Raw genomic sequence first — 72,089 nt, forward strand, 5'->3', positions numbered from 1 at the left:
GCCGGGAAACGCTTTACAGCGTCTTTCCCGGCCATGCTCAAGGTGCCGAGGACGCTGTACAGCGTCTTTGATCTGTTTACATCTTTTTTCGATTTTCCCCGTCTGAACTTCACCGCCGAGCTTTTGGAAGAAAATTTTAACCGGAAACTGCATTTCCTCTCAAATTTCACTAGGTGGCAGTGTCCCCCTATTTTCTAACACTATCACAATAGGGGGAATATTGTACCCCACAATGAATCTGGCATTTGATTGGCCAGCATACCTGGCCAATGTAACCACAGGTATAAAACGTTAGCGCGATCCCAGAATCTACGAGGTTTTGGAGGAGAGAGAGAGAGAGAGATAGATAGAGCGATAGAGAGAGAGAGAGAGAGATTGAGAGAGAGATTTGAATTGAGATCAGCCTATAGTCTATATTTATAGTGTTATACAGTATAGTGGTAGTATCAGACTAATTGTAAGGTTTCAGCTGTGCTTTAGAAAGTACTTAGTCGTGCTAAGTAGTAGTACTATTCGAGGGATTAGTGTGTAGTCTAGGTAGTATATTTCAGTAGTAGTAATAGTAGTTTGATCAGTTAGTAGTTTCATTTAGATCAGTATGAAGAGACGTAGTGTAGGAAAGCGAGGGGACAATCCGGCGGCGGGTCGCTTTGTTCAGACGAAGCTGGCGTTTGGACCCGCGGTTGTTCAAGCAGCAGCAGCACCAACAGCACCAACGTCTTTGGTAGCTCCGATCGGAGAGAGCCGTGAGACCGTTGCTGGGCCCAGTAACGCGTCTCTCCCCGGGACCGGGAGCGGCTCTACCCGACGCAGTTCGAGGAAGAGGAAGGCTGCCGCTGTGGTCATAGCTTCTTCATGCGAGTCAGGGGACAGCGATTCGACCGCCCACGAATCTGATGGGAGCGCCGATTGGGAACCACCAGGTAATTACACGGTCTTATATATATATATATATATATGTGTGTGTGTGAAACGTGTATTTGATGATTTACATACTGTGACTATGTAACGTTAGTTCGACAAACCAACGGCGATATGCATGTGATTGTGTGTGTGTGTGAAACGTGTATTTGATGATTTACATACTGTGACTGTCTATGTAACGTTAGTTCGACAAACCAACGCCGGCGATATGCATGTGATTGTGTGTGTGTGAAACGTGTATTTGATGATTTACCTACCGCTTATTCTGTGACTATGTAACGTTAGTTTGCCAAACCTAACGCTGATATGCATTTATTATATTCTAGCTCCGGAATCATCTGACGATGATCTCGGCTTGGGTCGGAGGTATGAGTCTGATTCATCGCACGATTCAGACGTGGGAGTCGGACACGGTGGTGGTCGACGGGGCAACGGTACGTCATGTTTACTAATGCAATGTGAATATTGTTTTGTGCATGTTCAAATCGATAGTTGAATGATATAGGATATAGTAGGGATGTAGAGTACAGGCCACGCGACCATGTGCTACAGTTAGGTTGTCTTGTGTGCGTGTGTGTGTGTGTGTGTGCATGTGCACGCCCTTTGAAGTGGCTCTTTGAAGTGTGTAGCTATCATGTAAGTGATAATAGTTGCATGCTGGGCATGATACGACGTGGTGGTGGTGGTCGACGTGGTAATTGGTATGTTGCAATGTGAATATTGTTTTGTGCATGTTCAAATCAATAGTTGAATGATATAGGATATAGTAGGCATGCAGTACAGGCCACGCTACCATGTGCTACAGTTAGGTTGTCTTGTGTGCGTGTGTGTGTGTGTGTGTGTGTGCATGTGCACGCCCTTTGAAGTGGCTCTTTGAAGTGTGTAGCTATCATGTAAGTGATAATAGTTGCATGCTGGGCATGATACGACGTGGTGGTGGTGGTCGACGTGGTAATTGGTATGTTGCAATGTGAATATTGTTTTGTGCATGTTCAAATCGATAGTTGAATGATATAGGATATAGTAGGCATGCAGTACAGGCCACGCTACCATGTGCTACAGTTAGGTTGTCTTGTGTGCGTGTGTGTGTGTGTGTGTGCATGTGCACGCCCTTTGAAGTGGCTCTTTGAAGTGTGTAGCTATCATGTAAGTGATAATAGTTGCATGCTGGGCATGATACGACGTGGTGGTGGTGGTCGACGTGGTAATTGGTATGTTGCAATGTGAATATTGTTTTGTGCATGTTCAAATCGATAGTTGAATGATATAGGATATAGTAGGCATGTACAGGCCACTACATTTAGTTACATGGATGTGTGTGTGTGTGTGTGTGTAGATGCCTCACCCCATGCCATTTGATGTGTGTGTGTATGTGTGTGTGTGTGTGTGCAGTGTGTGTACACACACACACACACAAGATCAAAAGACATGCATCCTCTCCAACACCTTTGAACTTCGCAGTACATGGTGAGGCCTCTATATGCAAATTCCATTGATTACAGCACACACATACACAATGGCATGGACACATGGCGAGGCCTATATTTAAATGCATGGTTGTGTAGCATATGTAAAATTCCATTGATTACAACACACACACATGTACATGCTTTGATGGCCGCTGATTTATTTTGTGTTCACACAGCAGAACACTCCGAAACCGAATCCGGGGCCAATACACCAACATGCTTGGGTATGTACTAACTACATTTATGTATGTGTAAATGTATTACTATTGTGTTTTGTGAGACTTACTTACTGAATGAATTTAATCCAATTCAGATTCTGGCGCAGACCCTGCAGATAGTGACGCTGAGACTGGCAACGACATAGGATCACATTCTACTCCTGCAGGTAATTGTACATGGTGGTGACTGGCTGCTGCTAGAGCCTGGGCCTGGTGGTAGCTGGCTGCTGCTAGAGCCTGGGCCTGGTGGTGACTGGCTGCTGCTAGAGCCTGGGCCTGGTGGTGACTGGCTGCTGCAGGGCCTGGGCCTGGTGGTGACTGGCTGCTGCAGGGCCTGGGCCTGGTGGTGACTGGCTGCTGCAGGGCCTGGTCTGGTGGTGATGGTGGTAAATACAATGACAATGCGTTGCCCTAGTGTAATGTATTACATCATGTGATTCTAGAACTGGATGCTAGTCTGGACATGCCGGAACCTGTTGCAGGGCGGAAACGCACATCTAAGAGCGGTAAGTTGGCCTCACTCTGCACACCACTTCCAGCTCTGACCTCTGACCCCCACACCACGTCCAGCTCTGACATCTGAACCCCACACACACTCACTCATTCACTCACACAGTTTGTAACTACGTGGCATATGAATGTCTACAGTAGGGGTGTTATAGTATATTTGTATAATTGACAGGTCGTGGAGGAGCGAAGAGCAGGGCTGCGATCCGTCAGGAAGAGGAGAATGCCTGGTCTCGTGAGGGCTGGGTGCCTCAAAGGATCCCCTTCACAGCCCAACCGGGGTTGCTCCAGGACGCCAAGGCACTCAGATCTTACCGGCCTGCGAAATGGATGGATCTGTTCCTGACAGATGCTTTTCTGAACTCTATTGTTGCCCAGTCCAACCTCTACGCTGAGCAGTCCATTGCCCGGCTGGACCCCACGCTAACCAGTAGCAGGGCACTGCTTTGGAAGCCCCTCACATTGAAGGAGCTGAAGAAGTTCCTCGGACTCCATTTCCTTAGCAGTGTCCTGCGGAAGCCTCGCGTGGACCAGATGTGGACCACTGACGACATGATGTACACACCGTACTACTCTGATACCATGCCACGCAACAGGTTCCAATTGATCTGGCGATTCCTCCACTTTGCGGACAATACTTCCCTGGAGGTTAGAGACAAATTGTGCAAAGTACGCCCTGTAGTCGACCATGTAAACACGAGGTGCAAGGAGCTGTACCAGCCTGAACGCGAGCTCGCCATTGACGAGGGGGTGATGGCATGGCGAGGCCGCCTGACCTTCCGGGTCTACAACCCCAACAAGCCCACCCGCTATGGCATCAAGTCCTACTTCCTGTGCGAATCACGCACAGGATATTGCTTTTCATTTAAGCCATATTGTCGGGAAGGCTCGCTCCTGGGGGACACGGTCGTCGGTCTGCTTGGACGTCTGTCTGGGGCCGGCTATACGCTCTACATGGACAACTTCTACAACTCGGTACGTATGTCAGCCAGGCTCCGACAGTTGAGGACCGACGTCTGTGGTACCCTCAGGAAGCACCGGGGCGAGCCAGCCATCATCAAGAACATTACCAAACGTGACATCGGTGTGGGGGAGCGCATTGCGGTCAACAACAAGGAGGTCCTGATCGTGGCATGGCGCGATAAGAGAATCGTGAAGACCATCAGCAGCTTCCACGAGGACACTATGGAAAAGGCGATGGTGTGGAAGAAGCAGAAGAAGGGCAAAGCGCTGAGGGTGGAGATGCTCAAGCCATCATCAATCCTGGAGTACAATAAATTCATGAACGGCGTCGATCAGCTGGATCAAAATATATCGTACTATCCGGTTACACGTAAGACTGGAAAGTGGACCAAAAAGTTTGTGATGTATCTGATCCAAATATGTATCTTCAACGCGTTTGTCTTGTACAAAAAAAAGCACCCACAAGGGCATTACTCCAACCTCTTCCGGTTCACCAGGGCTGTGGCGCGGACCTACACAGATGGTAAGGAGAAGAAGATTCCTGGGGTGACAGCGGAGATGGAGGCGGAGGCGGAGGCAGGGGAGGAGGCAGGGGAGGAGGCAGGGGGTGGGGATGAGGAGGAGGCAGGGGCTGAGCAGGTGGGGCGTGTCGACCCTAGGGCCCCACTGGGGGACCCGCAGAGCAGATTAGTGGGTGGCTTTGTGAAGCATGTAATGGTTGCATACAAAGCCACCCCGAAGAGAAAGCTACCGTGTAGGAAATGTCGTGTCTGCAGTAGGCGTGGCATCAGGAGTGAGACCAGATATTTTTGCACATCGTGCAAAGTCCCCCTGCATCGTGACAAATGCTTCGCTCTGTACCACACAAAGAGGGATTTCTCTAAATAGTTTCTTTATTAGTTGTCATACAGAAGTACAGACTACTTCTAAATAATCCGGCACACAGAAGTACAGATTACTTCTAAATAATCCATCATTGTGTGATACAGACAGAACCATGTGTACCGGTACATAGTATAGCTAGCTGAGTGTAGTATAGTATAGTGTAGTATAGTATAGTATAGTATATTGTAGTATAGTATAGTATAGTATAGTGTATGGGTAGTTGCACTGTTTTCTGTACAAGACAAATGCGTTGAACACATGTATTTGGGCCACGGTTGTCGATATTGCATAGGCATGTTTGGACCACTTGCAGATGAGACGTTATGTTAGCGATCTAGCTGTATCGACTCCATTCATAATTTGCATTGTGTGTGTATATAGTTTTTTTTTATTTATCTTTTTCCCCCCTCATTTTTACCGTTTGCACAGAACCAATGGTTGCTGACAGTCACCCAGTTTAAAAAAGTATATACTGTAGGTAACATACCACACTTTTCTAATGCAGTCCATTGGCCTATTATTTATATACTTTGGAAGCATGTATTGGATATTTTTTGGTCCACAGATCATCTGGCGCTTCATCCATTTATCAATGGACAATGCAGTCATCGATGCGAGAGACCAAGTAAGATATGCCCTGTAGTTCATGTGACGTGAATGTTACCAGCAAACTTCTAAATGCACTGAAACAATGGTTGGTTATCCTCCAGTGTTCACTTTTTATAAGGTATTGTCTTTGTAAATTACCATAATCCTATACTGTGAATGTTACCAACAAACTCCTAAATGCACTGACACAATGGTTGGTTATCATCAGCCAGTGTTCACTTTTTATAAGGTATTGTCTTGGTAAATTACCATAATCCTATACTGTGAATGTTACCAACAAACTCCTAAATGCACTGAAACAATGGTTGGTTATCATCACAGTGTTCACTTTTTATAAGGTATTGTCTTGGTAAATTACCATAATCCTATACTGTGAATGTTACCAACAAACTCCTAAATGCACTGAAACAATGGTTGGTTATCATCACAGTGTTCACTTTTTATAAGGTATTGTCTTGGTAAATTACCATAATCCTATACTGTGAATGTTACCAACAAACTCCTAAATGCACTGAAACAATGGTTGGTTATCATCACAGTGTTCACTTTTTATAAGGTATTGTCTTGGTAAATTACCATAATCCTATACTGTGAATGTTACCAACAAACTCCTAAATGCACTGAAACAATGGTTGATTATCCTCCAGTGTTCACTTTTTATAAGGTATTGTCTTGGTAAATTACCATAATCCTATACTGTGAATGTTACCAACAAACTCCTAAATGCACTGAAACAATGGTTGATTATCCTCCAGTGTTCACTTTTTATAAGGTATTGTCTTGGTAAATTACCATAATCCTATACTGTGAATGTTACCAACAAACTCCTAAATGCACTGAAACAATGGTTGGTTATCCTCCAGTGTTCACTTTTTATAAGGTATTGTCTTTGTAAATTACCATAATCCTATACTGTGAATGTTACCAACAAACTCCTAAATGCACTGAAACAATGGTTGATTATCCTCCAGTGTTCACTTTTTATAAGGTATTGTATTGGTAAATTACCATAATCCTATACTGTGAATGTTACCAACAAACTCCTAAATGCACTGAAACAATGGTTGATTATCCTCCAGTGTTCACTTTTTATAAGGTATTGTCTTGGTAAATTACCATAATCCTATACTGTGAATGTTACCAGCATATAATGCACAGCAACAATGGTTGGTACTGATGACTTGTCACCCAGTTTATTGAACATATTTTACAATAAAAATGTTCATGGCATCAAAGTTTCAAGTTTTTTGCATTGTAAAGTATTCTGTATTTTATAATAATGTTGTCTGGACCTACACCAGTAGTTATAAAACTTACTTGTTCATTAGCGCCAGGCATATCAATCAAATGACCAACAAAGTAATCAATCAATCAAACAAATCAATCTATGAATCAAACTATCAACAAAACAATCAAACATTCTATCAAGCAAATGACCAACAAAGTAATCAATCAAACAAATCAATCTATGAATCAAACTATCAACAAAACAATCAAACATTCTATCAATCAAATGACCAACAAAGTAATCAATCAATCAAACCAATCAATCTATGAATCAAACTATCAACAAAACAATCAAACATTCTATCAAGCAAATGACCAACAAAGTAATCAATCAATCAAACCAATCAATCTATGAATCAAACTATCAACAAAACAATCAAACATTCTATCAAGCAAACTATCAACAAAACAATCAAACATTCTATCAATCAAATGACCAACAAAGTAATCAATCAATCAAACAAATCAATCTATGAATCAAACTATCAACAAAACAATCAAACATTCTATCAATCAAATGACCAACAAAGTAATCAATCAATCAAACCAATCAATCTATGAATCAAACTATCAACAAAACAATCAAACATTCTATCAAGCAAATTACCAACAAAGTAATCAATCAATCAAACAAATCAATCTATGAATCAAACTATCAACAAAACAATCAAACATTCTATCAAGCAAACTATCAACAAAACAATCAAACATTCTATCAATCAAATGACCAACAAAGTAATCAATCAATCAAACAAATCAATCTATGAATCAAACTATCAACAAAACAATCAAACATTCTATCAATCAAATGACCAACAAAGTAATCAATCAATCAAACAAATCAATCTATGAATCAAACTATCAACAAAACAATCAAACATTCTATCAATCAAATGACCAACAAAGTAATCAATCAATCAAACAAATCAATCTATGAATCAAACTATCAACAAAACAATAAAACATTCTATCAATCAAACCAATAAAACAATCTGTCAAACAATCAATCAATCAAACCATCCATCCATCCATCCCAGTCTAAATTGCTTTATAACACGTTCAGTACCTATTATCACCCCGCCAGCACACCTTTCATAAAAGTGCCTGTAACTTCTGTTCTAAATAATTTACCTCCACTTTTATCTTTTGTTGACGTTTTTTAACTTGTAATTGTGAACGAACGAAGACATGCAGAAACAAACGGTTTTTTGCATTGTGTACATCAACTTGTCGTCTTCAAATGAGCCCAACCATTTCCCCATAGTTATAATATAAAATATAGAAATAGCTCCGCTAAGATCATGAGATATGCTAGAATCGTCCAGGAATCCTGGCAACCCACAGTCATTTTCCGGATTTTTGGCCGGCACCCAAAGTGTTAAAAGAATAAAAAATAGAAATGACTCAGCGGCTTGTGAGGTCATAATGAGATTTGATGCTATCGATATGTAATATTTAGATTTAGGCTAAACTCAGATCCAAATTAATTAAAAACTAAAAACTAGGCGGTCAGGTGGCGTAGCGGAGATTGCATTCGTCACCAACGCCGGAGACGCTGGATTCGCCTGTTCGAATCCAGCTCCCGGCGTGTCACCAGCTTGGCTGGCCGTTCACACTAATACAATTGGCAGTATTAGAGGGTGGGAAAGCTGGCGGGGTGGGTCCGGGTCGTTGTAAACAGCGACTCCTACAGTTCGGTCGGGGCGCCTGCTCAGCGCGGATAGGATCTAAGGGGGGTAGTGTGATCCTTCCACACGTTACACCCTCTCAGTGAGAGTCCGCACTGCCAGGTGAAAAGAAGCGGTTGATTGGCTAGACTTGTGTCGGAGGAAGCACATGATAGCCTCCACTCTCCCAGACCGACTGTGGGGGGTAAGTGCGCAGCGACCAGGAAGGGGATTGGGAATTGGCATAACGACTAAAAACATTGGGATTGGAGAAAATCTGAGGAAAAAGGAGGATCTTTTTGATCAATAAAACTAAAAAACTAAAAACTAAAAAACAACTCATGGTAAATTGGAGTGATGAGTATTTGGGGAGTTATGCCTTGGTTGTCGGGCCACTTATAAGTGAAGTCTACACTCCCTTTCATATATCATGAACCATTTGTCTTGTTTGAGACTTACGGGAGGTGTCAAATCAATGAACTTAGAGTTTTAAGTTGAGTGTTATTCCACCCAAATAGTTTCAAAGGTTTATTCCACCCAAGCAGTTTTAAGGTTTATTCCACCCAATATTTTAAAGGTTGTGTATGCTGGTGTAATAGGGAAATTGTGTGTAATACTGTGAAATAGTGTGATCATGTAATATTTTGTAATTGTGTAATATAATACTAGTGTGCTAGTGTAATAGTATGTAATAGTGCAATAGTGTAAGAGTGTGTGCTAGTGTAATAGTCTACTAATAGTGTAATAGTGCTCTACTGAGTTTACATTTCTAGTTCTAGGGGGGGGTGCCGTCTCATTCACCTGCTCCCAAGGACGAGGTAATGACTGACACTTGAGGGATGAGGTGCCAGCCGGCGGTCACTCCGCAAGCGAGAACAGCGTGAATATTAATGGTGTCCTCGACAAGAGTCCCGACTGCCCTTGGCCCCCGAAACAGAGGGACCTTTGACGGGGGCCACAGAGCTGAGAGAGAGAGCGCGTGCCATTTTCATAATGCAACGGCGTGCCGTCGAATCTCAGGACGCGCTTCTCTCTGAGACTCTGCATGCTGTGTCAATGTTTACCGCACCAACACCGCCGTCCTGTGATGTTTTTTTGAGCCGGACTGGGGGTGGGGGTGGGGGGTGGAGGGTGGGGGTGGGGGTGGAGGGTGGGAGGTGGGGGGGTTACCCGTTCAGACCGGTTTTGCTTTTCGCTCGACTGGACTGGCTGCTCATGTCCAGTGTCAAGAAACCACACACACCGTCCTGGTTCCGATGGCAAACAGAGCGAAAGCCCGTTTTGGGCTCAGAGCCTAACTCTGTCACAATAAGGGCGTTGTGCTCCTACTTTTGGCACCTCTGAGACATCGGAGGGGGGAGGGGGTCGATGGAGGTACATTTAACCTGGCAGGAATTGTAACAAAGATTACAAGGCCATTACGAGGCCATTGTGATGACAGACGGAGACAGTCTGAAACTAAAACCATAGGTCTCATGTCAATAACACAAGGTTACAGTTATAACGACTACACCACACAGTCTGTCTCGACAACTTAAAATGAAGATGATGATGATGATGATGATGATGATGATGATGATGATGATGATGATGAATAGCCTACTGTCACAGGGGAGTGGCTCAAGAGGTAGAGCAGTCGTCTGGTAATCCGGAGGTTTCCGGTTCGATTCTCACTCCTCCCGGGCAGCGTGTCGAAGTGTCCTTGAGCAAGACACTTAAGCCCTAATTGCTCCCAATGAGCAGGTTGGCACCTTGCATGGTTGCGTCTGCCATCGGTGTGTGAATGTGTGAGTGAATGGATCAAATGTGAGGAACAAATTGTAAAGCGCTTTGGATAAAAGCTGCTATATAAATGTAGCCATTTACCATTTACTGTCTCACGCATCATGTGTGATGTAAACCACATGGTATGAAGGACATTTTTTGGATGGAATCTAGGCCAGATGTGCTGTTGGGAGGTCACACGGACACTCCTGAGTTGACGACCTTATCCAACGACAACAACAAACTAGAGTAGTGGCCTTGTGCTCATCATTCACCGGGGGCCGAAGGTCGTAGGATGTGACTACGAAGCGTCAAACTTGACCACTGGAACACACTGGACTGTTATACCCCCCCTGCCTCCCTCTCCTTCCCCCGCAGCTGAGGTGAAGGGCAACGCTGGGGAAATACATTAAATAAATAACACAACACTCACTCACAGCCACTAGCTTCTCCATCGAGCCACGGGGGAGATCCCCTGTGAGGGAACCGTCTGTCAGAAGAATGCCAAGAATCCCTTCGCCCTCCGCGGCTACGGAGCAAGACAGCGCGGGCTCTCTTCACATGCCAGACTGACACACAGTCAGTAACACAGCGCAGGGGTGCAAGCGCCACGGGACTCCTGGCCTGAAGGTCAGACCCAAATGCCAGGTTCATCCCCGAGGCACAACACGGCCAGTCAGAAGTGTGGGAGCTCAAACAAAAACAACCCGACCTCAGAGAGGCTGTGACCAATTTTTATTTTTTTATCAACTGTTTACATTGGGATGAGATGTCTTGCACCTCCGGGAATATCTAGGTTTATACACCATTTGGTAAAGGACACTTTTATCCAAAGCTCCCCTGCAGTACTATCGGTGTACATATTAGAATGGATGGCCCCGGTGGGAATCAAACCCACAACCCCAGCAGCATCAGTGCCATGCTCGTCTAATCCGGTCAGCGTTGTAATTATTTCACCCTCAAATGAACATCTTACTGTACACAGTATCTCAAGTAAACAGTGGTCAGGAGGATATTTATTTAAATAAATCACGTTTAACCAACAACAACAACAACAAAAGACATTTACCAAGTTCTACCCAGTGACTTGCAGCAAAGGAGGTGATGCTGCAACAGAGACACTGTCCTCACATGCCCTCTAATCCAGCCGCCTTGATTAGACTCTTGTTAGAGCGGTGTCTAGCCAACAACAACAAGCATCTTTTAAACAGAAATGCTCTCAAATCTGTTATTATGATACAGATTATTACCGCGCCAGCTCATCTAACATACAGCCTGCATACAGGCTGTCTTATTTATTGTAACTACGAAGAGGGTGGCGTCAGGAATAGCGTTTGGTTGATATATTCTCACTGGGGCGAGTGGAGCATCTGTGACTGCGGTATGACTCGGGGTAGGCTATCATCAGAGCGGCTGGAGTATATTTTAGGCTCTGATGTTTGAATACACACCACTCCTATTTCCTTATAGCTTGGTTGATTTGAATACATCTGATAATGTGAAAAAAAAAAAAAAAAAAAAACAATAACCCTGATCTTTTGTGTGTCCCACTGGAACATTTCAGGACGGCGTTGCCAATAAGATACCGTAACCACAGTGATGACTAGATAAACCCGCAATATCTAAGCTCGTGGTTTTGATTATGTAATACAGTATTGATGATTTTGGTCATCCGATGTTGGCGATTCCGCACCAACAAGGAGCTGACTCGTATATGCAAGCATGATGTCACCCTGCATCCCTTAGGGCTTTGGTGAACATTGCCAGCAGCGGAGCAGCCTGTGTAGCTTAACATTCGTATCACATTCACTTTAGTCAACAGTGGTTAAAATAATACGACTATAACCTCCATTTGTATTATTACGGTAATAACGGGATTCGTCGTGTTTCGTGACAGGGGGGATCGGCAGCATCCCACCATATCCTCGCTCTGCACGCACCTGTATAAAAACAACCTTTTTTGTATTCTTATTTTCAAATCGAGCACAAATTGATAAAAGACAGTATAGGCTACTGTTGTTCGTTAGAATAGGCGAGGCCCGTATAGGCCTATACGTTTTTTCAACGATTTCTTGATTGTAGCCATAATAATATTGACTGTCAAAAACCAACACATGGCCAGTCGCGTGTAGGGAAGCCTACTTGCGTTTCCAATCATCTGCATGATGCTAAATCCTCCTCCTTCTCAACGAATAACCCCCAGTTTGGGAACAGGCTAAACCCAGGAGGACAGAGGTAAATAGCCAACACCTCGAGTAGGCCAGTCTACATCACATCACATATCATCATCAACACCTACCGTGAGAGAGAGCAGCGGTTTGTTTTACACACGACCTGGAACAACGCATGACCATGATGATGATGATGGGGATGATGAACAGTCCCTCTCTCCTCTCCATCCTGCTGTTTACGGCCCCAGCATCGCGGGGAATAATAATCAGTAATGGTACAATGTATGGAACATTATTAGGCCTACCTGCAAGATGCGGTGCTGCCGTGTCTTCTTTATTACAAACACCTCCCCGCGTTACCGCCAGCGGCAGATGCTAAATGATGAGAATAGCGCCTGCACGGCCGCCAGCTGCTGACACGTGAACTGGCTTCCTCCTACCTGTCAACACAGGCGGGCGTTGAGGCGTGTTGCTCTGGTTGTGCAGCCCAGACGTGTTGCTCTGGTTGTGCAGCCCCAGACGTGTTGCTCTGGTTGTGCAGCCCGGGCTACTCCTCCAGAGAGGCTTCTTTCTATACGCGGGCGACTCTTGAACGGGGTCTGGCTGCATCGGAAAACACCGAGAGCGGGGATGCAGTGTCGGTAGCGGCGGCCGGGGTAGAAGAATCACCAGGATGGATGGACGGTGTCTTCGCGGAAAGTTGATGCTGCAGTTTCTCAGCGCGCCGCGCGAGCGTCCCCCCGCACACAGCTGGAGCGCGAGACAAACATGCTGCCTCGCGCCATACACACGCACACCGAGCGAGCGAGCGCGCCTGTTGGCACGCACGAGACCACCACCGTGATAACCCGCCCCCTTCGTGGCAACTATTAAAGGCAGGGGCACACGGTGGCAACGCTTCACCTTTTGTTATGGGATTATTATTATTATTATTATTATGGTCTGTGCGCTGGACTGTTTTTGACTGCTTTTTTTTATCAGGATATTATTACTAGTACCGTGTTTATGCTATTTTGTGTTCCTAAACTTCCTACCAAAATGATTCCCATTCACTAAGACACTGATGATGCAATGCTGTAATGAGTTTGACTTGACTGTCTCTGCTCTATAACCATATAGCCATGTTAGTACTACCATGTTGTGTAATAAATTAGAATCCTAGGCAAGCCTAACTGAATATGTAGTACTATGTAAACTGGTACAATGCCATATTAGCTTGAAAGTGCAAGGAGATTTTAGGAGTAAAATGCCTTATCTCTGATCTGACCCCAGTGTTGCTCTGTAGCACAACCAGGACAACATGGGTGCGTGGCGTGGTGTTTTATGGAGCCCCCCTGTAACTGGCAGATCTTAATGTATGATGCTGGGGGCGACCTTATGTAGTATACATTATTTACTTGGGAGGGGGCTCTCCTCCGACACCAAGGGGGGTCCAGGTTTCAAGAGACTAACCTATAGGGGCATATATGCTATAGGCCACCTCTTAAAAGATGGCTGTGCGCATGCTTGTACCTCTCTTCAGTCTCTTAACACTGTGTACAATGAGTCCACAGGCTGTTACATATCCATATCCAGAATATCATGGCTGGACTATAGTTGTTCTATTCTGGCCCGTGAATTTTAATGCAGGCATTTTAAATGTGAGTACAACCAAATAATTAATAATTAATAATCAAATTGCCTTAATTCTTACTCTGTGGCGCTGCCACCCTGGGAGCGGCGAGCCGAAGTTGAAGCCGAAACATCAACACATTCTACAGCGGCCTAATGAAGACTGCTGGGGCTGCCCATTAAAGCTTTTTATGTGTCAAGAGCTCCATTTAGCTTGTTTTTCCACCTGGGTTGCCAGGTGCTTTTAAACCCTCCGCTTCGGGGAGGGGAGGTGCGGTTTCTGTTTATGAGCCCGGCGATGCCCCGGTCCCACCTGGGAGTCTCCCTGGGCAGGGGCTGGACCTGCGTTTATCCCCACATTCACACGACAGCCCCTGGGGAGGGAGCGCACCGAGCCCCGGTGAGAGAGCATGATCCTAACCGGCTTATGCAACCGATCACTTACGATCTCTCCTCGCTCTCTGAGAGGGCCCCGGTGTCATGGATGGCACATCCCCCCGTTATATAACAGCTTTGCCTGCTGCTCACAGCTGCGCTGGGGAACACCATGCTAACACCATGTCACTCAAGCCGAACAGGGGTCACTTCCTGTTACCGAGGCCACTGGCCGGAATCGGTGCATGATTTGGAAGACAATGGAATTGAGAGTGGAAGTGGATGCGGTCCGACGGAGGCACAATGAAACACGATGAAGGCCCATGCAAGTTCAACATAATGTCCTCTGACCTGGCCGACATAGACATTACATGATGTAAGAAGACAAACAATGAGAAGAGGAACACTGGCATGGGCATTATGCCGTAGAAAATGAAATGTAACGGTTGCTCTAATATCTTATCAACTTGACTTTGACTTAAACTAGGGATGCTCGATATTGGCTTTTTTACCGATACCGATATTCCGATATTGTCCAACTCTTAATTTCCGATACCGATATCAACCGATACCGATATATGCAGGGTTTCCCCCCCCCAAAAAACTGAATAATTTCAGGTAACTAATAATTTCACTGGATATATATATAACAAATATTGTTATTGTTTTTTTTCTTTTTTAACCGATACCGATATTTTCCGATATCACATTTTACTGCCGATATCGGCCGATAATATCGGTCGGCCGATAATATCGGACATCCCTAACTTAAACCCTTTTGCTCTTTGGGGAGCATATGGTCATTCATGAAATCTCTCCAGCTGGTTCGGTGTTGGGCGATTTTCTCTGCTTCCTTCCATGATGTTCTTTCTTCCTTGAGATCCGCCTCGACAGACCTTCTCCAGCTGTTTCTGGGTCTTCCTGGCTTTCTCTTCCCCTGTGGGTTCCAGGTTAAGGCCTGCCTGGTTGTGTTGGAGGATGGTTTTCTCAGAGTGTGTCCAATCCAGACCCATTTCCTGCGTTTGATTAGGGTTTCAAGTGGTTCTTGTTGAGTGGTTTGCCAGAGCTGTTCGTTTGTGATGGTGTTTGGCCAGTAGATTCCCAGGATCTGTCGTAAACATCTGTCAATATCTTATCAAGGGGATTACTAAAGTAAAGGAACACTTGAACTCTTTATACATGTATGAGTCAAAATATAAATAATTATACCTTCTTCTCAGGATCCACATCCATAGAAAAGGATTGATTTTCTTTTTCTTCTTTATTGATGATGTAAAAAAGAACATTACATAATATAAATAAATAATATATGCACAGCCTTACCAGAAGGCATTCTATCGTTGTACAATGTCAAAAGGATGAAACACAATAAAGCCCAATAAATCTTATTTCCATTGTGGTCCTTTGAGTGTAGGTGTGTGTTTGAGTGAATGTAATATATATATATATAATACATATTATGAGCACATGCAAGTATAAATTAATGTGTGTGTGCTTGTCTGTGTGTGGGTGGGGTGGGGCAGCAGAGAGAAGGCAGCAATACAATACATATTGAGTAGAAGGTATCCAACTAATTCAATAATTAATACATGAGTCAATACTACAATATACGGCATAAAACCGTAGGTATACATAAACAGCTTAACCTATACATAAATTAGTCAAGGTCAGTCAGGCTTAAAAAAAAATGCCTGCATGTTCTCCTAACTCTCGACTCTACTCTCACAATTACCATAGCAACGCATCAAAAACAAACAACATGGGTATTATTCAAGGATACTGCAACTCAACCCATTCAATTGACTACAGGCACACGGCTGCCATTTTGCTCATGCTCGGTTGGGGTTTCTCAGATTGGGATTCCTTTCCACCCAAAGAAAGAAATCCCAACCTGAGCATGACATAAGTGCAAAATGGCCGCCGTGCGAATATGGTCAATGGTTATTTTTAGGACCAGCTGCTGCTCAGCCAGCTCTGTAGGGAGGACTTACAGTGTGCAGGTAACCCCTTCCACATAACTGCTGCTAAGGAATAAAGATGCATCACTGAAGTAGGTCAGTCACAGCTTTTTTCCGAGGAGCATTGCGCTCCTTTCCTAATACGGATGTGGATCCTAAGAAGGTGGTTTAATTCTTTATGTTTGACTGGTTTCCCCCGCTATGACCAGCGCCTCCCACTCTGGATGTGAGTGCTCTCTAGTTAACCTTAATATCAGTGTTGTAGTGCTATTTTTGGAAGTGGGGGAGTGCACCTAATGTCTGACTAGGATTATAGAGTGCAGAGAATGTGCCTGCATTTGGTTTATCATTTGAAGATACAAAGAAGTAGAGGAGCTCCCACCCAGCATAGTATGGAGTGATTAGTGATGTCATTATCAATAGATTATCTATCTATCAATCTGTAAATATCCTAACCCAACCCCCTCCAATGTACAGTCATTTACCTAGTATGGTTTTGTCAATAGTCCAATGTACAATTTTGTTTGTTTGTACAGTGTCTCCCCCCCCCCCCCTCAATGTACAGTTTTGCTTGTTTATACAGTGTGCCCCCCCCCCCCACCTCCAATGTAAATTACCCAGTATGGTTGTCAATATCCCATCGTACCCAACCCCCCCCACCCAACCTCCTCCAATGTACAGTTTCTACGTCAAATGTATATACTCCCTTTTCTTGACTCCTTCTGTATCACAAACAGTACTGTATTTGCAAATCTGGTATGTCATAAATGTATAGATGTAGCAGTACTGACTATCTGTATGTCATGTATGTCATATATGTCCTGATGAATTGAAAATGGGGGACCCTGATGTAAACAAGACGAAAGTCTTTCTCTGGTCTGCATCCCCTTAACAATTGTGTGTATTGAGCTGTACTGTATTGTACCCATTCTGCAATCTGTTAATAAAGTTTTCAATCAATCAATCAATTCAATCAATCAATTCAATCAAACCTTTTGTGTGTGTGTGTGTGTGAGAGATAGAAACTTTAACCATGTTTTTGGTTAAACAAGTACAATGAGTTTGAATATGGCGACTGGTGATGTCATTGGATTGGATTCTTGTGTTATTAGCACAACATTAACACAATTAACACAACACAGGGATTAAATGTCCCTGATGACATCACTGGAGGCCATATTCAAACTCATTTACTCTCAATAACAGTCAAAATAAATGAAAGCGTGTAAGATTATGTGCAAAATAAATCAGCATTGTTTTTTGACGAAGTGCTCCTTTAACTCTAAGGCCCCTGGACGCGTCTATTCGAAGCCCAAACAACTCGTATTTCCGCGTTCGAGTTTTGCGCTCTGATTGGCCACTGACCTATAGGCTATTACGCCCCCCTTGTGTACGCCAGTTATCTTCCTCCAAGAACAGCTGTTTCCGTGACTTTAGTTCGCCTCCATGTGCGCTAAAGTAGTTTGCCTCCATGTGCGCTAAACAGTGATGCCACAGATTACTTGTAAAAGTAATCCGATTACTGATTACTCCTTTAAAAAGTAATCCAAGTTACTTTACTGATTACTTGATTATCAGAGTAACTTAGTTACTTTGAAAGTAACTAGGTTACGAAGTCGTCGTCGTTCCCCCAACAGTTTTTTTAAAACGCTTTATTGAAAGTGCATAAATTGTTTTTAACTTGTTTCTCTGCACATAACGTAAATTGTTAAACTAGTGCTTCAGCTTCTGTACCATCAAGTATGGTAAAGCAACAGTCTATGATGCTCACAGCATTAGAGCAGCCAGCCAGTGGTTTTACAAAACCAGTGTATCCAGTGGATCCTTACGATGAATTGAAAATGGGGGACCCTGATGTAAACAAGACGAAAGTCTTTCTCTGGTCTGCATCCCCTTAACAATTGGATGTATTGAGCCGTACTGTACTGTACCCATTCTGCAATCTGTTAATAAAGTTTTCATTCATTCATTCATTCACATCTAACAAATGCAGGCTGAACTATTCAATTATATCAACTGTAACTATTAAATTGTTTTTATAAATGTCTCTCTATAAACATACAATCAGTCTCTCATGTAAATTAACTGTAAATCTGGCAAATAAGAGCTTTTGCTCTGCCACCATCAAATATACATTAATCAATAGGGAAAGAAACAATCTCTCTCTTTTGCTGTTTGGCTGGCCTCCGAGTCCTCCTGTACCTAGTCGAAGCGTCGTAGTGTTGTGATTCCAGATGCTTTCAATGCAATTGGATGTGCTGTTTTTAGCGGTAGACAGTATTTACGTTTAGGTCGCTTTCACATATAGTTTTGGTGGACTCGGTGCGGTTCTGGGGGTGAAGTTGAAACATCTGAACAATGTCACGCGGTCGAAAAGGGCGCTTGTCTATTGGACAGTGGAAATGTGTGTGTGGCTGCTGCGATCCCGTGAGTGCGCGCGCGCGTGTGTGTGTGTCTGTGTCTGTGTGTGTACTGCGGAGCCCTTCAGATCGGCGGAGCCGAGTTTTGACATGGCATTGATCCATTGTTCTATTGAAGCACATTACCACCATCCTCTCGCTAAACAACTTGTAGACCACGGTGTTTTTATGAGTGCCCACAAGTAGCTGTTTTAATAATATAATAAGCCGCGCGCCTCGGTAATAATAATAAGCCGCGTTTTTTCTTCCTGTAAGCGTTTTGGGGTGGAATTCTCAGACGAATGCAACGGAGCCCTGCTGTCACACGATTGGCGCATATGTCACATGACGTGCTGTGAAGACCCGCCCTACTCTGCCTCTGATTCGCAGACTGTGGATGGGGAATGTGATTGGGCCAAAGCAGAGTCACTCACAGACAGAGAGTCCAGTCACGCCGCGGGCCACATTCTTGTGTAACCCTTTCACTGCCACACCACGTCACTCCCAAATAAGAAAAACAGCTCAAAAATGTATTTTTGACTGTCGAAAACGAAATAAAATACTGCATTCCGCCTGCATTATGAATTTATGATGAGATAGTAACGAAATAGTAACGCACAGCCACTTGGACAAGTAACTGCAATCAGATTACTGGCTTTTAAAGATTAACGCGTTAGATTACTATTTTCGGGGAAAAGTAATCAGATTACAATAACGCGTTACTTAGTAACGCGTTACCGGCATCACTGGCGCTAAAGTAGTTCGCCTCCATGTGCGCTAAAGTAGTTCGCCTCCATGTGCGCTAAAGTAGTTCGCCTCCATGTGTGCTAAAGTAGTTCGCCTCCATGTGCGCTAAAGTAGTTTGCCTCCATGTGCGCTAAAGTAGTTCGCCTCCATGTGCGCTAAAGTTCGCTAAACATTGAAGCTCATAGTGTAACGGTCTGTATCAGACAAAGTCTGCCACCGGCCGCCCTCTACAACAAACAGCCATCAGTCGTTAATTGACTTTTAAATTTTTAGACAGTAGAGGTTGAGTACTTTTGTTATCTAAAGATGGTAAGTTAGAGTGTTGTGTTTGTTCATAGTTAAAGACGGTAGAGGTTGAGTACTTTATTATCTAAAGATGGTAAGTTAGAGTGTTGTGTTTGTTCATAGTTAAAGACGGTAGAGGTTGAGTACTTTATTATCTAAAGATGGTAAGTTACAGTGTTGTGTTCATTCATAGTTAGACATTAGAGGTTGAGTAAATATCTAAAGATAAGTTAGATGTCAATGTTTTGGTTTGTTGTTTGTCTCACTATGCAATTAAATGATACACACTGAAATCTACGCTCTCTGATCCTGCTTTCAGCAAACTCCTATACTTCCTGAGTAACTTGCCCAACACTGCTTAATGGTTGTTTAAATATTTTACATGGGGCACGTATAATCCACAGGGCACATTTACGCACACTGTGACATAATATGAGAAAGTCCATATTCCAGTTCTACTTTTGTTTTGATGTGAAAAGGGATGCTGCACTTAGCACTGACTGAGAAAGTAAACATTACAGTTCTACTTTATAAAATGCTAATTGTAAATATGTTTGACAATTTTAATAATATGTGAAAGTCCACATTACAGTTCTACTTTTGTTTTGATGTGAAAAGTGATGCTGCATAAGATGACTGCACTTAGCACTGACTGAGAAAGTAAGTGTACTGCCCATGAAATTGGCATTCATAGATTGTAAATATGTTTGTCAATGTTAATAATTATGTGAAAGTCCACATTACAGTTCTACTTTTGTTTTGATGTGAAAAGTGATGCTGCATAAGATGACTGCACTCTAGACTCACAGAGGTGCAGCTGAGAGCGTCGTTTCTTGACTCTCAGCTGAGAGCGTAGTTTCTTAAAATTGTCAAGCTACAATATTATAAAATACAATATTATAAAATCCTGTCAGGAATTGTGCCTCAAAGCATGAATGAACCGGCATTTAATACAGAGGTGCTTCACAGCGAGGCGTTTCGCGACTCAGGCGAGAGCGTAGTTTCTTGGAGGTGAACTGGCGGCGTAGATATGGGGGGCATAATAGCGTAAGTCAGTGGCCAATGAGAGCGCAAAACTCGAACCCGGAAATACGAGTTGTTTGGGCTTCGAATAGACGCCCCCTGCGTACCATTATTGAATGAATGCACAGGTCTTGTGCTCAACCCTGACTTCTTCTACACGCTCTTGTTGTGATAGTGAAAATCATATTTCCCCTCAATCAGTTGCCAAATGTGTATGTGTGTGTTTATTTTTACTATAGGGAATCCTGCACTGAATCCAAAGGATTAATCACATTGGAGCAGGAACATGTGTTCAGTGGAGGGAGTGAGGTTGGAGGGTCGGCGCCACGCCAGTGTTTTGGAATTCCTCCGAGCCAGCTTGATGACATCATGCGAGCTCTCTCACTTCCTGAGAGAAGCCTAGGGGAAACACTGGGTGACTTCAGAGGTTGCTTTTACATGAGACCAAGGGCTTCCTAATGCAATGGCACAACAAAAACAAAAGTATGGTACATACATATTTGACTCTTAACACTTTGAGTGCCAGCGACGAGATTTCTCGTTAGTTCATGCCAACCGTTGAGTGCCAGCCGACGAGAGATCTCGTTTCTAATCGTTATTTTTTTTATTATCGATTTCCATAAATGTTTCATCAATCTAGCCTCACTTTACCAGTGGGGATCTGTCTGAACTCGAACAGTGAAAATACCGCCCCCTATCGTCTCTCCGGATGGTACTGCACTACAGACAAGTAACCGGAGACGATCCAAGTAATCGCCCCCCACCAGAACAGCGGAGAATGTGTGTTTCCAGTACCCAGCGTTGGATCAATAAAAGCGATCAATATTTGGAATGGCGATCAGGAATTGGAATAATCTTTTTGGAGAACATCTGATCTGAGGTAAGGAATCTATTTTACCAGTCTTGGGATAATCTGAGATATTTTCCCCTATATATCAGCGTGTGCCATATGTGTGTGTCTGTGTGTGTGTGCGATCAGGAAATAAGATAATCGATTTTTCAGCCCGCTTCTATAGCGTGCATAAGTACACATATACTATCGATAATCTAGCGTTTATTTGAAAACGATTCATAAATAGGCCGAAAAATGACAATGTGTTTTGTGTATTCCAGTAAAGGGCGTTTATCACAGAATCTTTATTTTTTTCTGGAACTTTAAAAAAACGAGCGTTTTTCAAAATGGTATAAAACGAAAATGAACCGATTAAAAAACAATCCGTTTCGACAATGTTGACTGCAAACAATTGATTGATAAGCGACGGCCATATTAGACACATAGCCATAATTTAAGATATAGTTTATGCGTTCGCAAATATGAGAGCTCTGTCATTGAAGTGGGTGGTGGCACGCAACAGGGTTCCGGGGCACCGGAGGCGTGGCACTCAAAGTGTTAAACAGTCTACATAAGTTGTATTCTTATGACCGTCAACAGGAAAATGTAAATAAGTTGTGTATCGTTCACTATATCGTTTGCACCTCATCAATAATAACATATTGAAGTTAATCGTGTGCTGCAGTGTCTTCTTTGGGTTCAGTCATTAACTCTTTCTCCGCCGATGACGTGTTTACACGCCATTCCTCGCCATGCGTAATCTGCCAATGACGGGTTACGGCGTCTTTGAGATCAATATTTCATATTTTCGTCATGGTATTCACATTTCACCCACGGAGTCTTTGCTGGTGTTGTAGGACTCCGCTCAACTCTGCAATGCTTCAATACCGCCACCTGGTGGCTGATCGGCGAGTTGCCAAAACCGGAAGTGGCCGGAAGTGCTTAGTCCGTCCCCTATTCCGTCCGGCCACTCGCTTACACCGTGTTACTATGTTTTTATTTCATACTTATCTTGTCTTGCACAGTCTCTGGAGCGCAACAGTAAGAAGCATTTTGTACAAAAGTATTCTGTACTTCTGTATGACAACTATTAAAGAAACTTGAAACTTGCATATCGATCCGTTGCTATAACTCAATAAACATGATTGGACGTGTATTAGTATTATACAAACCGGAACTGGATCACCTAGATCAACATCCCATAATAGCGATCTTTTTGCTCCACGCTCATCACCCAACGGTAAGAGGAGACTGGGGTGAGTTTCAGGGTTTTTCTTTACCATTTTCGATACAAACTGCTCTGATCTATATATCACCCATACTACATAAATCATTTAACGTCGGTCATTGAATTATAAACGACCCCCCCCCCGGTCAACAGCAGATGATCAGTCAACACGTCTAGGACCGTGTACAGTTGACATTTTTAATCTGGCGTCGATTGGTATCAAACTGCATTTGATGATCTAATATATGCATTTATGGCTATATCTCACGTTCTATGAAATACTGCAGAAAACGATAAAAACATATTTATACTCTAGACCGTATTATTGTATGAATGTGTGAATGAAAAAGTAAAACGTTTCTACATCCTGAACGATAGATAATTGATGTTGAATGGGCCATAGTAATGTCAATTTAGCAATACAATTTAAAAAGTTATAGCCCTGCAAAGAAGGTGAACATCTCCATAGACAAATAGTGCTGGCAGAGAGGCTACAAGGATGGATATAAGCTCCGGCAGAGAATGGGTTAAGAAGTGGCCAGGAAAATGTAAATATAGACAAGATTTATATATATTTTGTATCTTTATATTGTCTTTCTTGTTTAAATTCCAATTACTTCTGACTGTGACCCAGTGCCTTGATGTTTGCTCTTGATCAATCCCCCCATTTGTCTCTACAAGACAGGGAAAACTCTTGACAACTGAGCATCTTACAGTATGTACCATGTAATCCCAAAACAGCTGGGATGCAAGGTGGAACATGTCATGTCCAAAGAGTTCTATTATATATGGTTATGTCTCACATACTGTGAATGGGGAAAGACATTCATTAACCCTTTCACTGTGACATGACAAAGGGTTAACCCTTTCACAATCACACTACAGAAGGTGAACCCTTTCACTACCACAGTGTGTAGTGTGGTAGTGAAAGGTTAACCTTCTGTAGTGTGGTAGTGAAAGGGTTAAACGTCTAGCCTAATTGAGGGAACAACAGTCCCACCTGCTTCTATCCCCAGGCCATCAGGATGCTCAATGAACAATAACAAACCATCAATACACCCACAGCACACACATCCACATGCACACTCTCACTTTAAATAAATAACACACTGTAGCACCCACTTTAGACACTAACACACTTTATATTTATTGGTAAGGAGGTTTGCACATCAATCTCATTCCTTATTGCACCTCACCACCACAAGGTGGCACCACAAGCTAAGCTATACCTCACCATTTCTACACTGTACTGTACCTGCACTGTATATAGAAAATGTTTGTCGTTTACACTTGTTTACGTACTTGACTTTCTATTTTATACTTATTGTACTATCTTTTTATTATCTAGCACACTCAGGAGCAAAACAGAAAGAAGCATTTCATGCAAAGTATTCTGTATTTCTGTATGACAACTAATAAAGAAACTTGAGAACACCTACAGGGCACCAATGATAGTTAACTCCATACTGTCCATCGCACACCCATTCAAAAACACATCACCAGGGAATTATGACAACTTTATTGTTGATTATGATGAAACAACAGACAAATAGTCTGTTTACTCTATAAAGTCATTAGTAGCTCAAAGTATAAAACCACAACAAAATATCTAACTGGTGGTCCCATGGAAGAAGTATTTTGTGCAAAATATAGAAAAGGCACTTTTGGAAGTCTATTGATATATATATATATATATATATAAAAAAAAAAAAAAAAAAAAACATATGTAAGACAGAGACACCTGTACAATATGAGAATGCATAACTAGAACGATGCTTCAATCAAAAGGAAATATAAGATTGATCTTAAAATGTGGGAAAACAAACAACTCAGAAGATTTAGTCTTAGACACATGCTGAAGAGTGACCTTAAAGAAACTAGGAAGGCAAATATAAACATCATGTAAATGTAGTGAGGGAGGGGTGGGAGAAGTAATAATGTCATTCAATAATCATAATTCTAGCTTTTGTGATTCTGCATCGATACCCAAAATTCAATCAACGATTTTCTATTCTGGGTTTTGAGTGTTATTATTCCTGACATTGTGTTTTATTTTAAACCCTTTAACTATAATTGAAGTAAATTCTTTTGACGTTTTTAAACATGAAGTGTAACAATAATACTCAGGACAGAGGTATTATGCTGTGAAAAGGTGTGAGAATGTAAATCACAATTTATTGAATGGGATGGGAACAATGATTATTGGTAAACTAACTGGGTCGATATCTAGCATTGTGAGATAATCTGCATTGGCCATGTGGGAAGATAATAAAAATGTGTCATTTGATTGATTAGTTTTAGTGAGCAAACGTGATTCCTAGTTGCCAATTGTAATGTTGTTAGGTGCAAACCTGGCTGTAATCAACCAGCTAAACTAGCTAGCTAATTTAACTAACATTAGCGAACTTAATAAATGTGCTATTGTTTCATTTGCCATTACTAAATTGTTGTATTTTATCAGATGGAAAAAAACAATAAAACCATTATATCAGTATTATATTGGCAATTGGCCGCCCTACTCTCTAAATATTGCTATCAGCATCACCCAATGAAAAACCCATATCAGTAACCACTAAATCAGATCCTAGCCATAATAATCAGAATCAAATCGTGAGGTCCCTGGTGATTCCCACAAACACAAAAGCTTGGTTCACTCATGAAACGCAATATCATTCAAATCAGACCAATTTCACTTACATTTGGTCTACATTTAAAGCTAAAACCATTTTTTGTATAATGTGTAAGTCAAAAAATTTAATTAAAAAGGTTATTTGCTATTTAGTTACGCTGTTGGGCGTAAGTCAGTTTGAAGTCTTGATTCAGTTGAATTCTCTATCGGGGAGGACCAGCGGGGCCACTAGGGTCCAGAGATAGATAGCCAGGCCCAGCCAACTGGAACTAATCTTCACCCACACAGCTGGCATGGTGCTCTGCATAGCCTGGTATTCAGCGTCTGGCCTGGTGGGAGAGTAGTCTCGGTGAGTGTGTTTAATTGCAGAGTATTCCAAATACTCATCAATATAATACCATTGTTAAAGGCCCCCTCCACTCAAAAGCATGTTTTATTTTACTCCTCTTGGAGGCATGACTTTGACTACACAGATTGTAATTTGTGCAGTACTTGTCACCAGAGTACCTCTTTCAAATTCTTCCAATGGAGAGATGTACTTCCCTAAAATCTGAGTTGCATGTGTGATGTCATTAATAGGTCAAACCTATCATGGGCCGCTATGAGGCAACTTGACACATTTAGCTTCAGTATACACAGAAAGCTGACTAGGTATTGACCTGTCTTGAAAGAATATAAGCTGCAGACTTAAAAATTCCTGGTAAATAGCACACGAATCTGGAGGGGATCTTTAAAAGAACACGCCAACATTTAGGGAAATGAGCTTACAGTCTTCTCCAGAGAGAGACAAGAAGATATATACCAGTTTCCTCTCTGTGCGTTCAGTATAAAGCTGGCTGCATGTTAGCCTAGCTTAGCACAATGAATGGAAGCGGACATGACCGGTTAGCCTTCAGGAGAGGTGTTAGTTGGACAATGCCTAGCCTAACTGGTCATGTCCACTTCCATTCATTGTGCTAAGCTAGGCTAACATGCAGCCAGATGGCTTTCTACTGAACGCACAGAGAGGAAACTGGTATCCATCTTCTTGTCTCTCTCTGGAGAAGACGGTAAGCTAATTTCCCAAAATGTTGGCATGTTTCTTTAAGGTCATAGTCGGCATAAGGTATTCATATGAATGTTCAAATCTTGATCACAAAATATTGTGAATCCTGGTGAATATTGTGAATAAACAACTCACACAGGTCTCAAAACAGCAAACAGGATGAGATGTTTACATGCTCAGTATTGCCGTAATAAAGGGTTCATATTCAGAGTTTTTCGTGGTCAGGCTGCACCAACTCAAAGATGGAATTCTCAAGTATTCCGAATAATACTGGAATATTAATGTGCATGTACTTTAAGTGCACTCTGTGTTGTATCCAAAATTAGCCCCTTTACCACATCATCCTGTGTAGCGCTTATCTGAAACCGCTACAGGTGTCATTCATGCTAGCAGGCGCTACACTCTCTTCTCAAGTCTACCAAGTTAGCTTATATACAAAAGTACACAGTTGAACAAAGAAGTTATTGAATAGTATTTCTAGCAGGAGGACATTTAACAAACCTTTTCACCCTCATTCTCGTAAAACTCGCTGCACAGCTGGAGAGCTTGGCTCAACAGGCACCAGTGTTACAGGTGTCAGTCATGCTACAGTAGCAACAATTATAGCCTCCTCTCAGGGGGGAGTCTCTCCTAGTCTCAAACCCTCAACTGACACTTTACCCATCAAGCTAATTCTTATATATATTTTTTATCCTCTCTTTCTCCGATTTTTTCTCTGTTTTCTCCCCGTCCCAATTTAGTCGTTGTGCCAATTCCCCCCCTCCCCTACCTGGTTGTTGTGCGCATGTTCTCCTACTGGTCGGTACAAGGGAACCCTGAAGTCATCCGCACGCTTCCTCCGACACGCGGGGTGACAGCCAGTGACTATTTTTTTCACCTGGCAGCGAGGACTCTCATTGGTGAAGTGTAACACGTGGGAGGTCACGCTGCCTTCATCAAGTCCTGCCTCCGCTGAGCAAGCGCCCAGACCTGACCTGTAGGCGTCACTGTCCACAACGCCAGATTCCCACCCATGACTTGCCCTCCCCCTAACCCAGCCAAACGGGTTAGTATAGCGATCAGCCCAAGCAATGCTGACTCCGGGAGTCGAGACCGCAGCCTCTTGCATTGGTGACGAGCGCAATCTCCGCTACGCCACCTGACCGCCCCATCAAGCTAATTCAAACACTCCTGAGTCAGATGTAGAACAGTACAGTATCTGAGCTTAAGTGACTTTTACAACTCAGTCACAAAAGCATCCGATCGAAACGAGAAAAACTGATGAAGATGAAAGGTGAAAACACGTACTTGTACCAGTTGGTGAGCGTCATCATGATGTAAAGGGAGGCCAGGAAGAGGCTGAAGTGGAAGAAGGAGTAGCTGTACGTGACGGCCTCCTCCTCGTTGTCCACGGCTCTCCTGACGCCCTCCTCGTCCGTGGCGGGCTCGTAGTCTGCGGCCAGTCCCTGGCTCTCCTCCGTCTGCATCAGCTTGTTCACCTGCGAGTTGTTGGAGGAGCGGATACTGCGCGGGGGGGGGACAGGGGGCTCAATGTTGACTTTATAGTTGATAGGCTCGATTGTTACAATTCTATTGTTAGGGTCTTATATTTAGTCAATGATTTGCCTTAGATTATATTTGTCATGTTTTATCAGTTAGGCCAGGGGTCATTATTTGGGTAGAACACACATATTTTGGGGGAGCTCCAGTAGCTCACCGCGTATCTGCCGACTCCGAGTTCGATTCCCGGACCCGCCGTCATTTGCCGAATGTCTTCCCCTGTTCTCCCTCCCGTTTCACTCTACAACTGTCGGTCATGCTTGACCAGAAAAGCGATAAACGCTAAAAAATAAAGTTTAATAAAAAAGAACACATATTTTGAATGCCTTCGGCAGGTTTTTCTTTTTTTTGAGCCATTTTAATCTAGATTAATCTAGATTAAATCCAGGATTGGAGATAGATTAATCTAGATTAAAAAAATTAATCTATGCCCACCTCTAGTATATATATATATATGTGTGTGTGTGTTTGGCTAAAGTGGATAGAAAACACAGTACTGTGTAAAAGTCTTAGGCACCCAAGAGTTTTTATATAAATTGTCTTAGATGTAAATAATTTTTTTTATTAGTGTGTCAGTAGACTACTCTTAGTACATTTTCATTAAATTATTTTTTAAAGCATCTTCATGGTTTAATAATGCAAACATATGTTGCAGGGACTTATTATAATCATCATATTGGCGTGACTGTATGCATCAAAGGGTTAAATCAAGCATTTTCTTTTTTTAAACTTTGACCAGACAGCTGGTTCTTTTTAGCGTTTATCGCCTTTTTTTTTTTTTTTTGGTCAAGCATGACCGACAGAAACAGGTTGAATGGGATATAGATCAGGGGAAGACACTCTGAGAAAATACGGCGAGTCCGGGAGTCGAACTCGTGTACCCCAGATCCGTGACGCGCACGGTTGTCCCCGACGCCGAAATAGCGCCGAGATACGCGGTGAGCTACTGGAGCTCCCCAAATCAAGCATTTTTAAGTGATTTAGAGGAAATGTAAAAATATCGCGATATATATCGTGTATCGCGATATAGCCAAAATATATCGCGATATAATTTTTGGCCATATCGCCCAGCCCTACTTGTCAGGCATGTAACCGGAAACGATCCCATTCATTGCAGAGCCGCAGAACAGCGTGGAATATGTGTTTCCAGTACCCAGATCAATAAACGCGATCGATATTTGGAATGGCGATCAGGAATTGGAATAATCTTTTTGGAGAACATCTGATCTGAGGTAAGGAATCTATTTTACCAGTCTTGGGATAATCAGAGTTTTTTTCACCTATATCTCAGCGTGTCCCATATGTGTGTGTGTGGCTGTGAGTGTGTGTGTGTGCTGATCAGGAAATAAGATAATCGATTTTTCAGCCCGCTTCTCTAGCGTGCATAAGTACACATATACTATCGATAATCTAGAGTTTATTTGAAAACTATTCATAAATAGGCCGAAAAATGACAACGTGTTTTGTGTATTCCAGTAAAGCGTGATTCCTGCAGAATCTTTAAAAAAAAATTGGAAGTTTAAAAAAACAAGCGTTTTTCAAAATGGTATAAAACGGAAATGAACCGATTAAAAAACAATCCTGTTTCGACAATGTTGACTGCAAACAACTCATTGATAAGCGACGGGCGTATTAGACACATAGCCATCATTTAAGATATAGTTTATGCGTTCGCAAATGTGATCGCCCTCCCATTGACTACAGCGCTGGCACTCAAGCGCTATTTCTGGCACCCCCTGCTGGCACTCAGTGTTAAATCAGCCCTCAAAACTCACTTTTTCAATCTTGCTTTTGACCTCTAATTCTGTCGGTTTTATTTTATTTTGTCATGTATTATTTTTGTTCCGTTTTTGTTCTGTTTTTTGTTTTGCCATAGTTTGTCTCTCCTGCCCATGTAAAGCGTCTTTGAGCACCTGGAAAAGCGCTATATAAGATAGATGTATTATTATTATTATTAAGATAACGGGGCAATTCTGTATTTTGTCATTCATTTGTGAGGGGGCATTCATTTGACGAAGGGTTTTTACAGGTTTGTCAATGAAATGGACTATTCGATTAGTCAATGAAAACATATTAGAGGGGCACATTTATTTAGTCGTGGACAGTTCTACTTGGATGATATGGGTTAGGGCTGCACGATTTTGGGAAATAATCTAATTGCGATTTTTCTGACAGATATTGCGATTGCGATTAAATTTGCAATTATAATATTTTTTTAAGCAGCCCCACAGAGGTTTATTGTCAAATGCGGCTCGCATCTGGCCTACGCTGTGGGTCTTTTCAGGACACCGAGTCTGAAAATGTTTCTTTTTACCTGGGAATCGATACCGGTACCCAACGGTACCCTTTTTTCTGTACTTTACTCTCCCTCTCTGAAGTCTAAACTTCACAACACACAATCTAAAACCCCTTAGCTCCCTCTCCCAAACCGATCTTGTATCTCAATGGGACTTCCTGGTTAAATAAATGTAAAAAAAATTCAAAAAAAAAAAAAAAAATTGCGATTTCTTTTTTTTTGTGATTTGATAATTGCATCATTCCAAATCGCGATTTCGATTTAAAATCGATTAATCGTTATATGGGTTCAAATGGGCTTGGACTATAAGGCCACTCTAAATCCAAGATACTAATCCAAGCTAAAGCTCTCAGCATCTACTGTAGGGATGCACCGAATGGGAAATTCTTGGCCGAAACCGATACCGAAAATAGGAAACAGTTGGCCGAAAACCGAATGCCGAAAGGCCGAAAATGATTAATATAAATATATATATATACGTGTTTTTTTTTTTTTTTTTAGCTACCGGATTATGGCAAAAGACATGATTATGGCTAAACTTAACTTAAATAATATTAATAATCACTATTATGGGCCCATAAAACATTTATTCAGCACTTTTGAATGCATACATTAATTCCAGACTGTTAAGACTAAAAGACTACAACGATTGATGACGACTTCCTGTCCTCGCATTTCCATTTTCGGTTTAACGATACATTTTCAACAACGGATTGCTGCTAATTAAACACTTCATTTAAACGGAGTAACGTTAACGTTATGTCGAGTTCATACGTGTAGTGTAGTATGAACTCGTCATAACGTTAACATTAGTCCACTGTTGCTGCCACCGTTGCGTCGCAGGTGGATGGTACACTGTTAGCTCCATAGCTAATCCGCTCCTAGACTACTGATAGCAGTACCGTTAACGTCGGAGCTGCCAAGCTGCTCACGTTACATGTTGCGCATGCTACCATAGATATCTATGATGCTACCGGTATGTCTGTAGTCGCGTTTTGATGACGTCATCACAACAACACGTTATTTGACTTTCGGTCATATATTTTCGGTGCTAAAACCCTTTCGGCCGAAAGCCGAAAGAGCCTTTTTAACCATTTTCGGCCGATAATTTTCGGTAGCCGAATTTTTGGTGCATCCCTAATCTACTGTATATCATATACATAATACTAAAGGAGCAGCCTGTCAATTCTATGTCAAATGTGGTGGACGATTAGGCATGATGTGGCACAGGTTGCCGAACTGGTTAGCAAGGTTTCTATACCATATGGTGTCGGGCGCACATGCATAGACCAGGCTATATCGTCTAACTCTAAACGTCTCAGACTTCAGTGATGAATCAACATCATTACCATACCAATCCCCATGTTAGCCCAAACGTCAGGACTGATATGGCACAATAAAGAACAGTATCCCTACCTCAGTCCGTCTTGCCCCCTCGATCGAGTCCTTTAAAATCCCAGCTCAAAACTTAGCTTTATTCTCTAGCGTTTCCTAGATTCTGACCTGTACCTTGCCTGACCTTGTACTGATGTGCAATTTTGTTCCATGTATGTTGTCTGTTCCATGTTGTATGACCTGTCTGTTCCCCTGCCGGCCTTTGTAAAGCACTTTGTTTGGCTTGTGTCATGTAAAACGTGCTATATAAATAAATCCGATTGATTGATTGACATACAGGGTGGGCATCTCTTGCAACTACAATGCTAGTGTTGGGACAAAATCTCATCATGGAATGAAACTGACGAACACCTGATCTAATGTAGATGAATGGTATCTACCTGGCGTAGAGGGTACAGAAGAAGAAGATGACCAGTCCCACAATGCCTTGCATGTCCCACCACTGGGTCTGTCCGGGAGCGATGGTGGGGACGGGGCCCGGGGGTGGAGACGGAGCCGGGGAGCCGGAGACCAGGGCCAGCAGACTGGGGTTACATGTGCGGTCTGGGGAAGTAAACGTGTTGGTTGATGACAACATGCAATAAGACAAGTAGGTAAATTCCAGTGGTAAAAAGATTTGAGAGTAATTCACATCAGTTAGCAAAAAGGTAACCTCGTTCCCAGTTTTATCTCTGTGAGATAAAGCCTGGTAAAGAACTACTGCCAAAAGTGTCTATGGGGTAGAATTTCCGGTGTATGTACTTCCCCTGGAAGCTGCCTCCGAACAGACCAAACTTTTCCCGAATCCTGTCGGCAAACAAGCTAGAACGTCCCGGTCATGTAGTAAATTCTTCAGGCAAAGCCGTTGCAGTGGCTTAAACAAGGAAATATTGTGCACTTCACATGTTTCTAGGGGTGGGACGATACATCGATCCAGATCGATATATCGATCTATTATCAATAATCAAATAGGATCGATGAAACGTAAAAAGATCGATTCATATTGCGATACTCTTATTTGAAAATCCCCTCGTGAGCATATCCGCCCCCGGCCGGAACAACAACATTAGCTCAGCGCAGCTCTGTGTGTAGACGTTAGAAAGCATTGCTTCAGAGTCCGCCTATTTTGCCCGAAATAAGTGCCTGTTGTTTTTTTCCCCACAAGGGGTCAAATGCATCTAAACATGCTTTCCATCCTCGCCATTCCTTTATGCCCATGTTGCGTTAAATACCGAAATTAACGTTGCGTTAGCGTGAGCTAACTAAGCTAAGCAGCTAACCGTGAGAGGAGAGGAGAGAGGAGAGGGGACTTGGGAGGGGTGGGGGCACTGGGCAGTCTACCTTTCTGTGGGGGACTGGGGGAGAGGCATTCTGTGTGTGTGTGTGTGTGTGTGTGTGTGTGTGTGTGTGTGTGTGTGTGTGTGTGTGTGTGTGTGTGTGTGTGTTACTGAGGATGGACAGATATGTTGATATTTAAACATGAATACATAATAAATGAATACATAATAATGTATTCATGATCATCATGCAACATAAAACAATTGTAGGAAGTTTGGGAGAGGAAGGGGTTTTAGCTTGCGTGTTGTGAGTTCCAAAACATTTTACTTAAAGTTTAAAGCTCAATATATAAAAAATGAACAGGAGGTCTATTTGTATTAAAAACAATATATTGTTTTTCATTTAAATGTCTGGAAGAGCTCAAAAATCAATTGATATTTCCGTAGCCTTTTTTTAGTTGATCTAAATGTTACTGATTGTGTTAAATGGGCACATAATATCGCCTCATATCGATCGCAGGCACCTGAATCGAATCGTATCGTATCGTGGCAGACTGTGATATCGGCAAATATCGTATCGTTGTCCAAAGAATCGATATCGTATCGTGATGCAACTGGTGCTTCCCACCCCTACATGTTTCTATAATTGTTTTGTCGAAAACCGGAAAGCCTGTAGCCTGTACTTCCGTTTAGACATTTTAGGAGGCATATCTTGTCCAGCCTAGCAAAAAGGATACCTGGGGAACGACCACACTTAAAATGGATGACCATGACATTTAGAATTTGTCTTATTTTCTGTACGAGGCAAATGCTACATTATGGTTGTGTGTGCGTGGCGTTTGTTGTTAGCATTTGTCATTAAATCCAATGGGTAGTGTGAACGTAAGGTTATGAATATAACCAAGTTCTATGAATGCTAGTGACGCTCAGCATCATATTGCATATATCTCGCTTCAGTGTATATGCACTGAATACATTTCAAAATGTACCTTTACATACCAACATCGGTCTGGCCACATCTGCTACCTATATAAGCAGGGGTGGGGCCACACACTCATCTCCTTCCCAAAACATTTCACCACAATGAAAAATCAAGGGCCGCAGTGGTGTCTAGACACTGAGCGTCACTAGCATTCATAGAACTTGGTTATATTCATAACCTTACGTTCTATATCATGCTAGCTTCCACTCAGCGTCATATTGCATAACAGGAGCTGAGCGGGAGCTAAAAGCTCGACAAATGTACCCCGCTGAGGCCCCCGACAACCATCTCACCGGAGAGGACCAAGCCCCCCGACCCTCCCTAATGGAGGATACCCTCCCTATTGGAGGACGGGAGGGAGACGGATCCGACCTTACGAAGAGAAACTCGAGCAACTCAACACACAGGGTGAGCAGACCGTGGCTTGACCCCACGACTACGCACGCACAACCCGCATGCCACCAGGGAACGAACGGAAGGAACAAACCTCGTTACTGCCCTGTCACGTACGTGGGTTGTTCATTATCATTATTGCCATATATTTTAACACCATGTAACATCAGGGTAATATATAATTTGTGTTGTCTGTTATGTGTAGTGTTGTGTCATCTCCTAATTTCTGTTTCTATTCACAGATGCCACTCATCTCCCTGATTGGATTGGTTGCATCTGATTGGTGCACCTTGGAACAGGCAGTGGAGATGGGTGGTTAATAGAGTGGAGATGACACAACATCGGGGCGCCTCACTCTGTCAGTTGACACTGATAGAGTTTCGTGAGGTTGCCATTGATTTCAACAGTGGGTTTAAATCCCCGCTATAATAAATATCATTTACTATTTGGAACAACGCCTTGTGTTATTTTCTTTACCTGCCTGGGACCGGTGCTTTAAAAGCACTACTGGACGGGCTGGTTTTCACATACAGCCCGTTCCAGCTTATTCTATATTGTCTTGTGACATTGCTATGTGACAATCTTCATAAAATAATTTCTGATTATCCTAACACTGATAACATAGATTCCTTACCTGACATCAGATGGTATCCAACTGGTATATTCCAATTCCTGATCACCATTCGAAAAAATAGATAAGTGTATGGATCCAACGTGATACAGTAGTACACATGATTCCGCGGGGCTGAGAGGCTCCAGAATGAACTGTGGTAACCCTGGCTGGATCAGTGGACTGGAAAATGTGGAGTACCGGATTTTTTCCCCCATCCATTTTCATTGAGTCCATTCCAAAATCCCTTATGTCATCTGGGAGACGATAGGGGGCGCTTTTTTCCACATATGATCGCCGGCGGTGCTCGGGTATACTCGGGTAGGCTCACGTGATGCAATATGATTTCAGATCGCTAAAAAAGAAAAAAATCCGAGAAATCTCGTGAGTGGCTTTCAACATAACTATCGGAAACCCGAGATATCTCGTGTGTGGCAGTTAAAGTGTTAAGAGAGAAGAGAAAAAGAAATGTCAAACACAGTTTTCAACTGTGATTTACCAGACATACAGCGGAGCCGGCACAATTCCCATCCGGGCTGCAGCCGACTTGAACATGGATCTTCCGATAACGAAGATCCATGCCCACATTTCCTCGTTAGGGTGTACTCTCACTCATGTGAAAGATGGGGCCTGCACGGGACAGAGAAGCATCCGCTTGTCCAGAGAATCCCGGGTTCAACCAGGTCTCGGTCTCGGCCCACTAGGTTGACCATCATGGGCGTCAGACCAAGATCCTCCGTCCGCCGCTTAAGAAGCCGAGCAAAGGACCCCAATCTGGGGCCGGCCTTCGTAAAATTGTCAGCTAACCCCCATAGCGTTAACAGACAACTAGTGCTCGCAAGCAAAACAGTACTCACCCAGCTCGGAAGCAAACCGGTTTCTCACAACAGCCGGTGCCTCCCACAGTCCAGCTGTATGACCGGAGGTTCAATACCTATCCAGCCGCAGCAAGGAGGACTGCAGGTGGGGAGTATATCAGCGGCGCGAGCCCCTAATACGAAAAAGCCGGTGGAGGTCAGAATGATCATCATCTTCCAGACACTCCAGTGACGAAGACAATATCGCCGTATTTTCTCGAAAATAGTGAGAAAATAAAGATATAATGTCAACGTATCTCCTTGTCTTCTGTTTTTCCTCTCTTCCTTTCCTAATTCAAGTGGTGGTATACAGGCACTTGTTTGTGGTGAAATTTGAGAAGGAGATGAGTGTGTGGCCCCACCCCTGCTTATATAGATAGCAGATGTTGGTATGTAAAGGTACATTTAGAAATGTATTCAGTGCATATACACTGAAGGTAGATATATGCAATATGACGCTGAGCGGAAGCTAGCATGATATAGAACCACAACCACATGAGCTAGCTTGTGGCTAGCAGTACCCATTAAGCTTAATGATGAATGCTACAACGCTAGAAAGTAGTTTTTTGGTGAACTAAAGTTCCAAATCAGAAAAGAAACGTCAGCATACCGTGACACGTGCCTGTCAAAGAAAAATAAGACTTTCAAAACATTCAAGTATTCCTAGAAGTCTAGGTGGGAGAAACCGGCCCATTTGTTTTTGAGTTCCCAAAATCGACAAGCATGACTAATTGCGTGGTCAGCCTAAATGCATGATTGGCGCAGTGACTGCAGTGTCATGGGACTTACTGGGGTTGTTAGTCATGGCTGACCAGGTGACGTACATGGTGTAGAGGGTGATGAGAGAGGCCTGCAGCAGGCCCGAGCTCGGCTGAGCCTCCTGTGGATGGATGGCGAGAAGAAAATCAAATGTGAAGTCGACATGAAAACACTTCTCTACAGTTACTACAGTTCTCTGTGCGATCATCCTAGGACACATTCCAGTCAGGGGAGAACTTGCATATTTTGTTTTAATAGTTTTATTTAATATACAACCAATGCAATTACTTTGGTTTTCGGCGCGGGGGGGGGGGGGGGGGGGGGTCTGCTTTCATGTGCTCCCTGTGCAAATAAAGGAGTGCACTGAGACCTATGAAAGAGGGAGTAATCTCGACTAGTGAGATACTGACGCCTTGTATCAAGAGCATCGGTCAATCAATTTGGACAATAAAAGAAAATCCTCCCAAGATCATATCTCTCAGAGGCGGGACTGCCCTTTTGTTTATATTTCATATGCTTTATAAATTGCACAAATTCATAGAGGTTAATCCGAAGCTACGCCTTTTGGGGATACCAAAATCTCCATCTGACAGCAGATGGATCCTCGTTCCTCATTGGGGATTTTCACAAATAACAAATCATTAACTGTTGTGTTGTGTATCACATTGATTAAGCTCGACAAATTGAACAATTTTGTCAGTATTGTGAATTATATTTAACGGTCTTCCATTTGAATTGTGTCATCGTAGCAGATCCAGCAGTGTCATATGGGACAAAAGTGCAGCTATATTAATTATACAGCAGGGGGAGCTATTTCTGAAGGGTATGTGTACTTTAATTTCACTCTCTCCCAGCACTGTTCTGACGGGGGATTTCTTTTTAATTCAATCTTTATTTAAACTTGAGAATTCATTGAAGGCAAGCCCTTGTTTTTAATTATGTTGAGCACACATACATAATAAAAAAACATACAATAAATGCAAAACAAGAGTATGTACAATCAATTCAAACGAAAATACAGATTATGGTGGTATGGTTGGTGATTAAGGATTTAAACTGAACAAAGGATAACAATATATTGTTGTTTGTTGTATGATGTTCCACGTGTCAGGAACACAGAAGCTAAAAGCAGATTTCCCAAGTTGAGTACAAACTCTAGGTGCTTTAAGTGTGAGTCAGTCATTGGAACGTGTACCATAGGGTCCAGATGTTCACTCCAATAGTGAAGTGAGATCATTTGAGCAATCTCCAATCGTGCCTTTATATAGAAACAGATGTCAATGCAACTCTCGCCTCTCTAAATGAGAAGAGGAGAATCCAACGCTACTATACAGGTCACAATGGCGAGTACCATAACCATCACCGCGAGCCAGGCTGGGAATGTAAATGCTTATGGTGAAGCATATCTCATTGTAATGCAGTGTACAGTATATATACCACTACCCCGTATGCTTGCCCACTAGCCTGACTGTCCTGGTTGTTTATGTGTGTGCCTGCCTATGCACTGCTTGTTCGTGTATATGGGCTTTGATTTGTCCCTGTACACAATGTTTTTTAACCTACGCATAGAGTGTTGCCTGCATGACTGTCTGCATTGCTTGTCCAACTATACTCGACTCACTCTGTGTCGCCTGACCATGTAATGTCCTTGTATGTAGCATGATCTGATAGATGCATGAGTGTCTAGTGATTGAATGTACAGAATATGTTTTAAATAGTTTTTATATTAGTTTGTAATGTCTTTCTATTTTTCTGTTTCTTTTATGACTTTAACATTTAGCCCAGGGACTACAGCTGAAAAATAGCAACCCTGCTAATGTTGGCATATTTACAGTTTTTTATTTGTATTAATTTATAAATGTATAACTGTTGATTGATATGCACTGTCCCTGATCAAATAAACTGAGTAAAGTAAAAAGTTATATGATTAATCATATAGACAAGCCATTTGGGTGTGGTTACGATTACCGAGCTAATGTTATTTATATGACGATGACGGCATGTGGACATTGAAAAGATACAGTGCAACCGGAGCATAGGCTTCTGGAAATGTAAGGTCTGACATTGTTCATTGTTAATTTTTAATAAGGCTAGTGGTGTTATAGTAAAGCTACAGACTTTAGTAGCCTTTAGTTTAGCCTTTAGCCTGCTAGCTATATACCGGTAATCACCTTTAGTTTAGCCTTTAGCCTGCTAGCTATATAATTACCTTTAGTTTAGCCTTTAGCCTGCTAGCTATATAATTACCTTTAGTTTAGCCTTTAGCCTGCTAGCTATATAATCACCTTTAGTTTAGCCTTTAGCCTGCTAGCTATACAATTACCTTTAGTTTAGCCTTTAGCCTGCTAGCTATATAATCACCGCTAGCCTGCATGTTGCTGCTGGGAGAGTTGATTGTAATGTGGGGCCAATCAAGCTTTTAGGTCACTTGCAAATTTGCCGTTTTATCTCATCCGTTTTCTTTTAGCCATGAGCCATGGGTGGTTGGAATTTAAATGTACGGTACTCACCATGTCTGCCCATGTGCCCTTAACTCATTCCCCGCCAACAACGAGTTTACTCGTTATTGGGCACCAATCGTTGAACGCCAACAACGAGTATACTCGTTATTTGATCGTTTTTCCTTTTGTTCGATATTTTTATTCATTATTCATCCAGGGAGGTTGGTGTTACCATAGGGAATGAGTCTGAGGTCGCCAAAGTGCAATACCGGCCACATCCAGCTATGGCGGTATCGAGCACCCTTTGTAACCTTGTATCTTGGCCTGTGGAACGGCCAAATGTCTCCGGTTTCATTTTTCCTTGTCGGGCGAGGCGAGCGGTTCTCCCGGTTCCATTGAAGCGCGTCAAATATCCCCGATCCATATGTTGTGGTGGATTATGCCGTGGACCAAATGGACATTGGATGTACCAGATGGCGATCAAACAATTGGAATATTTTTTTTGGAATGCTCCCGATCACAGACGTCAATTTTAGCTTGATCCTGCAATGCTTTTATACCGATCGGGCTGATAAGCGTTTTAGTGTTCAATACGAATGCCGTTACTGACAATCAAATAATAAGAAACGACCCCCCCCCCCCTCCATGTATTCATGATGGAACATAATACCTATGATATAGATTTGATTTCAGAATAATAGCGTGTACAGGCAAGAAACGGCAACGTCTATAGTGGAATTGACGTATACGGCTATAACTCAGCATTTCGGGAATTACCCTAGACCGCTCTAAAACCATACTTGTATTCACCACGGTATAACACAGGAACGTATGGATGGAAACATTAATTCTTTTTCACATATTGAACGATAGATAGGTGATGTCAAATGGGCCATAGTATTGTATCCATAGCTATAATATAGAATATAGTTATAGCTCTACAAACAAGGTGATGCACTCCTATCTTTTAAAGCGTGGCAGTGCTAGAGCGGGGCCCGACTAATTCCCGGCGGTCAATGAGTTAAAGGAACCCGCCAAAATTTGGGGAAAGTAGCTTACGGTCTTCTCCAGAGAGATACAAGAAGATAGATACCAGTTTCCCATCTGTGCGTTCAGTACAAAGTGTGCACTTAAAGTACATGCACATTAATATTCCAGTATTATTCGGAATACTTGAGAATTCCATCTTTGAGTTGGTGCAGCCTGACCACGAAAAACTCTGAATATGAACCCTTTATTACGGGAATACTGAGCATGTAAACATCTCATCCTGTTTGCTGTTTTGAGACCTGTGTGAGTTGTTTATTCACAATATTCACCAGGATTCACAATATTTTGTGATCAAGATTTGAACATTCATATGAATACCTTATCCCGACTATGACCTTAAAGGAACACACCAACATTTTGGGAAATTAGCTTACCGTCTTCTCCAGAGAGAGACAAGAAGATGGATACCAGTTTCCTCTCTGTGCGTTCAGTAGAAAGCCATCTGGCTGCACGTTAGCCTAGCTTAGCACAATGAATGGAAGCGGACATGACCGGTTAGCTTTTGGGAGAGGTGTTAGTTGGTCAATGCCTAGGCTAACCGGCCATGTCTGCTTCCATTCATTGAGCTAAGCTAGGCTAACGTGCAGCCAGATAGCTTTCTACTGAACGCACAGAGAGGAAACTGGTATCTATCTTCTTGTCTCTCTCTGGAGGAGATGATAAGCTAATTTCCCAAAATGTTGGCGTGTTCCTTTAAGCATGGCACTGAACCCCAAACCGCTCTAGGGGGCACTGCACTGCGGAACGACATGCATTCTTGACTTCTCTGAAGAAGTGTTTGCGCGTGTTTCAATAGCCTCGTGTACACATGACAATGAAGTGATCTTTGTGGTGAGCTGTTCAAAAGAAGATGACCAGAAAGTGTTCGTCTCACCTGTACTTTGGGCAGGATGGACACAATGGAGACGATGATGCAGAACAACAGGTTGAGGCTGATGAAGACCTTGTGCTCTGTGTGATGAAGAACAAACACTTTATTGGAGAATAACAGGTTGAGGCTGATGAAGACCTTGTGCTCTGTGTGATGAAGAACAAAGACTTTATTATAGAATAACAGGTTGAAGAAGACCTATAATTACTGTCTCGAGATGTTTTGAACTATTAGGATTGTTTTATTAAGTTGTGTCCTTTTCCCCTAGTATTGTATTGTATTGTCCGTTTGATGTAATTTGTATTCTGAGTCAGCGAGCGATGTAAATGTCTTTTAAAATGATTACATATGGAAATTATATGTATTGCAATACTATTATTGAAAATAATAGTTTCAATATTTTTTTCTTGGACCAAGAGGTCCAAATAAAAATAAATAAATACATGAAATACAGTAGACACACAGGGACAGCAGAACAATCAGCAGCCCCATGCCATACGTACCTGTACAACATATCACTCTCAGTACCACACTGGAACAGGATAGAGCTCTCATTATATTACTTTACTACAACAAAGCTATTCAGCAGAGAGTAGTACCACACTGCAACAGGATAGAGCTCTCTGTACAACACATCACTCTCTCCATACGTACCTGTACAGTCATCAGGTGTGGTGTAGAACACGTAGAAAAGCACCACAGCAGTGAAGGCCGCAATGTAGTGAAATATGGTGAAGGACAACAGAGCTGCAAAAGAGACAACAACACCTGTTAGTAAACCAGCCTATGAGCCCTTTAGCATTACCATATAGAGAACCGGGGGGACACCATATAGAGACCAGGCGATACCATATAGAGACCAGGGCACACGCCATGGCACTTAGGATTATAGTCTGTGGGCAGCATTAAAAGGACTGGTTAATAAAACATTTTTATGGCTAGTATAGGCCATCATTTCCCAGATCACTTTAGTATTGAGAAACCTAGCACTGTGCTGTATGCTCTCACCAGGAGCAAGTGTTTTAGTCTTAGAAAACATGATAATAATAATACTACATCGGATTTATATAGCGCTTTTCCAAATGCTCAAAGATGCTTGATGATACATGTCCTTTTCCAAAACAGCTCACAGGATAATCAGATGCATCTTCATACAGTATAGTAGGGGTGGGTGGGGGGGGGGGGGGATCGATACGTAGTAGTATCGCGATACTTTGCGTGGCGATACTGTATCGATACAGGGACGCCAAGTATCAATATTTAATTATTCATAAAAATATATATATATATATATATATATATATATATATATATATATGTTTTGTTCATTTCAATACCTGTAATAGTACAGTAGTCCACACACACACATGTGCATTCAGTTAAGTTGGAATATGACTGTAATACAAACAGTTCAGTTTGTCAGGTACATGCAACACAGATTACAGTGTTTTAGGCTGACCCCTATTAGTCGATTAGTCGACTAATCGGTCGAAAGGAGCCGTAGTCGACCAGCCAACCTCTTAGTCGAATATATATTAAAAAAAAATTATACGGTATATATATATATATATATATTTTTTTTTAAATCATTCTTTCCAAAAGAAAAGAGGCCTAGAAGCGTGGCTAACACTAATGGCACGCATACCAGAAGCTAACTGCCTACGAAAACAGGCACAGAGGCACTGAAAGAGGATTTCACCCATCTAATGAACACACTAGACTAGACAAATATCAAGATGTATCCATCAGTGGACCAATTGCATGCTTTTGCAGAGGACAAGAAGCCTTCAGTCGACTCCTTCAGACATTAAGCACCCCCCACAGCCCAAATGGAAAGATACAAAAAAAATATATAATTTTTTTTTCTTTTTATATATTATATATATATATATTTTTTTACCAATAGTCGACTAACGGCAAATTTTGGCCAATCATAGTCGACCATCCAAATCCTTAGTCGGGGACAGCCCTACAGTGTTTACATCTGTCTGCTTGAGAAAATACCATGTTCTGCAATAAAAATGATTGAAGTGAGATGAACAGACTGAACTTTATTTTATTAGATAAAACATGTTGACAAAGTTTTACTTTGCAGTTGAAAAAGATAATAAAAAAAATATATATATATATATCGCAAAATATCGCGATATATTTAGTATCGTGACGCAAGTATCGTATCGTGAGGTCTCTGGCGATTCCCACCCCTACAATATAGTATGTTCTACTGAGGAGACAGTTACAAACATTACATTGTATCAAAGGTTATGAGCTGCATAGGTAACTGCATTACACATGTAACTGAGAAACTTAATATAGCACAAGGTCTATTCTAAGTAGGGATGGGTACCGAATTCGGTACTTTTGAGGTACCGAACCGAAACACGTCGGTACTACCGAGTATCGAATCAAGTGAGAACCCAAAAAAAATAAAAAAAATAAAAGGTTTTTTATTTTTATTTACTTTATTTTTATTTTTTTTACTTTTTTCTTTTCATGTCAACGTTCACACGCACAATATATGCTTACCTAGGATTTGACTTGATTCAACAACAAAGCAGTCGGAGCAATGACAAGCCGAAAACTGTCGAAATTGTAGTTATTTGAAGTTTGGATTTTATTTTTTACGACTGAGGTAAATTAAATTTCTTGAGACTAAAGTACAGAAAAAAGGTACCGTTGGGTACCGGTATCGATTCACAGGTACCGGTACCGGTTAAAATGTGAAGGTACCCATCCCTAATTCTAAGTCATTATAATGTTTGATACCGTGTACAGTACGATGTACTGTTGAGCCTTCCCAAGGTGTTGTGGGCCTAACTCGACAAAACACCAGTGAAGGAAGGACCCCACTTAGTAACCCTGGATATGCTGGCTCTAACTACAGGTTTGTGGCGGCCATTACGGGCCACGCTGTAGTACATTGTTGTAGCGAAGTGAAGTCTAGCCCAGGGCCCCGTTCCCCGTACCTGGCTAACTGAGTTAGCCGGATAATTTCCAGTATAGCCTGACTTAAGCCGGACCTTTCTGTTCCCCGACGCTCGATTGTCCAAATCACCATGACAACAGATCAAAAAGTTTGAGCCTGGTCGAGAGCAGGCTTAAGTTCAGTTAGCTGGATGAACCATAGCCACGCCCCCGCAAAGAAATGACAGGTCGCTTCCTGAAATGATTCTCACAGTCTAGGATCTGCATTATACCATTCTGAATTACGTTTTTGTGCTTCATTCTTCCAGAGGGGGCTTTTGAAATGTAAAATAGACCCAAAATGCTGATACTAAATTCACGTTGTCCTAAATAATGCACGTTATATATACCGTGGCGCTCGCTAGGTGCGATGTACACATTATGTGGTTATTTTAACAACGCGCAGCATTGCAAATGTGAATCCTGCAGGGATATCTTTAAAGGTCCCATGCATTATAAATGTCATTTTTCAGTCTCTAGCATTGTATTATAGTAATAGGAGTTCGTATCAATGTGTTTTAGGGTCTAAATACCATATTGGCGAATTGCTCCGTTTCAGCCCAACCCCTCTGTGCCTCTAGTAAATCGGGTCATTTTGATTTGAAGTCCCTGAGCACGTCACTGGGCGCTGTGGATAGACACAGTGATGCGATTGGCTCTGTGGTTGGAGCTAATGCCCGCCCCCATTCTACCTAGACTAGACAGCGAGTGGGGCTGCGGGGCCGAGAGGAAGAGAGAGCCGAGAGGGAGCCGAGAGAAAGGAAGAGAGAGGGAGGGAGGGAGAGAGAGGGGGCACTTGGGGGGGGGGGGTACCTGCCGGCCGCGCGCCACACGGGAGATTGAAAGAAAGAAAAGAAAAAAGTTGCCTCGTCTCATCAGCGAGAGCCGAGTGGGAGAGAAAGGACAGAAAGGAAGAGAGAAGGAGGGAGGGAGAGAGAGGGGGCACTTGGGGGGGGGGGGACCTGCCGCACGGAGGTCCGCGCGACACACACCTCAGAACGGGAGAGTGATAGAAAGAAAAAAAGGAAGAGAGAGGGAGGGAGGGAGAGAGAGGGGGCACTTGGGGGGGGGGGGGGACCTGCCGCACGGAGGTCCGCGCGACACACACCTCCGAATGGGAGAGTGATAGAAAGAAAAAAATGAAGAGAGAGGGAGGGGCTTCTCTCTCTCTCTCTCTCTCATGGTATAAATGATTATTTGTGTAAATAAGGTTATACGCCGACCATTAAGAAAATACATGTTAGTTTAGGAATAAGGGGCAGGTAACTATATAACTATAAGATTTATTCTTCTTCCTGCTCCTTTTGTCCATGGAATGACTATTTATGATTTTTTAATGAAGAAACTATGATTGTATTATTCCATGTGGCAAATAAAAACTCTGAACTGAACTGAACTCTCTCTCTCTTCCCCCCCCCTCCCTCACTCCCTCTACCAGTGCAGACTGTGGTCTGACTGTCACTCAAAGTGCTTATGGGCGGAGCCAGGCCATAACAGCCTGATTTCTCGAGGCTGAAAAATGATGGTTTCGAGTACTTGATTAGAAATATAAAACAATGGATTTTTTTGAAAAAAAAATTACAAATGTCTTCAATAGACTAACAGGAATTGTGTAAAGTTGCCCAAATAGTGCTAGGAATAGCAGTGCATAGCCCCTTTAATGATTGAAACCTATCGCTCGTTTGGCTCTGATTCCTTTCATATTCTCCGCTGTGGGAGCGCCTGGATTGTGTTTCATTCAAGCCTAAAATTGAAGTGTCTATGCGTGGATTGTGGTTTTTGTGGATTATGAATTACGAGGAATCTGAGGATTGTTGAATTGTATCATCACTCACACGTTATTGTGATATTATTGTGAAAATATTCTAAACACGGGTCTCTTGTCCATTGATGGTCTTGGATACACAATGGATATATCCCGTCTGGCACAGTGGTCCAACGGCAGTGTTCACTCCTGGCAAGCCGGCGACCCGGGTTCGAGACCCCGCGTTTCCAATATGATTTTTTTGGAATATAATATTAATGATTATACGCAAAAGTAGCCTAGTTTTAAGTTAAAATATTATAAATCTACATGCATTGAGGATGTAATTCTTTATATAGCTCTCAACGTGCACCAAATTGAAGTATTTACATTTCAAAAAGAAAGCTAGAAGAAGTGGGATTCGAACGCGGGTCGTCCGTGTGAAAGACAAAATGCTCGACCATCAGACCACGGTGGCAGACAAATGAAACATCAACCATACATCCATCAATGGATAAGAGAGCCGTATCCTTATTCTGAAACTGTTGAACTAATTATTTTCGCTAGCAAGATCTCATTTGATTATCCATTCCATGAACCTACTGCCAGCAGGGCACGTTTAAAGAAATATAATCTGATTGATTGATTGGGGTAATGAGGGACTTAAAATTTGCCTATAGATTATGCATTTAACTTGTCGGCGAGGCTATTGAGCCGTACTGCAATCTGTTAATAAAGTTTTAAATCAATCAATCAATCAATGCCGGTAGAAAATCAGGATCTCTGCTCTCGACACTTGCTGCCTTCTCGGCTGAGGCGGGCGCGCGCACTGATCCTGAGTATCAAGTCTGGTTCGAGTTAACGAGACTGAATCCACCTTCGAGGAACAGGAAAATCCCGGCTTCAAACATCGGGTTAATTGAATCTGGATAATGGGACTCTTGATCGACTTAGTTGAACCAGGTACGGGGAATAGGGCCCAGGTAGTGCTGCGATGTGTTTACCTGCATCCACACTCAATACATGAACACTCAAGTAAGTGAATACTCCAGGAGGGATTGTAATATCAAGGCATATACAGCTAAAAGAAAACATCACACACATAACAATGGATTGTAACAAGTCAAACAGAGCTTTTCAGAGCACTACAGAAGACAGTTGTTGCTAGGAAACCGCTATGTGTCCGATATTTACCATGCCCTCATGTCTTCCCTCACCACCATTGGGGTCAATGCCAGCCGGGGGGCCTGGCACTTTAAAACCTTGTAAACTATTTAAATGCATGCATGCAACATGGCCTGGTGGTTAGAAAGAGAGACCATCCCAAACCCAGAAGGTCACGGTTGGTGTCTACAGTCAAAGTGTCATGGATAGACATTTCTAATCACGCTGTATGTAATGTGGCAATTGAATGCTCCTGCAAAAAAAATGTATTACTCGTATAATAGGTTACCTGCGAACCAGCACTTGGAGTTCCCATCCTCAGCTCTCTCCAGCCAGGACTGGTTCCAGGAGTGGGCAAAATCCACCAGGAGGATGAGCTGAATGATGATGAAGATGAAAGAGCCCACAACGCCAAAGTAGTACCACACTGGAACAGGATAGAGCTCTCATTACGTTACTCTACTACAACGAGGCTCTTCAGTGGAGAGTAGTGCCACACTGGAACAGGATAGAGCTCTCATTACAGTACTCTACTACAACGAGGCTCTTCAGTGGGTAAAGAAAAATTATAATAATAATTCTGGGGCAATTTGCATTTATTTGTTAAATAATCCCTTTCTGTGCTTCAAGTCTAAATAGATACCAGCCTGTTGCACCAGCTGTCTGCAAGTTCAAACCTGGCCTAGTTACAACATTACTTATTATAAAAGTTGCCTTTTATGCATTACTAGAGAAAAAGCGGTTGCACCATGGAGTAAATAGTTACACATGCCCTAGGGTAGGTGTACATCATACAATGTCACAGGATTACACTCACTAACAGTGAACAGCTATCACATTCAGTAGCATCGTTTTTTTCATTAAATGCATGCCGTTTTGCAACAAAGTAATCCAGTAGAGACCTCATTTATTGATGTGATATTTCAATATCAATCTAGCTTACTGTGATGCCAAGTGGCCAGAAAGCTAATGTGCACAGTAACCATGGCGATGGAACTCCATCTTTGATCGTTGATTTGACTTGCTTTAATTATGACTTTACGTCCGAGCTAGTTAGGCTGTGCCCTATGTAGTCGTGGTGCAACCAGTTTTAGCAGCTGATTTAATTACAAACTAACTAGTAGTTTCTAAGCCTCTGTGTCAACTTCACACCCTAACTTAGGAGAGAACTTCCACACAGCTGGTGCAACCCAGTGCGGATCTTAGGCTATGTACCTGTGTTGAAAGTTCCATCCGGAATAAAGAACGCTCCCACAGTAATACCCACCAGCACGAGGAACTTGAAGAACCAGAATCTGAGAACACAGGGAGACAGGTACTTTGAGCATGCCCAACAATAATAATAATAATAAATTCTAATTTTTTTTATAGCACTTTTCATACAGAAATTGCATTTCAAAGTGCTTCACAGCGGTAAAAAAAAATACAGGCATAAGCGAGCATAAAAAAGATAAGGTAAATCAGTTTTTCACATTAGGATCTAACATCGCAATAGGCCTCTCTGTTCATGGCTTCTTTCAGTTCAATAAAAATAATAAAATAGAATAGACAGAGTAAAAAAGTGCAGTTGGATTCAGTTTTAAAATAGGCAGTAATAAAGATAATAAAATATAATAGGCAGAGTAAAAAAGTGTAATAAAATAGTTCAATAAAAATATACAATAACATTTATAACACTTAATAGAACAATAGAGCAGGGCATGCTCTTAATACTTTGAGTGCAAGGCAAAAAAGTAGGTATAATATTCTGTGTAAACAATAATGGGCGTAAAGGTGCACTACACTAGTCTTACCACCAGAGGGCAACACTGTCTCCTGAAAAAAAAAAAAAAAACAAAGACACAGTAGAGCCACCCAAGTACAACTACATACCCATTTTGGATGGCGCCTCGAGGGTCCTTGCTGCTGCGCACGCGAACCATGATGACGCAGAAGAGGAAGAAGAAGCAGGCCATGGCAAAGCACATTCGGTACACCGACTTGTAGCCCACCATGATGTCACAGTTCACCTTGTTCTCTACACCAGGTATGGAGGAGCCACCCACACAGAAACCTGGGATCTGACAACGTGGGTGAGAAAACACAGACCACGGTGTGGCATGAGTTTAGAACGAGGTCAACTGAGATGCTTGGTAGAGGTAGATTAGCTGAGGGCAGGTATGTGGAGTGTAGGGTATTTATACCCGCCTATCAGCTTATTTAACATTGGGTGTAACGGTACACAAAAACCACGGTTCGGCATGTACCTCGGTTTTGAAGTCACGGTTCGGTACGCGTTTTCGGTACAGTGGGGGGAAGTTTGGCTTTCCATGTTCCACTCAGGGGTGATGTAGTGTGCAGTAACTAATTGTACTTGTAGGGCTGTCAACAAATATTCTCTATTGAAATTAATAATCGACTTGTAAAAAAATATATAATAATAATTATATTAGATTGTGAAAAAAACAGCCCCCGGTGGGCGGTCGTTAGTGGTTAACATACCGTTGTATTCATTCGGTACACAACCGTTCGTTACGGTACACACTGAAACGGTTCGGTACGGATACCTTTACACCCCTAACATTGAACTATAGAAAGCCATGGTAGGGTATCTCTGTCACATCGCCACTTACTCATAGAGCCTCTCACAGACTGGTCTTGTACATGCTGTGTTGTCGTACACTGGTCTTGTACATGCTGTGTTGTCGTACACTGGTCTTGTACATGCTGTGTTGTCGTACACTGGTCTTGTACATGCTGTGTTGTCGTACACTGGTCTTGTACATGCTGTGTTGTCGTACACTGGTCTTGTACATGCTGTGTTGTCGTACACTGGTCTTGTACATGCTGTGTTGTCGTACACTGGTCTTGTACATGCTGTGTTGTCGTACACTGGTCTTGTACATGCTGTGTTGTCGTACACTGCACAGGTCTGTTCTCAAGATTCTTAGTCGACTAATAATTAAGAGGATTTATTCTGTTGACCAATCGAACAGTCTATTTGATCTGTAAAACAGTGTTATCCACATCATTGAAATTATGCAAATAGTAAATGGACTGCATTTTATCCAAAGCACTTTACAACTCATGCCTGACATTCACCCATTCACTCACACGTTCACACACCGACGATGGAGGCAACCATGACTGCTCATCGGGATCAGTTAGGAGTTAAGTGTCTTGCTCGAGGACACTTTGACATGCTACCAGGAGGAGCCGGGATCAAACCTCTACCTCCTGAGCCACTGTCGTTCCATCAGTGCAAACACACAGAAGGACATCTGTAAATCTAGATGCCAGAGATCTTATCATTTTACAAGAAACAGCTCATTCAGTATGAAAGAAAAAACCTAAAACAAGCCAAAGAAGACAAAGACAAATTAGGCCAATCGATTAAATACAATCAATCAAAATTAGGCCAACTCTAAATACTGTGGTTGGGTACTATAGTCCAGTACCAGTCCTACTGTGGTTACTATAGTCCAGTCCTAACTCTAAACTGTGGTTACTATAATCCAGTCCTAACTCTAAATACTGTTGTTACTTGTTACTATAGTCCAGTACCAGTCCTAACTAAATACTGTTGTTACTTGTTACTATAGTCCAGTACCAGTCCTAACTAAATACTGTTGTTACTTGTTACTATAGTCCAGTACCAGTCCTAACTAAATACTGTTGTTACTTGTTACTATAGTCCAGTACCAGTCCTAACTAAATACTGTTGTTACTTGTTACTATAGTCCAGTACCAGTCCTAACTAAATACTGTTGTTACTTGTTACTATAGTCCAGTACCAGTCCTAACTAAATACTGTTGTTACTTGTTACTATAGTCCAGTACCAGTCCTAACTAAATACTGTTGTTACTTGTTACTATAGTCCAGTACCAGTCCTAACTAAATACTGTTGTTACTTGTTACTATAGTCCAGTACCAGTCCTAACTAAATACTGTGGTTACCATAGTCCTGTAAACCTGTTGAGGTACCTACCTACCTACTTAGAAAAACATTTACATCAAATCACAAAGGTCGCCCTCTTCTTTGTTTCACGTTTGCATCCATTGACTCTGATCCTCCTACGGCCAAGTAACTGTTCAGTATCTCTCCTCTACCTGCTTCAGTTTCATCTCCATGCCCGGCAGGATCATGATGACCGACACTAGAGTCCCCAGGAGCAGGAGGAAGGAGAAGGCCAGCCTGGTCACTGTGGAGTTGTACGTTGAAGGGCAGCATCTTGACAGGAGGCATGGGGCAGAGCCACACAAACAGGATGCCTGGAGAGGGGGGGGGGGGGGAGAGAGAGAGAGAGAGAGAGAGAGAGAGAGATAATATGCAAGAATTAGGACATACCCAGTGACTCACCCTTAGGGGAAAGGGAGGCATGGCGTTCTCTGGGGTGTGGAATGATTAGTGTATGCATGATCTACACCGACTGGATAGAAAAACAGTGCTGTTATTGTCAAGGCAACAGACTCTTGGTTTTTCGACATTAGACCTAATCAGCTCCATAATTCTCTCTCTCTCTCTCTCTCCCCCCCCCCCCTCCCTCCCTCCCTCTCTCTCTCTCTCTCTCTCTCCCCCTCTCTCTCTAGAGGGGTCTTCTGTGGGAAACATCTAGCAGTCAGAAGATGCTGACTGCTGAGAAGACTAGAGAAGTGTGCCGTTCTGTGAACTACTGAAGCATGGTCTGGAGCTGCGACCAGACATCCATCGCTAACAGTGTAACACACACCACCAGAGCCTAGGAAGCGGTGGAGCTACAAATCTGACATAAGCCCTTCCGCTGGCTGCCTTGTCGGACTCGGAACACAAGTGAAAGGAAGGAATTCTTCATCGCTTGATTTAATTGATTGAAAACTTTATTAACAGATTGCAAGATGGGTACAGTAGAGTACAACTCAATACAATTGTTAATGGGATGCAGACCAGAGAAAGACTTTAGTCTTGTTTACATCAGGGTCCCCCATTTTCAATTCATCATAACATATATGACATATACGACATACAGATAGACAGTACTGCTACATCTATACATTTATGACATACCAGATTTACAAATACAGTAGTAGTAGTAGTACTGTTTCAGTTTGTGATACAAAAGAGTCCAGAAAAGAGAGTATATACATTTGACGTAGAAACTGTACATTGGAGGAGGTTGGCGTGTATTTAGGATTACAACTAAGATACTAATATCTGTCAGAAATTGTGATGTTAAGTAAAGTTAAGTTAGAATGCAAAGTTAAGGACCCCCCCCCTGCACAGTAACGTTAACTGTTGAAACCCGGAAATTGTGACATTTCGAGACAAATCTTTCGATCCTAAAGTGGATTCGATTCAAGTCTATCGAGACAAGATAGCATTGTGACACATGTCATGTTGTTGTAATAACCATTAATCATACAACGCATTGTGTAAGTTATGCCTAAAGATACGCGCGAAAGATTAGGTATGGTACTTTATTTACAAACTACGCATTCAAACTGCTACAATCTGTGGCCTAAAAACAATAACAAATTAATAATTTAGGCATACTTACACAGCTCGCGATTGAGCACAGTGCCATACAAGCACCCATTTTTCTTTTAAATCCAAATCCCAAACAACGACTGGAAAATGTTTATCGTTCTTCTGGAGAAGTCACCGAACCTTCCTGAAGAATAATAAGGAAACTACCTTTTGGTAGTTGTAACTCTAAACCACCGATGATTGGTTCACAGAAGTCGTCACTCATAAAGTTTTGACTAATCAGGCGTTAATGCGCGAAAAGCATCCCACCCCACCTAAATGATACTTATCATGCACTTATCAATCACTATGAATTGAAAATAGGGGACCCTGATGTAAATAAGACAAACGTCTTTCTCTGGTCTGCATCTCCTTAACAATTGTGTGTATTGAGCTGTACTGTATTGTACCCATTCTGCAATCTGTTAATAAAGTTTTCATTAATTAATTCATGCACGCCCAAATGCCGGCGACTTACATCCCTGCTTAAAGATACCCTCCACTCAAAGATGTGTATTTTGTATTGTTACAGTCTAACTCCCCTCTTGGAGGCATGCTTTTGACTACTGTTATGGAAAATGTCATGTGTTTTCTGTTATTACATATTTCTCTGTACAGTTTTGACCAGTCAGCATGTTTCACCTAGTGAACAGACGGCCTCTTTTTGCCTGAAAACCATTTTAACGACCTCTCCTCTCATAACAAGATAGGTGTCTTCCATGGGCACAGGTGCAGCTCATCTTTCAGATACTGCACACCCCATGAGCTCCTTTGTTTTTGTCTCTGTCGCATACCAAACTGGTGTTGTAAGTCAGACCGGCATTGTCTTACCTCTGACTGTCTGACTGAAACTGAGGAAACTTCTGTGATCACAGAAATAAACTATTTTCTTTTGAAATAGCTTGACTTGATCTCAAATTTCTACAGCTCACTGCCTTTGCTAAATAAGAATCTTCCACAACACTACCTTATTATTTGTGCAGAACTTGTGACTTGTGATTTTCACTATGAATTGAAAATGGGGGACCCTGATGGAAACAAGACAAACGTCTTTCTCTGGTCTGCATCCCCTTAACAATTGTGTGTATTGAGCCGTACTGTATTGTACCCATTCTGCAATCTGTTAAATAAAGTTTTCATTCATTCATTCACCAGAGGGTCTTTTTCACATTCTTCCCGTGGAGAGGGAGAGCTGTACTTCCCTGATCATGCAGCAGCTGAGCTGCATGTGTGATGTCACTAAAAGGTCAAACCTATCACAGTCCAAAGCTGAGCTGCATGTGTGATGTCACTAAGAGGTCAAACCTATCACAGTCAAAAGCTGAGCTGCATATGTGATGTCACTAAGAGGTCAAACCTATCACAGTCCAAAGCTGAGCTGCATATGTGATGTCGCTAAGAGGTCAAACCTATCACAGTCCAAAGCTGAGCTGCATATGTGATGTCACTAAGAGGTCAAACCTATCACAGTCCAGAGCTGGTCATCTAACACACAGATATCTGCGTCCCCTTAACAATTGTGTGTATTGAGCCGTACTGTATTGTACCAATTCTGCAATCTGTTAATAAAGTTTTCAATCAATCAAACCTTTAGATTCAAGATTCAAGAGGTTTAATTGTCACATACATACACAAACAAGACATATAGTGAAATGAAGGTGGCCATGCACGCATTCGATTGTGCAAAAAGAAAGAAAAATAGAATAATAGAATAAAATAGAATAGATAATAAAATAGACATGATAAAAAGTACTAAGATAAAATACAATACAAAAATAGCTTCAGCATACACAGAAAGCTGAGTAGGTATTGACATGTCTTTTTTGGCATTTTCTGCTTTATTGTGGATAGGACAGTTTGGAAATTGGGAGAGAGAGAGATGGGGATTTGAACCCAGGACGCTGCGGTTATGCTGAGTGTATATACGTGGTGTGCCACTGGGGTGCCCCAGGTATTGATATGTCTTGATTCCTGGTAAACATCAATGTGTAGCAGTGCAGATCAATACACGTGAAGTGCATTGTTTACTTCCACTTCCTATATACAATGTAACACGTCATCACGTCAACCCAATGCCCTCTAACTACACCCTGTGCATAACATTGAATGTGAATGTGACAGAATGTGAATGTGAATTCTATTGTCCATTATTGTCCCCCACAAATGGATGATTTTTGCCCAATTTGCATATTCATAGATCCTTGCATTTTTTATCTCTTAAGCCCGATCGGCCCGGTACCGGGACATGATTTATTTCACGTCACAAATAGATTAATACAGCCCGTATTAAGTGATGTTGTGTTTCTTTTTCAAAAGACCCTAACCCTATCAAAGCAGCAGTCAAAGTGTATATTTTCAGCACTACGTTTGTTTAGCAATGGTTTTAAGTGTTATTAGCGAAATATGAGCTTATAAAAATCTCTGCGCATTGCATCGGAAACAGGATAATAATAATTTAGACGCGAGGACAGGAAGCCGTCATGAAATTGTTGTAGTCCTAAGAAAGAGGAGAACCAGGGCTTTCGATGGACGTCGAAATTTCATAAAACTACACTACCCAGCTCACACCAGCCGCAGACAAAGCAGCTGCTTGATGTGAAAAGAATGTCGTATTTATATCTCATGGGTCGAACAAACCTCAACTATATTGCCATAAAATACAACGTATATTGTTTCTTTACCTTTCTGTGAACGTCTAGGAAAAAATTACGTCGCAATCCGGTGAAAAATGGCGGAGCTATGGACATTATACAAAAGTAACTGTACTTACAGTAGATTTCATTCACAGTCTTTGCTGCCCTGTAACGGGCAGCTGGTGGTACTAAATCCAGAATTATCCTCTGCCATTGGAAAGAGGAGATTTGGGCCGATCCATAGATGTATGACTTGGCCATAATAAGGTAATTTATAGGCCTGATATTTTCTATTCTATATTCAAATTGCATGTGTCCAGATGGCAAATTCAGTACTGTATCTACAAAAACGCTTGTAAATCATCTTCCCTTTGTTAATTTGCTTAGATGTTTAGTACACTTGATCTCAAGAAGGTGCTGAATGCACTAAGTGGCAATTCTCCATTTTGGTCAATGTTACCATGGTGTTATTCACTGTCAAAGATGGAGAAAAAAAACATAATAATAATAATAATAATAATAATACAAATAAAATTATAAATATACATAATACAAATAAAAATAATATTCTCCTTTGGTTCATTACAATTTACTCAAGCATAGTAACAGACATAATATTTCTGACACTGGGAATACATTCCCTGAGGTCCATAGATGTCCCTAGATACCAAGAACATGCAAATGGTTTGTTGTTGTTGTTGCTGTTGTGTAGAGCGGTCCAGAGTCACATTATGTAGTAGTAGTTGTTGTTGTTGTTGTTGTTGTTGTTGTAAATGTAGAGCACTCCTTCCTTCCCCTATTTATTATGGCACATTATTGGAGAAGAAACAGATGTGACAACAGGAGGTTGAAGGTCAGACAGTAGAGCGCATATACCTCCATCTGCCACTGCAGCAGGGGATGCTCCCACCTGTTAGTGAGAGCAACTGTCCAATCTGACAAACAACTCATCTAGATGGCTTCTCCTGCAGCCTAATTCCATGTAACTAGATTAGGCCACAACCAGTTAAGTAGACTGATTTCAAATAAAGCGACAGTGATATGTTATAGATGCAATTTTGGACAAACACAGCAATCAAATTACAGATAGTTGGAGTGATTAACTACTTCTTAGATTAGGCTACTTACAATTATTTTGAAGGGGAAAGGGGCATTGTGAGATACCTATAAATTCTGCACGTCTTGAAATTGTGGTTGATATTCAAATTCATTGAGCTATAATTAACACAATACAGGGATTCAATGTCCCTGATGACATCACTGGTGGGCATATTCAAACTCATTTTGTTGACAGAGTCACCTGGGGAGCAAACAATAACTGTTCATGACGACAAGGTCCTCTTTAGCCTTCACTGGCGTGGTTTATTTTCTTATGCACATTTGTACCACGAGACCTACTCTCCGTGAGAGTTAGAGTGAATGAGATAGAGGGGGAGGGAACATTCCCTTTTATACCTTCTACCTGACGTCAGCTACAATAGCTGCGTCTCCTTACGCCTATAGCGCCCTCTTGTGGAACAGTAAAGTGCAGTTACATACAATCATATTAACACTTACACTTAACACATTTATTCTCAATAACTGTCAAACTAAACAAATGTTTTTGGATGTGTGTGAGATTATGTCCAAAATAAATCAGCTTTGTTTTTCGGTGAATTACCTCTTTAAGTATATGCAGTACATCTAAAGCAGGTACTGCAGTTACCTCTATAGTCCATATTTACTTTAATAGCCTAATGGACTTCATTATGAAAGTAATTAAGCTTCCCAACCCATCACCCTTTCATCCAATGATATGCTTCCATGTCTAGTCTGTCTAGTACAACACCTCTTCAAACGGCAAGACGGTAAAGACATTTGCGGTCAAGTCATATTCATCAGTTACTGTACAATTTGTCAAATCAATTAAGTAACACTATTACAGAAGAAGGCATTGGATATTTCGCATTTAGAGACGTATAGTTTAGTTAGCATTGTCCTTGATTTGTGTGGCAGGTTGCATGCTCCACCTCAAATAAATACTGGATAGACGAAAAGGCTACATCTATATGTAACGCATTTATATATTTCAGATTCAGACACTGTAGGAGATTAAAGCATTAGAAACGAACCGTTTAACTTAATGATCAAATGCGTCATTATCCCGTGGCAGACTAAACAAAGCAACCTGTTGATGGGATGACCACATTAATAACCTACTGTAACTCAGAGCCAATGAGCTTCGCTCACAGCCTGAGCCAGATATTAATGAACAGTTGCATACAGCTACTGCTATTGGACGTTGGACAATGTCGTGCTGTTACCATTTTAGGGGCAATAGGCCATGGACCTTCTTGTCTCTGCTCACTCTTTTGACCCGAATCTGGTTTACGTAAAATACAAAACGACTTAATTTGTTCGGCTTCAATACTGCACGATTATATGCAAACAACTGGTAAAAAAAAAGGAGATCGCATTCTGAAATGTAAGCATACCTGGATATAGTGCACCCCTCCATTACGCGATCTTGGTACAGTCCAGTTGCGCTCTATGAGCGTACGTTGAACCGTACAGGGAGCGTTGGATCTGCTCAATTTAGTCTAATATTCAACGGAGCTGTGTCAGTGGCAATTATTTAATGTGTTTTATGAGAAGGATACCCATTACTGCGTAGCTTTTTTTTCATGTTCCCGGACAAGATGGTGGCTGGCGGGTAGTTCCAACTTTGGGCTCCTTGGCTTTCCTTGGCACGGCGCACTGAACCAGTTGGTGAGTGGTCGCTACATTATTACACACATACTGTATACTACATACTATGACCTGTTCTGCTCCACAGGTATGGAGCCGTACTCGTAACCATGTAGCCTATCTATTCATTTAGCTCATAGAACAGGTCAACCAAGTTTTCAAACGCAAAAAGAATGCACAATGCTGGACGAGTGGCTAGGATAATATAACCCACATCTGCCGTAAGCAGGTTGATCCATCATCTGCACTGTTTCTAATGGAAGAAAATAATAACAGCAGCAATAATTGTAATAGCGGTAGTAGTAGTAGTAGTAGTAGTAGTAGTAGTAGTAGTAGTAGTAGTAGTAGTAGTAGTAGTAGTAGTAGTAGTAGTAGTAGTAGTAGTAGACGACTATAGGCTAAACCCTCTAGGATTCTTCAATGCTCTTGGCATAATGTAAGGAAAATTACGCATCTACTGTAGGTCGGGCAAAACTGTTGCAATAGGCCTATTGATTTCATATTAGCCACACAGGCGTATAATGAACACTACAGCACTTCCCACTCCGACTTGGACAGAACTGAATCAACAATATGCTTCTCAAAGGGACAATTACCCCCCAGCTATCCAAATTCAATTGAAACGGGCCAATGGATTCTTCCTTGCAACCGTGGTATATATAAAGCAGAGCGGGATACTCGGGTAGAGAGCCTACAATCATATTTAGCAGTTATCATGTCGAGAGGACAGAGGACATTGATTGATTGAAAACTTTAACATATTGCAGAATGGATACAATACAGTACGGCTCAGCTCAGCTCAATACATACAATTGTTAAGGGGATGCAGACCAGAGAAAGACTTTTTCGTCTTGTTTACATCAGGGTCCCCCATAAATAATCGTATGACATACTCAGATATACAGTACTGTTAAATCCAGACATTTATGACATACAACTTACAAGATATACAAATATACAGTACTCTGTATCATTGACATTCGGTCCGGTCGCTGAACGGCCTCGGTATACGGTTCGGTGAGCGGGGCGCCGCGCAGAGATGTCCAAGACAGGCAGCATGTAAAACATGATGACATCTGTCTCTAATATGGAGCATAGCCTAGTTTATGTCCCCCCCTCCAATCGCTTCATACTCAAGATTGTTTGTTCACCGCATGTTCATAGAACGTCAAACAAAGTTTGCAAATCTGGTATGTCATACATGTATAGATGTAGTAGCAGTAGCATACTGTCTGTCGTGTACGTGTCATATGATGAATAGAAAATGGGGGACCCTGATGTAAACAAGACGAAAGTCTTTCTCTGGTCTGCATCCCCTTAACAATTGTATGTATTGAGCTGTACTGTACTGTACCCATTCTGCAATATGTTAATAAAGTTTTCAATCAATCAATCAATCAATCAAGGATGAGTGAAGTCCGGGGTATAGCCTACGGCTCCTTCTATCAGCAATTTGTAACAATCTTCAGTATATTACGTATAGTATATATGTATTCCTTTAAAAATGTATTCGTATCAACATGACATAGTAGACTTAGACATTATTTTCGAGGCTGCGGGGAGAGGGTTGGGGGGGGGGGGGGGGGGTCCAAAGTCACTGGCAGTGGCTTGACTCAGGGTCAGGCAGCACACAGTGCAGTTCAGAGAGTTGCTAACTTCAACAACTTCAAAGCAAAAGAGGAAGTATTTTCTGAAGGGGAAGTGGTGTCTTTATTGTGAACGAGATCCAGCTGGGCTACTTATAATGGGAAGTGAATCTAACTTTGCCCAGATCATCACATGTCTGGTCCTCTATCCCTAACCTGCATGGGGTTGCAAAGGAGCAACGCTTTCCAGTCAATTTCCCATGGGAAATGTTGCCCAATTTCAACAATAGGAAAGAATGTTCTGCACATTTAGGTCCATGCAAGTTTCTTTAATTCCACAAGAGACAGAAAGCTATAGGTTTTTGTGGAATCAAAGAAACGTGCATAGACTGTGCAGGGGGGGGGGGGGTACTACACATAATACAATACTAGGTCTTGTAGTATGTTTTGGTTAACCAAAACATTTCATGGAAACTCTGTTGAATTGCAACCCTACACTTTGCAGTCAATTGTGCCGGATACTCCACCATGGGAATTCAGTGGAATTACACAGAGCCCATGCAGAGCACTCTTCCATCACATGTGCAGATGATTCTCAGAACCTTGCACACTAATGCAGTGCTATTGATCTTACAATAAAGTTAGGTCTACAATTTTACAGATTTATGTTGAAAAGGTATTTCTTGGGGTGGGATAATAGGGAATGTATTTTTTGTTGTTGTGAAGAGACAACCTTTAACGTTTAATTGCTGATGCTGATTACTTTGCACATAATCTCACACATATTTGCAAAACTCAAAACCATTTTACACACGTTCACTTAGTCTGACAGTTAGAGTTTGACTATATGTCCTCCGGTGATGTCATGGGAGGACACTGAATCCTTGTGCTGTGTTAATTACAGCTTAATAAAGTGTGGACAGGCTGTATCAAATCACACAGAGGGCCAAAAATAGATCATGGAGGTATAGGTTATAAAACCAAAAAAGCTCAATGTGCAGAATGTCAACTTTCTTCTTCTTCTATACGAAGGGAGGGAGAGGAAGGGGGAAATGGTGTTACTGGTCATAATCTTCCCTCTCTCTTTCTCTCATTAAGGAACGTGTAACTCAATAGGTGAAATGCACAACTTGACAGCGAACATGATGTCTTCCTTGTTGCCTGGGCTCCATAAAACTATATGGTCAAGATAAGTCTACCACATGGCTTGGACAGGACAGAGTGGTCAGAGCTCAATGATAAGGGATCGAGAAACCTAGGAACTGTTGTGCTTTTATGACAGCTTCAGACCAGATGAATGGCATAGGAAGCGGTGTTGGGGGGTAGAGTTGCAAAGCTTCAGGAATATTCAAAGGTGGAAACCTTCCATGGGAATTAACGGGAATATGTGGGAATTAACTATTAATATAATGGAAATATAAGGGTTATTTTCACAGGCTGTATTTATGTCTGCATTATGTCATATGCAGGTAGAAATATAAACATGTACCATATCATAAGCACATACGTCAACATTGTAAACAGTGTTGCACATATTCATTTAGTTTGACAGTTATTGAGTGTATTTAAATATGTCCTCCAGTGATGTCATGGGAAGACACTGAATCCTTGTGTAAAGGACAGCTCAATGAAATGATGGACATGAAAAAATAGCAAACCTGTCGCTACTTTATCATCAACATAATTTCATTAAACTCCCTGTTGTTGGCGGCTGGGTGGCGCAGCGGACATTGCGCTCGTCACCAACGCAAGAGACACCGGTATCGAATCCGGCTGTCGGCATTGCCTCCGGCTTGAGCCGGCCGTCATACTAACTCAATTGGCAGAGTTATCGGGTGGGAAGTCGATGGGTGGTAATCCGGACGTTGTAAACAGCGACTCCTACAGGTCGGTTGGGGCGCCTGCACAGCAGAGACAGGAAAATGGCGGGGGCAGTGTGAGCCTCCCACACGTTACACCTCGCCAAATGAGAGTCTGCGCTGGCAGGTGAAAAGATGTGACTGGCTGCCTCCACATGTATTGGAGGGGACGCGTGTATATTTCCCCCAACGGAGTTTCACTTCCGTGTTCGGTTTGCGCGATCTAATTGGCCACTGATGTTTTTTTCAGCACCAATCGCGTTACTCCTAACAATTGCGCCAGCAGGCTGTTACCCTAACCCTAACCTTAACCAACTAACCCTAACCCTAACCTTAACCCTAACCTTAACCAACTAACCCTAACCCTAACCTTAACCAACTAACCCTAACCCTAACCTTAACCAACTGAGCGACTTCGAAAGAGTTGCCAAGCTTAACCAGTTTGTTAGGAGTAACGCGATTGACGCTGAGAGAAACGTCAGTGGCCAATCAGATTGCGCAAACCGAACGCGGAAGTGAAACTCCGTTGGCCAAAATATACAGGCGGAGGGGACATGTGATGGGCTTCTATCCTCCATACAACCGGCCAGTGGGGGGCACATGCAAGCAACGTTCAAGACAGGGGAGGGGAGAATTGGCACGGTTAAATTGGGATGGGAGAAAAATAGAAAAAGAAAAAGTGGATCAAAAATAAAATAAAAACTCCCTGTTGTTGACCTCAGCTGTTTGCTAGGATCCCCCCCGTCTTAGTCTTTGAAGGACCTCAGAGAGTTTTAATGAAAATATTGTCTCCATCCACTCCCTGCCATGAAACAGTTTGAGGGGAAAAAGTGCGTCGCCTGTGTGTCTGTCTGACGGGAGACTGGGGAAATGACAAACACTCGTAACGTTTACCACGCGGCACCGAATGCAATCCACATCGATTTGAGGGCCTTGTCACTTTGAGGATGGAAATAACCATTTGAGCGGCTAAATGCTAGTCATTCATTATTCCACTGTATTGACCAGTGACCTATAAGAGCATCATCCAAGTCGGCACGTCGGTGGCACTCATTGCCCTTAACCGTGACCTATGGCTTGGCCGCCGTTTGGCCACGGTGACTTCAATCTCTCGGTTATTAAACGTGTCAGTCAAGGGCAGCTCTGCCAAGGTCTCCTGGTATATATCAGGTGGATGTCTTCCTCAGAGACATAAGAGGACGGGGGACGTTGTCATGTTGTGGTGGTGTTCCAGAGGAAATCTCTAGCCCAGCCAGGAAAGATCGCTGTGTGGCCAGTGGCCGCTACCAGACAAGGTGGTGAGACAATAAAGTAACAAGAGCTACTGCCAAGATGCCTTTGGGCAAGGCACTGAACCATCAACTGCTCCAGTTAGGCTGCTCAGTGGCCATCAGTAGAAGACTGTGGTTGTCAGTTTTGCCTGCAGTTTGCATACCAGGCGAACATCGGTGTGGAGGATGCCGTAATATCGACATGCTCCACAGAGCCTACATGCACCTGGAGAGGCAGCGCAGTGAGAATCATGTTCTTCGATTTCTTCAGCGCCTTTAACACCATTTAGCCATTGCGGCTAGCGGAGGAGCTCACGGTGATGCGGCTGGACCACGGCCTGGTGGCCTGGATCACTGACTACCTCACCAACAGACCACAATACGTCAGACTGCAGGACAGCTGGTCAGATGTGCTGGTGAGCAACACTGTGCTGTCACCCTTCCTGTTCAGCCTCTACATCACCACTTCTGCTTCCACTCAAGTGGGTTACATCACGGACGACAACGAGGATGAGTAGCTACAGAGCCCTGGTGGAGAACTTTGTAGGCTGCTGTGACAACAACCACTTCCAACTCAACATTAGCAAGACTAAGGAGCTGGTGGTGGACTATCGGCGAAGCAAGATGAGGACCCAAACTCCCATCACTATCCGAGGGGAGGTGGTGGAGATGGTGGACACCTACAGGTTCTCACACATCACTCACAGCACTTTGGATCTTATTTGTATATGCATATTACATTTGTATTGATAATCTACTTAATCTGTTTACCTATGCCAGGGTAGACTAAGACTCAGTATGGAGTATTGCACATTGTACATAGTAGACTTAGTTAGATATACTGTATATATTTGCACATGGGGTTGGTTTAGGATATAATCTGTATATGATACAAGGGGGGCCTGTACATATGTGCATTGTGTTATTACACCTCACCTTTATTATTGATTTATTCATATTTTATCTTGTTCTTTATCTTTTATGCTTATTTATTTATTCTCATATACTTTTATTATAATTTATATGACCCTGCCTGTATCTCCCCTTCCCCTCCCTTGTGCTGCTATGACCTCTGAATTTCCCCAATGGGATTAATAAAGGAGCATCTTATCTCTTATTGTGTACTGGGTAGCTTCCAGGTGTGAATGAATAAGGTGGACATTCAGAATACATCCAATACTTACTCATCTATTAATGTATTATGTTTGTGAGATAAACATTTACCTATCCCAAGCTCAGCCCTCTTTTCTTGACCTTCCAATCACAATCGTTGCTAAGAAAGGGTGGAGCTTGAGATGGGTCAATTAGGGCTGTCCTTTAAAGAAATTCTTAAGAGATGTATTCTATTGATGGATCTGTAAAATTGTGTTTTCCACATGCAGTCAAGCAGTCCTTTAAATCTAGAGCTTACCAGAGATAAATGATAAATGTTTCAGTTAATAACCTATTCAGTGTGAAAGGAAAACGAAAGAAAATGATTGACTAACATAGTCTCAGTCGACTAAGACCAAACTGACCGATTAATGAACTAAGAGGGGACCGTTCTAATAACAATGTCATAATATATAACGTTACATACACAGGGTGGAGGGTAGACTGTGGCCTCATCCGTTTCAGTGGAAATTGGAATGATATTAAGTAGGGATGTCCGATATTATCGGCCTACCGATATTATCGGCCGATATCGGCATTAAAATGTGATATCGGTTGATATCGGTATCGGAAATTAAGAGTTGGACAATATCGGTATATCGGTATCGGTAAAAAAGCCAATATCGAGCATCGCTAATATTAAGTGGATATTAAGTGGCTACAGAAAGAGATGGGTAGCATGTACTTTAGGGCTGTCCCTGACTAAGGATTTGGATGGTCGACTATGATTGGCCAAAATTTGCCGTTAGTCGACTATTGGTCGACTAAAAGTATAATAAAAAAAAATATATATTTTTTTTAATAAAAAAAAAAAAATGTATCATTCCATTTGGGCTGTGGGGGGTGCTTAATGTCTGAATGAGTCGACTGAAGGCTTCTTGTCCTCTGCAAAAGCATGCAATTGGTCCACTGATGGATACATCTTGATATTTGTCTAGTCTAGTGTGTTCATTAGATGGGTGAAATCCTCTTTCAGTGCCTCTGTGCCTGTTTTCGTAGGCAGTTAGCCTCTGGTAAGCGTGCCATTAGCGTTAGCCACGCTTCTAGGCCTCTTTTCTTTAGGAAAGGATGATAAAAAAAAAAAAAAAGATTATAATTATTTTTTTGACTAAGAGGTTGGCTAGTCGACTACGGCTCCTTTCGACCGATTAGTCGACTAATCGACTAATAGGGGTCAGCCCTACTGTACTCTATATGCCTTTTATTTAATTAATGGAAGCGGATACGGATCAGCTAGCCTACTGTAGCTGTTGGCCAAGAACACCTCTCCCAGAGTTTTAAGCAAGGATAGCTAATCCGTATCCGCTTTCATTAATTTGTGTTGAGCTAGGTTAGCTTGCAAACCAGCGTTTCCGTTATCCGGTAATTACCGGTATTTGACCGGCAAAATCTGTTGAAGTCCGACATATTTAATCTCTCCGGTCATAATGTCCGGTGAAAATAATTCCCTCTAAGCACAATTTGATTATTTGAATTGTATTAAAATAGGCTAAAATTAAATAGCCTATATGCGATGAACGAAACAATCATTACATTTGTTTCATATTCTTCTAATAATGACAACGACGTTGTCAGCGAGAGCTTAGTGCTGGATTTGCGAGTGCATGTGCCGGCACAGTGCAGTACTCCAATTCAGCCATTGGCAATTCAGCTGTTGGGTGGGGGGCGCTGCTGAGCGGTCCCCAGATAGAGCCTGAAAAAAGCTGAATCTGCTGCTCTGCAGCGACATACTCTCGCAAATAAGTCGTTGGGAGGTGGAGAGAGTCATCATGCAAACCCACGATAATGTTGCCGTCTCTCTCTGCCAAATTTCTCAGTTCTTCGCTTGATATAATTAATACAAATGTCCAATATAACGGAATTCGTTAGCTCATAAAAATGTGATTATAACAGACTGCTGTTTATTAATGTCGGGCGACTGCCCACAGACACCTATTTGATTTAAAGTCGGCAGCAGCACGGAGTCTCGGGACTTATTTTATTTGGAATATAATGACTGTATACACAAAAGTAGCCTAGTTTTAAGTTAAAATATTATAAATCTACATGCCTTGAGGATGTCATTCTTTTGTTTTGTTGTCATTCTTTTGCCTATCAATTGTTTTTAAGCTCAATAAACTCTGACCGGAATTTCTCTCATTTGACCGGTAGATTGAAATCTACCGGACACTGAGGCCGGCAACAATTTTTTCTAACGGAAACCCTGTTGCAAACATCACAAAGTGTCAGATGGGAAGCGTTTATTGTGGCACATGTCCCTACCAAAGCCACGGAATGTTAGATCCTAATGTGAAAAACTGTGATTTTACGTGCACTTTATGTGCTCATTTTATGCCTGTCTTTTTTCTGTTGTGAAGCACTGAGCTGCAGTTTCTTTTTTTTATCCACTTTTTCTCCTCTTTTTCTATTTTTCTCCCATCCCAATTCCACTGTGCCAATTCTCCCCTCCCCTGTCTTGAACGTTGCTCGCATATGCCCCCCACTGGCCGGTTGTAGGGAGGATAGAAGCCTTGCATCACGTGTCCCCTCCGATACATGAGGTGGCAGCCTGTCACATCTTTTCACCTGCCAGTGCGGATTCTCATTGGCGAGGTGTAACGTGTGGGAGGCTCACACTACCCCCGCCATTTCCTGTCTCTGCTGTGCAGGCGTCCCCAACCGACCTGTAGGAGTCGCTGTCCACAACGTCCAGATTACCATCGACTTCCACCCGCTAACTCTGCCAATTGAGTTAGTATGACGGCTGGCCCAAGCCGGAGGCAACGCCGACAGCCGGAGTCGAACCCGGTGTCTCTTGTGTTGGTGACGAGCGCAATGTCCGCTGCGCCACCCAGCCTCCCTTTGAGCTGCAGTTTCTGTATGACAGGTGCTATACAAATAAAGTTGTATTATTATTATTATTATTATTATTATTATTACCAAATCCACAGAAACACAAAATGTCCCTACCAAAATAAATAGCAGAGTGAAAACTGTAGTTTTAGTATTATAAATCACAACATCGTGGTCTTGCAAAACAGAGCCTTTTTCTTCTGTTGCGAAAGTGCAGGTGAGCTCAAATCAAACCTACGCGCCCCTGGTATAACATAAATATTAAACATAATGTTGGACATAATAGGAAGCATATGGTTGGACACACCCAAACTGAACTTTACCAACACTTCACATATGAACACAAAACCGCTTCAACAGTATAATGTTTATTGAAACTAAGATATATGCAGGGTGGGTGGGGGGCAGTAAAGGCTTCAATTGGTCATCTCCAGGTTGTAAGCGATATACAAAAGGAGGAATACCACACACTCTGAAGCTCCATAATATAGATTCTTTAATCATCAATGTTTCAACATTAATCTCGCTGCCAATACCAGCACCTCATAAAGTGTGGTTTACTTACACTTTTATGTAAGCTATATACTGTAAGACATGACCAGTATGACATGACTTACGACATATAAGACATGCCCATGCAGTGTTAAAGTAGTAGAACACTGGAAAAACATGATATTACTGTTCCACTGTTATTTGTTTTTCAAGATCCAGTAATGAGACACCAAAGTATTATGTTTTTCTGTATATGTTTCTCATATATATAAAGTGACTAAGTGACTAAGTGACTGAGTGACTGTGAATGAGTGACTGTGAATGAGTGACATTGTCTGTATATGAGGTGCTTGGCGTCTAAAAAAAACAACATCAGCAGAGGAGACTCATCTCTCTGAGAGGCAGCTGGCTGTGTTGGGCTGCTCTGACCTCCAAACCCCTGCCCGTCTCCCAGCAGCGAGGGCTGAGGAGGGGGGGACAGTACGTGCAGCAGTAACTCAATAGGCTGGCACTTACAGCACACTCCCAGCCATTCCAAATGAGGGCCTCCGACCTGCGTCCCATGGAGAAGCCTCTGGGTTTCTCAATGTCAATGCCGATGCACTGGAGCCCTCCGCGAAGTGACTATAGAAGGGACAATAACAGCACAGGGAGGGAGACAGATGAGACAGAGATGAATCTATCGCAGCCGCCCGTTGACGACTTGTTCTTTTTAGGATGTCAACCAGACAAGGGGGATTGTCCACTTAGTGTTTTCCCTCCAAATTATTTTGTGGAATTTAGACTTGCTTCGCTTGAAACGAGACAATTCAATAAAAAATACGAAGGCATGAATACGGCATACAGCTGCACTTATACACATCCAAGACAGAACAAGGGACAAGAGACATACATACATGACACTATTAAAGCACAAGAAACATGACACTGTTAGAACAGGATCCTTATATAGCTGATCTGTCAAGTCTAATAAATAAATTCGGTCAGTACAAAAAAAGTGCACTTTGGTCAAAAAGGTTAAAATCAAGGGGTCAAAAGGTGCATATTAGTGAACTGACCATTCCTTTCACTGTGGCTATTCACCAGTTGCCCACATGGTTCGTCAGACATTATACGTTGCGTTTCAAGGAGCTCATTTCACCGGTCGCCTAATGGAGAGGCTGGTAAGAGGGTAGCGGAGGTGCAATGGTGGTTTAAATTGTGCTTCAGTCTCTGGGGTCGGTTCAATCTGGGTTTTCTTCCCCCCATTGAAGATGCCTCTTGAACGTCAGTCCGCGACGCAATAAAGTGGTTGATGTTTTTCCTCGTCCGAGTCGGCCTGTGAGTGAGCTGAACGAGAGCCACTGCCCCCTTTTCCAGGGTCACAGAGAGAGATCTAGAGAGAGAGAGCTAGCTAGTAGAGAGAGAGAGAGAGATAGCTAGAGAGCGCTAGAGAGAGAGAGAGAGAGAAAGAGAGAGATAGAGAGCTAGCTAGAGAGAGAGAGCTAGAGGGAGATAGAGAGCTAGCTAGAGAGCTAGAGAGAGAAAGAGATAGCTAGAGAGAGAGCTAGCTAGAGAGAGAGAGCTAGAGAGAGATAGAGCGCTAGCTATAGAGCTAGAGAGAGAAAGAGATAGCTAGAGAGAGAGCTAGCTAGAGAAAGAGAGCTAGAGAGAGATAGAGAGAGAAAGAGAGAGCTAGAGAGAGAGCTAGCTAGAGAGCTAGAGAGAGAAAGATAGCTAGCTAGAGAGAGAGAGCTAGAGAGAGAGATAGAGAGCTAGAGAGAGAAAGAGATAGCTAGAGAGAGAGCTAGCTAGAGAGAGAGAGCTAGCTAGAGAGAGAGCTAGAGAGAGAAAGAGATAGCTAGAGAGAGAGCTAGCTAGAGAGAGAGGGAGAGAGTGCCAGAGGCTCACAGGTCCCGTCAATAGGGTGACCAGGTCAAAATGGTTCAGTCGCAGGACAGCAGCACTGCTTTTGCGGGACAATGCGGGACCCGTAGGGGGGGGGGGGGGGGGGGGGGGGGCAAAAAAAAAAAAAGTATTTAAATTTTTTTTTATTGCTAATTAAAATAAAATAAATGTATTTATTATTTAAATGCCTATATATCATATTCGACGCAGACGGTAGGCTATATATAGCTCATTTTGTTATTAATCTTATTAAACTCACCTCCGGTTTTGGGGATATTCTATTGCGGATTCTATTGCCCCCTTCCCTCTGGACAGTGTCCCGGTGATACTCCCCGTGTATTCTGTTATTATAACAAACCGACCCTCTGATTGATTCAGTTCTCAATAATAGTCGGGCCAGACTTGCTGAACAACTATATGTGACGTCCCCCTCTCCTCCATGTGTGATGGTGAAGCTCCTGTCAGTGGCAGATCCTGCATTCTACCTTTTGGGGATCATCTGAAACGGTGTTCTGCGAAATTCTACTATACCTGCTGGCACGCATGGCGCACGCATTCGCATGACCCACAATCGTTCACACTACAATATATATATCCTGCCACCTTGCTGACGAACGTCTTGTTGAGTCTTGTTGTTGATATATCTTAAACAATATCTTAAACATATGTTTTTCATTGCACCTTTTGAACTGTATATGCATGTAAATATTTGCATGTAATTGGCTTTGCAGCCGAATGTATTTGTAGATGATAAAATGTCGGTACACCTGTTTGTTGGAATTCGGAGTGAACTATAGGGTGACGTCACCCAGCTGTCCAAACATATAGGCGATTCGCGCTACGGCAGCAGTTCTCAGCAGAGTAGTAGAATTTCGCAGAACACCGGCTCGGACAGGTGACAGGCAGCGCGACTCGATTGAGCTGCTCAGCAGCCTCGGCTGGAGATGCATCCTGCTGCAGGACCACAGCACCGATACTCTCAGGACCGTGACACTTTGCGGACCCACACTCTCCACTCAGCCATTGGGTGGGACGGTCACGTGACCCAAATCAGCCAATGGGAGCGAGGGTCTGGAGAGTGTGGGTCCGCAAAGTGTCGCGGTCCTAAATGTGTCGGTGCTGTGGTCCTGCAGATGGATACTATTGCTCGGCTGCGCACTGCATTGGTTTGTGACGTCGCCCGATTTTTTTATTTGAAATATAAGAGGGTATTGGAACGAGGCATTAAATTAACAACATTTAAAACATTTTTTTAATAATAATCTTTGAAAGATAAAAAATAAAAAATAATTTTTTTTTTTTTTTTTTTTTTAATCTTTGAATTGCAGGACATTGCTTTGTTGTTGCGGGACGCGGGACAAACGGCCCAATATCAGGACTGTCCCGCGAGTCGCGGGACAGGTGGTCACCCTACCCGTCAAGCATGCACGAGAGGCACGTGCTGCACGGACCATGGCCCTGTCGTTGTTTTACATGCATGTGTTTAGATCAGGGAGAGCGCACGGGAGGGGCTCGTATCCACTCCCAGATCAAATATTGATGCTCTTCGGGGCTATAATATTGATACGTTTTGATAAATATTTACTCAAGACAGTCTTGCATGTAATAAACATGAATGGGGGTGTCATCCCAGCTACGTCCAGTACATCCACTCTCATGATTAAAATTGGCGCGATGAATGAAGGATTGACACACGTCTTCAGCCAGATATCAGGTGGATCAGTAGACCACTTGATCTAACGCACACTTTCAACTCATTCTTTGGGTTACGTATTTAAATTATTCTATGTCCAATTCGTCCCACCTCACTTTTGGCCACTTTGCGATGTTGCAGCTTCTTCTGCCGTCGCGCTTTGTAAAGACACTCCCAAAAGGCCTAAATGTAAAACATAGTCAGTTACTCCGAAGCCACACTTGGTGCCATGTGCCGACACTGGTGCTGTGTTCCGGTGTCTGCCGTGAAATGCCCATGAGGGGCGATGCCAGGGGACCATGAGGGGCGACGCCAGGGGACCCCGCCCGCCAGACGTTCTTTACGGCTCTCTGCAAAGTATGTTAATTTCCCTAAATAGCCGTGGATGTGCCATTTTCATTGACCCCCCCTGAAGTGCCTCACAATCTATCTCCCATCTGGCACCATAGAGAGTACTTTACTCCTACACATTCGTTGTTTTCTCATCAACAGCCTTGTTCCATTTAACGGATTTGTTTTTATTGGCTCTCAGACGGGGGGGGGGGGGGGGGGGCGCCCCCTTAGTTAATTATCAGCGGAGCCATTTCCCTTGTTAAGCGGCATTTGTTCAAGTTATATTTTGGAATAAGGAAAGGCTGTTTAGAATTGGACCTGTTGCCAGTAAATTCAACCGTTTCAGGTGTGCGTTCCTCTCGGAATCCTTTCTTGAGAATCGGTGAACTCCACGGGTGACGACGGCCAGAAGCCATTGCTACATCATCTTTAGAGTGTTCATTTAATTTCCATTTGAGATGGTACACCTGAAAGGGTTAAAGTGTACACAATAATGCCACCCGTTTTTAGTGGGAAAGGATCTGTGCCCTTTCCCTTCCTTACTACTGATTGCTTGTTTTTGATTGGTTTTGATTGCCATATTTTAAAGGAACACGCCAACATTTTGGGAAATTATCTTATCGTCTTCTCCAGAGAGAGACAAGAAGATAGATACCAGTTTCCTCTCTGTGCGTTCAGTAGAAAGCTATCTGGCTGCATGTTAGCCTAGCTTAGTACAATGAATGGAAGCTGACATCTACGGATAGCCTTCGGGAGAGGTGTTAGTTGGACAATGCCTAGGCTAACCGGTCATGTCAGCTTTCATTCATTGTGCTAAGCTAGGCTAACATGCAGCCAGATTTCTACTGAACACACAGAGAGAAAACGGGTATCTATCTTCTTGTCTCTCTCTGGAGAAGACGGTAAGCTAATTTCCCAAAATGTTGGCGTGTTCATTTAAGCTTTCCCCTAACCAAGGCCAGTGGCCAGTAGCCTACATCTGGGAGGTCAAGGACGAACACCTTGATGATTTTGTTTCTTGAGGATCTCCCTAAGCAAATGATCCACAAAATGAAAGTCTCCAAATCTCCACTGATGTCTGTGAGCCAGGGGCTCATGGAACATGAAAGCGCGCAGACAACGTTTGAGCAAAACACTCGGGATCAGTGGATAAGACGCCGGGGAGATCTGTGGGGGATGTTTTTACGAGATCTAAAAGAAGGGGCGTGATCGCGGCTGTCTCTC

General features: G+C 42.5%; 1 protein-coding gene across 1 annotated transcript; it reads right to left on the minus strand.

Moving 5' to 3' along the window:
- Positions 1-24,425: 24,425 nt before the first annotated feature.
- serinc2 (serine incorporator 2) lies at positions 24,426-52,579 on the minus strand. The gene is made up of 11 exons (XM_084313614.1): positions 52,432-52,579; positions 51,008-51,169; positions 48,790-48,977; positions 48,133-48,212; positions 47,207-47,344; positions 41,700-41,792; positions 41,049-41,125; positions 36,714-36,804; positions 32,207-32,369; positions 27,884-28,099; positions 24,426-25,880 (listed from the first exon to the last, which is right to left on the minus strand). The coding sequence occupies exons 1-11, from the start codon at positions 52,468-52,470 to the stop codon at positions 25,742-25,744; spliced, it is 1,386 nt and encodes a 461-aa protein (XP_084169740.1). The 5' UTR covers positions 52,471-52,579; the 3' UTR covers positions 24,426-25,741.
- Between the last annotated feature and the right edge of the window lie 19,510 nt (positions 52,580-72,089).

The sequence above is a fragment of the Notolepis coatsorum genome (assembly GCF_963971535.1).
Source record: "Notolepis coatsorum genome assembly, chromosome: 4".
Lineage (NCBI taxonomy): Eukaryota > Metazoa > Chordata > Actinopteri > Aulopiformes > Paralepididae > Notolepis > Notolepis coatsorum.

Excerpts from the sequence above, each read along its gene's own strand:
- serinc2 (XM_084313614.1), bottom strand. The coding sequence starts at position 52,470 with ATGGGTGCTTGTATGGCACTGTGCTCAATCGCGAGCTGT. Across the intron at positions 47,345-48,132 it reads GGATGGAACTTTCAACACAG|TGTGGTACTACTTTGGCGTT; the intron begins GTACATAGCCTA and ends ATCCTGTTCCAG. Across the intron at positions 32,370-36,713 it reads AGCCATGACTAACAACCCCA|ACCGCACATGTAACCCCAGT; the intron begins GTAAGTCCCATG and ends TTACTTCCCCAG.